This window comes from Procambarus clarkii, chromosome 56 (genome assembly GCF_040958095.1).
Source record: "Procambarus clarkii isolate CNS0578487 chromosome 56, FALCON_Pclarkii_2.0, whole genome shotgun sequence".
Lineage (NCBI taxonomy): Eukaryota > Metazoa > Arthropoda > Malacostraca > Decapoda > Cambaridae > Procambarus > Procambarus clarkii.
This window is the reverse complement of record NC_091205.1, coordinates 32,409,418-32,481,506: the sequence shown is the minus strand read 5'-3', so window position 1 is coordinate 32,481,506 and position 72,089 is coordinate 32,409,418. Positions and strand designations below refer to the sequence as shown.

General features: G+C 42.9%; 1 protein-coding gene and 1 non-coding gene across 6 annotated transcripts; both read left to right on the top strand.

Moving 5' to 3' along the window:
• The first annotated feature begins 22,312 nt into the window (after window positions 1–22,312).
• Window positions 22,313–22,385, top strand: TRNAV-UAC (transfer RNA valine (anticodon UAC)). Its single transcript has one exon. It is a non-coding gene; the product is annotated as a tRNA-Val (tRNA).
• A 5,900-nt stretch (window positions 22,386–28,285) lies between these two features.
• LOC138353152 (uncharacterized) lies at window positions 28,286–53,606 on the top strand. Of its 5 annotated transcripts, XM_069306000.1 has the most exons (7): window positions 28,288–28,444; window positions 34,181–34,223; window positions 38,536–38,780; window positions 42,605–42,838; window positions 46,447–46,593; window positions 50,601–50,831; window positions 51,686–53,606. In XM_069306000.1, the coding sequence occupies exons 3-7, from the start codon at window positions 38,538–38,540 to the stop codon at window positions 52,166–52,168; spliced, it is 1,338 nt and encodes a 445-aa protein (XP_069162101.1). In that variant the 5' UTR covers window positions 28,288–28,444; window positions 34,181–34,223; window positions 38,536–38,537; the 3' UTR covers window positions 52,169–53,606. The 5 variants fall into 5 exon arrangements, with proteins under 5 accessions (XP_069162103.1, XP_069162100.1, XP_069162104.1 ...); XM_069306002.1 differs by lacking the exon at window positions 34,181–34,223 and having other exon boundaries at window positions 28,286–28,444; window positions 42,665–42,838; XM_069305999.1 differs by lacking the exon at window positions 34,181–34,223 and having other exon boundaries at window positions 28,286–28,444.
• Window positions 53,607–72,089: the final 18,483 nt, after the last annotated feature.

The window sequence follows — 72,089 nt, the reverse complement described above, 5'->3', positions numbered from 1 at the left end:
ATGATTGGGCTGCTCTGGTCCAGGGCAGGTTGACCGGTGAGGCCCGGGAAGCCTACAACATGCTGGACCTAGAGGAGTGTACTAGTTACGACGCAATTAAGAATGCGGTGCTCCACTCAATCCGGCTGACTCCGGAGATGTACCGGAAGCGGTTCAGAGAGTGTACAAGAGCGTCGGGGAAGTCTTACACCGAGATCGCCAGGGATATGGAATGGAAATTCCTACGATGGTTGAAAGCGGAGGAAGCGGAGTCGGCGGATGTTAAACGACTGATAGTGATGGAGAAGTTTATGTCAGTGCTCCATCCTGAGTTGCGAGTAAGGGTGAGAGAAGCAGGTATTAAGGACCTGAAGGCTGCAGCGGACCGAGCCGACATGCTGGAGGAGGCACTACATCTCAGGAGGGAGGGGCCGCCCAGACACTCGCCTTACCCCAGGTCGGGAGGGAACTTTGGGAGTTCAGGAGGAGCGAGGACGGGTGGGGACTCTCCCAAGAGTAGTGTGCCCAATGAAGTAACCCGGTTCAAGAGCTCAAGGGATGCGGGAAGGAAGCCCCAAGCTGTGAGCAGTGGACCTGGTTCGAGAGCAAGTGCTGCAGCCCCGGACACGACGACAGGGAGTCCAAGGAGGACCCAGGGGACGTCTGCAAGTGGTACCGCCAGGGGGACTGGCGAGTGGCCGCCCAGGGGAGGCAGCCGATGCTTCAACTGTGGTGTGAGAGGACATTATGCCCGCGAGTGTGAGGAGCACCAAAGGAATATAGTACTAATGTTGGAAGAGGAGAGAGTGCTTGTTCACACCCCATATTATAGTGGACCCAACGTGAATGGTTGGGAAATGAAGTTGGGTGAACATCCCTTCGTTTTCGGGGACAACGTGAAGTTTGGAAAGTCAGACCCGGTGGAGGTTGCCGTTCTTCGAGATACGGGTGCTGACATATGTATGGTGACCAGGAGTATTCTCCCCAGGGAATTTAATGATTCACCCGTGGGAGTGGTGAGGATACGCGGTGTGGGGGAGGAATACAGGTTGCCAATTCACGAAGTACAGCTGATTGCCGACTGCGGAGTTGAGAAAGCTATTGTAGCTGTAGCCCCTAAGTTACCCCTAGAGCATGTACAGATGGTACTGGGTAATGACCTCGGAGGAGGCAGGATACAACCCGATTGGGCCAGGAGTGCCTGTGTTTCAAGCAGCGGTACAACCCTGCCAGGTGAGGTATCAGTCGCTCCAGATGGTAAAGAGAAAGCCGACTTCGCCAGGGGAAACGGCGACAACGAGCGCGAGAGTGCAGAGAGGTCGTCGGAGGTCGTGGAAAACCCCGACGAGGACCTCTGACTAAGCCTGATGATGCGTGTGGAGGAGTGGCGAGGAGCAGCAGTACAAACGCCTGGGACGGTGAAGAGGCTGCACACTGCACTCCCTCCACACAGAAACGTGAATAAAGTAAGCTCAGTGGATGAGCGAACGGCAGTGAGGGGCAGAGTGGAGGAGCCACGACGCAGTGCACCCTATGCCAGATAGATGAATAGTGGTAGGTGCAAGATGAAGTTTCAGAAGTAGAAGCAAGATCATAGCGTAGTAAGAACTCTGTTTAGTGTTTGCAGGTTATAGTTGTGTGTGTGTAAACTAAAAGTCTTTGAAAATGTAATAAGTTATTACGAAACGCGTTCAAGTGTCGCGTCAGCCTAGAAATAAAAATGAATTTTGGAGATTTGATTTTTCAATTACCATCAACAGTGAAAAGAAACATAAGAAATATTGAGAAAATTCGTGTTAGAAGTATTAATCTTACTTTTTTTTAATTATATATATATATATATATATATATATATATATATATATATATATATATATATATATATATATATATATATATATATATATATATATATATATATATATATATATGAGACACAAGATGAGTATAGGGTGCATAATAAATGAACTAAACTAACTAAACTGGTCGACAAACAGCACTGTTTAAAATAGCAGACATGGATTGACATTTAGGGGTAAGGTAGGTTACAGGGAGTAAATTAGGTAGTGCTTAGTTTTTATCTAAGTTTTTATCTTTTTAATATATATATATATATATATATATATATATTTATATATATATATATATATATATATATATATATATATATATATATATATATATATATATATATATATATATATATATATATATATATATGTTGTACCTAGTAGCCAGAACGTCGTACTCGGCCTGCTATGCAAGGCCCGATTTGCCTAATAAGCAAAGTTTTCCTGAATTAATATACTTTCTCTAATTTTTTTCTTATGAAATGATAAAGCTAACCATTTCATTATGTATGAGGTCAATTTTTTTTATTTCAGTTAAAATTAACGTAAATATATGACCGAATCTAACTAACAGTACCTAACCTAACCTAACCTATCTTTATAGGTTAGGTTAAGTTAGGTAGCTGAAAAAAGTTAGGTTAGGTTAGGTAGGTTGGGTAGTCGAAAAACAATTAATTCATGAAAACTTGGCTTATTAGGCAAATTGGGCCTTGCATAGTAGGCTGAGAAGTACGTTCTGGCTACTAGGTATGGCATATATATATATATATATATATATATATATATATATATATATATATATATATATATATATATATATATATATATATATATATATATATATATAACTGAAAACTCACACCCCAGAAGTGACTCGAACCCATACTCCCAGAAGCAACGCAACTGGTATGTACAAGACGCCTTAATCCACTTGACCAACACGACCGGACATAATGAGGTGATAGCCGAGGCTATTTGAACCACCCCACCGCCGGCACTCGGATAGTAATCTTGGGCATAGCATTTTACCAAATCACCTCATTCTTTGGGGCACACGTGAGGAACACAAATGTGAACAAGCCTGAATGGTCCCCAGGACAATATGCAACTGAAAACTCACACCCCAGAAGTGACTCGAACCCATACTCCCAGAAGCAACGCAACTGGTATGTACAAGACGCCTTAATCCACTTGACCATCACGACCGGACATAATGAGGTGATAGCCGAGGCTATTTGAACCACCGCACCGCCGGCACTCGGATAGTAATCTTGGGCATAGCATTTTACCAAATCACCTCATTCTTTGGGGCACACGTGAGGAACACAAATACGAACAAGCCTGAATGGTCCCCAGGACAATATCCAACTGAAAACTCACACCCCAGAAGTGACTCGAACCCATACTCCCAGAAGCAACGCAACTGGTATGTACAAGACGCCTTAATCCACTTGACCATCACGACCGGACATAATGAGGTGATAGCCGAGGCTATTTGAACCACCCCACCGCCGGCACTCGGATAGTAATCTTGGGCATAGCATTTTACCAAATCACCTCATTCTTTGGGGCACATGTGAGGAACACAAATGCGAACAAGCCTGAATGGTCCCCAGGACAATATGCAACTGAAAACTCACACCCCAGAAGTGACTCGAACCCATACTTCCAGAAGCAACGCAACTGGTATGTACAAGACGCCTTAATCCACTTGACCATCACGACCGGACATAATGAGGTGATAGCTGAGGCTATTTGAACCACCCCACCGCCGGCACTCAGATAGTAATCTTGGGCATAGCATTTTACCAAATCACCTCATTCTTTGGGGCACACGTGAGGAACACAAATGCGAACAAGCCTGAATGGTCCCCAGGACAATATGCAACTGAAAACTCACACCCCAGAAGTGACTCGAACCCATACTCCCAGAAGCAACGCAACTGGTATGTACAAGACGCCTTAATCCACTAGACCATCACGACCGGACATAATGAGGTGATAGCCGAGGCTATTTGAACCACCCCACCGCCGGCACTCGGATAGTAATCTTGGGCATAGCATTTTACCAAATCACCTCATTCTTTGGGGCACACGTGAGGAACACAAATGCGAACAAGCCTGAATGGTCCCCAGGACAATATGCAACTGAAAACTCACACCCCAGAAGTGACTCGAACCCATACTCCCAGAAGCAACGCAACTGGTATGTACAAGACGCCTTAATCCACTTGACCATCACGACCGGACATAATGAGGTGATAGCCGAGGCTATTTGAACCACCCCACCGCCGGCACTCGGATAGTAATCTTGGGCATAGCATTTTACCAAATCACCTCATTCTTTGGGGCACACGTGAGGAACACAAATGCGAACAAGCCTGAATAGTCCCCAGGACAATATGCAACTGAAAACTCACACCCCAGAAGTGACTCGAACCCATACTCCCAGAAGCAACGCAACTGGTATGTACAAGACGCCTTAATCCACTTGACCATCACGACCGGACATAATGAGGTGATAGCCGAGGCTATTTGAACCACCCCACCGCCGGCACTCGGATAGTAATCTTGGGCATAGCATTTTACCAAATCACCTCATTCTTTGGGGCACACGTGAGGAACACAAATGCGAACAAGCCTGAATGGTCCCCAGGACAATATGCAACTGAAAACTCACACCCCAGAAGTGACTCGAACCCATACTCCCAGAAGCAACGCAACTGGTATGTACAAGACGCCTTAATCCACTTGACCATCACGACCGGACATAATGAGGTGATAGCCGAGGCTATTTGAACCACCCCACCGCCGGCACTCGGATAGTAATCTTGGGCATAGCATTTTACCAAATCACCTCATTCTTTGGGGCACACGTGAGGAACACAAATGCGAACAAGCCTGAATGGTCCCCAGGACAATATGCAACTGAAAACTCACACCCCAGAAGTGACTCGAACCCATACTCCCAGAAGCAACGCAACTGGTATGTACAAGACGCCTTAATCCACTTGACCATCAGGACCTGACATAATGAGGTGATAGCCGAGGCTATTTGAACCACCCCACCGCCGGCACTCGGATAGTAATCTTGGGCATAGCATTTTACCAAATCACCTCATTCTTTGGGGCACACGTGAGGAACACAAATGCGAACAAGCCTGAATGGTCCCCAGGACAATATGCAACTGAAAACTCACACCCCAGAAGTGACTCGAACCCATACTCCCAGAAGCAACGCAACTGGTATGTACAAGACGCCTTAATCCACTTGACCATCACGACCGGACATAATGAGGTGATAGCCGAGGCTATTTGAACCACCCCACCGCCGGCACTCGGATAGTAATCTTGGGCATAGCATTTTACCAAATCACCTCATTCTTTGGGGCACACGTGAGGAACACAAATGCGAACAAGCCTGAATGGTCCCCAGGACAATATCCAACTGAAAACTCACACCCCAGAAGTGACTCGAACCCATACTCCCAGAAGCAACGCAACTGGTATGTACAAGACGCCTTAATCCACTTGACCATCACGACCTGACATAATGAGGTGATAGCCGAGGCTATTTGAACCACCCCACCGCCGGCACTCGGATAGTAATCTTGGGCATAGCATTTTACCAAATCACCTCATTCTTTGGGGCACACGTGAGGAACACAAATGCGAACAAGCCTGAATGGTCCCCAGGACAATATGCAACTGAAAACTCACACCCCAGAAGTGACTCGAACCCATACTCCCAGAAGCAACGCAACTGGTATGTACAAGACGCCTTAATCCACTTGACCATCACGACCGGACATAATGAGGTGATAGCCGAGGCTATTTGAACCACCCCACCGCCGGCACTCGGATAGTAATCTTGGGCATAGCATTTTACCAAATCACCTCATTCTTTGGGGCACACGTGAGGAACACAAATGCGAACAAGCCTGAATGGTCCCCAGGACAATATCCAACTGAAAACTCACACCCCAGAAGTGACTCGAACCCATACTCCCAGAAGCAACGCAACTGGTATGTACAAGACGCCTTAATCCACTTGACCATCACGACCGGACATAATGAGGTGATAGCCGAGGCTATTTGAACCACCCCACCGCCGGCACTCGGATAGTAATCTTGGGCATAGCATTTTACCAAATCACCTCATTCTTTGGGGCACACGTGAGGAACACAAATGCGAACAAGCCTGAATGGTCCCCAGGACAATATGCAACTGAAAACTCACACCCCAGAAGTGACTCGAACCCATACTTCCAGAAGCAACGCAACTTGTATGTACAAGACGCCTTAATCCACTTGACCATCACGACCGGACATAATGAGGTGATAGCTGAGGCTATTTGAACCACCCCACCGCCGGCACTCAGATAGTAATCTTGGGCATAGCATTTTACCAAATCACCTCATTCTTTGGGGCACACGTGAGGAACACAAATGCGAACAAGCCTGAATGGTCCCCAGGACAATATGCAACTGAAAACTCACACCCCAGAAGTGACTCGAACCCATACTCCCAGAAGCAACGCAACTGGTATGTACAAGACGCCTTAATCCACTTGACCATCACGACCGGACATAATGAGGTGATAGCCGAGGCTATTTGAACCACCCCACCGCCGGCACTCGGATAGTAATCTTGGGCATAGCATTTTACCAAATCACCTCATTCTTTGGGGCACACGTGAGGAACACAAATGCGAACAAGCCTGAATGGTCCCCAGGACAATATGCAACTGAAAACTCACACCCCAGAAGTGACTCGAACCCATACTCCCAGAAGCAACGCAACTGGTATGTACAAGACGCCTTAATCCACTTGACCATCACGACCGGACATAATGAGGTGATAGCCGAGGCTATTTGAACCACCCCACCGCCGGCACTCGGATAGTAATCTTGGGCATAGCATTTTACCAAATCACCTCATTCTTTGGGGCACACGTGAGGAACACAAATGCGAACAAGCCTGAATAGTCCCCAGGACAATATGCAACTGAAAACTCACACCCCAGAAGTGACTCGAACCCATACTCCCAGAAGCAACGCAACTGGTATGTACAAGACGCCTTAATCCACTTGACCATCACGACCGGACATAATGAGGTGATAGCCGAGGCTATTTGAACCACCCCACCGCCGGCACTCGGATAGTAATCTTGGGCATAGCATTTTACCAAATCACCTCATTCTTTGGGGCACACGTGAGGAACACAAATGCGAACAAGCCTGAATGGTCCCCAGGACAATATGCAACTGAAAACTCACACCCCAGAAGTGACTCGAACCCATACTCCCAGAAGCAACGCAACTGGTATGTACAAGACGCCTTAATCCACTTGACCATCACGACTGGACATAATGAGGTGATAGCCGAGGCTATTTGAACCACCCCACCGCCGGCACTCGGATAGTAATCTTGGGCATAGCATTTTACCAAATCACCTCATTCTTTGGGGCACACGTGAGGAACACAAATGCGAACAAGCCTGAATGGTCCCCAGGATAATATGCAACTGAAAACTCACACCCCAGAAGTGACTCGAACCCATACTCCCAGAAGCAACGCAACTGGTATGTACAAGACGCCTTAATCCACTTGACCATCACGACCTGACATAATGAGGTGATAGCCGAGGCTATTTGAACCACCCCACCGCCGGCACTCGGATAGTAATCTTGGGCATAGCATTTTACCAAATCACCTCATTCTTTGGGGCACACGTGAGGAACACAAATGCGAACAAGCCTGAATGGTCCCCAGGACAATATGCAACTGAAAACTCACACCCCAGAAGTGACTCGAACCCATACTCCCAGAAGCAACGCAACTGGTATGTACAAGACGCCTTAATCCACTTGACCATCACGACCGGACATAATGAGGTGATAGCCGAGGCTATTTGAACCACCCCAAATGACATAATGAGGCTATCACCTCATTATGTCCGGTCGTGATGGTCAAGTGGATTAAGGCGTCTTGTACATACCAGTTGCGTTGCTTCTGGGAGTATGGGTTCGAGTCACTTCTGGGGTGTGAGTTTTCAGTTGCATATTGTCCTGGGGACCATTCAGGCTTGTTCGCATTTGTGTTCCTCACGTGTGCCCCAAAGAATGAGGTGATTTGGTAAAATGCTATGCCCAAGATTACTATCCGAGTGCCGGCGGTGGGGTGGTTCAAATAGCCTCGGCTATCACCTCATTATGTCCGGTCGTGATGGTCAAGTGGATTAAGGCGTCTTGTACATACCAGTTGCGTTGCTTCTGGGAGTATGGGTTCGAGTCACTTCTGGGGTGTGAGTTTTCAGTTGCATATTGTCCTGGGGACCATTCAGGCTTGTTCGCATATATATATATATATATATATATATATATATATATATATATATATATATATATATATAAATATATGTGACACAAGATGGGTATAGGGTGCATAAGAAATGAACTAAACTAACTAAACTGGTCGACAAACATCACTGTTTAAAATATCAGACATGGGTAGACATTTAGGGGTAAGTAGGTTACAGGGAGTTAATTAGGTAGTGCTTAGTTTTTATCTTTTTAATATATATTTATTGTGACGATAATCTCTTTCTAGAGAGATTGAGCCTGCTCTTCCCTACATAAAGTTACGTCAATTCTACAAGTATAAGATGCTACATTCAAGATACGTCACCGGTAGCACAAAACATTTTGACCAGGAGGCAAAATGTACCCAAGAACCCCCCCCCCTATTCCACAAACCCTCCATGCCGGCTCGTCATCAACTAGCAAACTACCCATCCCTGCCTGCCTGCTCCTGATTGGTGACTCGCCGACTGCGCACATGCACACTGCACCTCAGCGCCATCTACCTGAGTCGACGTCTGAGCCTGACCAGCCATCAAGTTCATAATATTCTTTGTGCTCTTAGAGTTGACCTCTCTCTCTGTCATACTAAGCTCTCTGGCTTTCGTATACTAAGGGAGGTCTCGGCTAAAGCCAATATTCTCAGCACCATTTCACCATTATATTACTTAATCTATTGTGTTTTTGCATTTATCTTTGTCATTTTATTGCACCTGTCATTTACCCGAGATTTGTCTTTATTTTCATTTATGTTTAAAGTAAATATATTAAAGTTTCATTATTCATACTTTGTGTTTTACGTGTTCCTCCCTCTAACTTACCACAGACAACAGGCAAGCAGTCTATCTTTTTTTTGTAAGTGTGACCAGGCATTGACACCTGCCATTGGAGGACTGCCGAACATCTATACTCCAACACTTTCCCGTCACATTTAGTGGGGGCCTGTCCACGGAGCTTCACTCAGGTACTAGTACCAGAACGTCAATTTGTGGTAAGCGTACTTTGCTTTGCTAAAGTTGCTTTTCAATATTATCATTAATTTTTATATTTGTATGGTGCTGTGTGTATTGTGCATATGGTGAGTGTGGGATAACTTTGGATTATGTGGTGACTGTAGGCCTCAGTCATTCTCTTAATTGGTCATCTCTCCCTCTGTGTTATTACTCGTGTTTACCACCTTTTGTCCCTAGGATATTTCTCATATTATCGGCAGATCATCATTGTGGTACCCTGGTACTTTGGTTTGTCTTCGGGTTAAAGCACCCTATCTTCTGCAATCCGACCAAAGGAGGATAAGAGGGCCATAGTTCCTCTAGCACGGACTACGTTGCTGAGTTGGGATCTCAGCAGCAGTTCTCGTCACCAGTTGACACTCGCACCCCTACACGTCGGTCAGAGATGATGATATTTACTTAGGTAGGGAATTAGCTTTCTTTTTACAGAGCACAAAGTTCGCTAATTCTGTAAGTATCATATTAATTTAGTGGGAAACCCTTGCTTATGTCCTATAGAGACTCGGCAAGGTATGCCTACATTCTTGGACTACCTAATTCACTTTTGGAGCAATTATGTTTCATTTGTTTTAGAAACTCAGTTTCATTTATTTAGTAGGATTTTCTTGCCCTTATTCTCTTAAATTGAGTACCGGGTACAAGATTTCCTGCAACTTTGATTGACTAATCATTTACCATCCTATAATTTCGTTAATTGTTAAAGATTAAAATTCCACAGGATAGTTACCAGTGGCCACGTTATCCTGTTTCTGACATTTACCATATCACAACTATATTCGTTGTACATTTATTTGCTATCTTTCACCATGTTTCGTCTCCAACCTTTCCGTAACGATCCAGCAGGTGAAATAGGGACCTTATGTCGTGCCAAGAGGACTGAATTACAAACTCTTGCACACGAGTATCAACTAGATGTCCCCCATGGAGCCAACAAAAATGAATTACATAACCTAATTATGGATCACCTCTTAGATGAAGGGACAATTGACTCTGAAACTCACGAAACATATTCTGTTGCAGATAAACATGAATTGGCAACTATGAAAATCAAACTAGAACTTGCAAAACTTGAGAGGGAGCAGCAGCAAGAAGCTATCCACATGAGAGAAAGAGAGGCTACCCTGGCGAAAGAAGCTCTACAAATGAGGAAAAAAGAAGCTGCAATCAGGAAAGAAGAACAAGAACAAGAACGGGCCACCTCACGTTCCTTGAGGTGGCCCTCAAGGAACGTGAGACTACAATACTCCGTGAGCGTGAGCGAGTACAGCTTGAAGCAAAACAACACCACCTGGAGATACAACGCGAGCATGACAAACAACAAGCGGATATGGTTATAGAATGTCGTCAACGAGAACTCACGTTGGAAACTACACACCTCATTCAACGCCAGCAAGCTACCGTCAGTCTTCCAGTAAGTTTCAATGTCTCCCATGCAAGTAAGTTAATGCCACCATTCGTTGAGACAGAGATTGATGTCTTTTTTACCACCTTTGAGACCCGAGCTAATCAACTTAGCTGGCCTGCTGACCAATGGTCCACCCTTCTCAGAGTGCATCTTACAGGTAGAGCTGCAGTTACTCTCAGTACCTTAGCGTCTGAGAATGACTACCAGACCCTGAAGCAAGCAGTGTTGGACGCCTACCTTCTCTCCACCGAAAGCTACAGACGAAAATTCCGTGATCATCTTAAGGCAAGTACCACCACCTTTCTAGAATTTGCCAATACCAAGAAAAGATATTTCATGAAATGGCTGGAAGTAGCACATGTCTCTACATTTGCAGAACTCGTCAACCTCATGCTAGTTGAGGAATTCTTGAGACGTGTTCCCCCTTCCGTCCGTTTATATGTAGCAGATAAAGAAGAAACCGATTACATCAAATGTGCGAAGTCGGCTGACACCTACAGCCTCATCCATCGGCTGACACCATCACCACCTCCCAGTAAGAAGTCTTGGTACAGTTACGGTAAAGTGAGTACAGATCAAGCGAGCTCACAATTGTATTGTAAGTATTGCAAACTCTATGGACATACCATAGATAGATGTGTGAAGGCTCAATACAAGAGCAATGAATCTACTAAACCTAAACAGACTCCTCCTAAGTCCGGTAAGCCTGTGATGAATGTTGGTGTTCATGTTAATGATATTTCTCTCTTCAGTAAACACCTGTATCCTGGAACTGTCTCAACCAACGGTACAGATTTGGAGAGACGTTTCAAATTGAAGATCTTGAAGGACACAGCGGCTCTTCAGTCAATTATATTGAAATCGGCTGTGCCTAACATCACCTATACCGGGGAAACAGTCCTTATCACTGACCTCACTGCTACCACTCCATATCCACTCGCCAGAGTACACCTGGATTGTCCTTTCGTGACCAGTGAAGTCCAAGTCGCCATCAGTGAAAAGCCTTTTCCCATCCTGGAGTGCAACTTCTCCTGGGCAACGACTTGGCAGAAGATCTGCAACCGTCCAACCTGATCATCACGGACAAACCCCAGGTGTGTACCTCTGTAATGGATAATCCCATCTTTGAATATGTTCCAGCAGAGGTCCAAGAAAGTGATAAAGTTTCTCCTCCGGTTTTGGTGACCACCTGTGCAAAAGGTGCACGCCCGCAACCAGCTGATTCTACTTCTACCGCTGTCCCTCAAGACCCTCAGAATCTACCTCCTAATCTTACCAGTTTGGAGTTCCGTAAGTTACAGAGGGAAGATCAATCATTAACACCATTATTCTTCCAGGCTGAGACTCAACCTGACAGTATCCCTGGGTTCTTTCTAGAGAATCAGTTGCTCTACCGCAGATACAGACCCAGTAAGCTGAAGGAGGATGACGATTGGGCCAATGTCGAACAACTAGTGATTCCCACCAGCATACGGCCCGATATTCTACACCTGGTCCACGGAGCTCTTTCTCACTCTGGTTTTAACAAAACCTACCACGGAATTAGACAAGATTACTACTGGCCAGGTATGGTAAAAGACGTTAAAAAGTACGTACAACAGTGTCATACATGTCAGATGGCAGGTAAACCTAACATCTCTATTCCCCAGGCTCCACTAAAACCCATCCAGGTGCCTGCGGAACCTTTCCACAGACTCATCATAGACTGTGTTGGTCCTTTACCCCGGACCAGTTCTGGCAACGCCTATATATTAACTATCATGTGTCCTACCACCAGATTCACCATAGCAGTTCCAGTAAAGAACATTACGGCTGCTACTGTGGTGAAACACCTATTGAAGATCTTCACCCAGTATGGATTTCCAAGAGAGGTTCAAAGCGACTGTGGCACCAACTTCACCAGTGATCTCTTCATGAAGACACTGGAGGAGTTCAACATCACACAGGTATTGTCCAGCCCCTATCATCCTGCTTCACAGGGTTCTCTTAAACGTAGTCATCAGACTATTAAAGCACTCCTAAAGAAATTCTGCAATGACACCTTGAAGGACTGGGATAAACAACTTGATCTCATTATGTGCATTTTCAGAAGTCTCCCCGATGAGTCTCTAGGAGTATCTCCTTATGAGACGCTCTACGGACGTAAGTGCCGTACTCCTCTCAAAGCTTTCAAAGACTCTCTACGAAAAGCCACTTTCAGTGACCTTCAGAATGTGCCCAGTTTCTTCAAAACTTAAAACACATTCTAGAGAGAGTACGTAAATTTGCTAATGACAATCTATTGAAAGCCCAGGAGAGGATGAAGATTCATTTTGAGCAAAGCAGCAAATTAAGGAAATTTAAACCAGGAGACTTCGTGTTGGCATATTTTCCTATCCCAGATTCTCCATTGCAAAATAAGTTTTCAGGACCATACCGCATCAAGGAGTGCAGAAACAACCACAACTACGTTCTTGAGACTCCAGATAGGCGGCGGAAGACCCAGTTGTGCCACGTCAACCTCCTGAAGCAGTATCAAAGTATTCCCCCCACTGTGTTGGTATCAGTCTCCACATTTAAAGGTCCATACCTCCACAGTGAAACCTTCCCTGCTTCTCCCGAAAGCACTAACACTGAGTTGGTGCTTTCCAAATCGGAAATCCTACCTGATCTTCATCCCAATTTACAGGACTATAATAGTGCTCCTTTGCCATGTTCTAATCCTATTCTCGCCTAGCCAGATATCACGAAGCCTTTCATCCTCCATGTCGACGCCAGTGGTACCGGCAGCGGGGGTGTCCTGATGCAACAACGAGGCGAGGAGATTCTACCTGTTAGCTACTACAGCTACAAGGAACTACAGCACGATCGAAAGGGAGCAACTCTCCATCGTCCTGAACTTGCAGCACTTCGAATCGTACCTGCAAGATGCTCGGTCTACCACCATCTACTCGGACCACAATCCCCTATGCTTCCTGCAACAAGCCCAATTCAACAATCAACGGCTTCTACGATGGGCTTTATATCTGCAGAATTTCAACCTGGAGATCTCTACATCAAGGGTTCTGACAACATCATAGCAGACGCCCTCTCCAGAGTCTATGAGGTTGAGGCATCTCCACCTACCACTCTACCACCTGAAGACGTAACTTCACCCGGAACCGCAGGCTTCAGAGGAGAGTTCTGACGATAATCTCTTTCAAGACAGATTGAGCCTGCTCTTCCCTACCTAAAGTTACGTCAAGTCTACAAGTATAAGATGCTACATTCAAGATACCTCCACCGGTAGCACAAAACATTTTGACCAGGAGGCAAAACGTACCCTAAAACCTCCCCTACTCTACACACCCTCCACGCCGGCTCGTCGTCAACCAGCCAACTACCCATCCCAGCCTGCCTGCTCCTCATTGGTGACTCGCCGACCGCGCACCTGCACACTGCACCTCAGCGCCATCTACCTGAGTCGACGTCTGAGCCTGACCAGCCATCAACTTCAGAATATTCTTTGTGCTCTTAGAGTTGACATCTCTCTCTGGCATACTAAGCTCTCTGGCTTTTGTATACTAAGGGAGGTCTCAGCCATAGCCAATATTCTCAGCACCATTTCACCATTATACTATTTAATCTATTGTGTTTTTGCATTTGTCTTTGTTATTTAATTGCACTATTCATTTACCCGAGATTTGTCTTTTTTTCATTTATGTTTAAAGTAAATATATTAAAGCTTCATTGTTCATACTTCGTGTTTTACGTGTTACTCCCTCTCACTTACCACAGACAACAGGCAAGCAGTCTATCTTTTTTTTTTGTAAGTGTGACCAGGCATTGACACCTGCCACTGGAGGACTGCCGAACATCTACAGTCCAACACTTTCCCGTCACAACACATGATGAAGTCAAGTTGTTTATCCCAGTCTTTCATGGCTTCATTGCAAAATTTCTTTAGGAGTGATTTAATCGTTTGGTGACTACGTTCAAGAGAACCCTGTGAAGCAGGATGATAGGGGCTGGACAATACTTGAGTGATGTTGAACTCTTCCAGCGTCTTCTTGAAGAGATCACTGGTGAAGTTGGTGCCACAGTCACTTTGAACCTCCCTTGGAAATCCGTATTGGTTAAAGATCTTCAATAGTTGTTTTACCACCGTAGCAGCCGTAATGTTCTTTACAGGAACTGCTATGGGGAATCTGGTGGTTGGACACAGGATGGTTAGTATATAAGCGTTGCCAGAACTGGTCCGGGGTAAAGGACCAACACAGTCAATGATGAGTCTGTGGAAAGGGTCTGCAGGCACCAGGATGGGAATTAAAGGAGCTTTGGGAATCGGGATGTTACGTTTCTCTGCCATCTGACATATATGACACTGTTGCACGTAACTTTTGACGTCTTTAACCATACCTGGCCAGTAGTAGTCTTGTCTGATTCCGTGACAGGTTTTGTTAAAACCATAGTGAGAAAGTGCTCTATGGGCCAGGTGTAGAATATCGGGCCGTAGGCTGGTGGGAACCACTAGTTGCTCGACATTTGCCCAATCGTCATCCTCCGTCAGCTTACTGGGTCTGTACCTGCGGTAGAGCAACTGATTCTCTAGGAAGAACCCAGGGATAATGTCAGGTTGAGTCTCAGCCTGGAAGAATAATGGTGTTAATGAAGGATCCTCCCTCGGTAACTTACGGAACTCCAACATAGTAAGATTCTGTGGTAGGTTCTGATGGTCTTTAGGGACAGCGGTTGCAGTAGAGTCAGCTGGTTGCGAGCGTGCAGCTTGTGCACGGGTAGTCACCAAAACCGGAGGGGAAACTTTATCACTTTCTTGAACCTCTGCTGGAACATACTTTAAGATGGGGTTGTCCACTACAGAGTCACATACCTGGGGTTTGTCCATGATGAACAGGTTGAAAGGTTGCAGATCTTCGGCCAAGTCATTGCCCAGGAGAAGTTGCACTCCAGACATGGGAAAAGGCTTTTCACTGATGGCGACTTGGACTTCACCGGTCACGAAAGGACAATCCAGGTGGACTCTGGCGAGTGGATACGGAGTGGTAGCAGTGAGGTCAGTGATAAGGACGGTTTTCCCGGTGTAGGTGATGTTAGGCACATCCGATTTCAATATTATTGACTGAAGAGCCGCTGTGTCCCTCAAGATCTTCAATTTGAAACGTCCCTCCGAATCTGTACTGTTGGCAGAGACAGTTCCAGGATACAGGTGTTTGCTGAAGAGAGAAAGATCATTAACAGGAACACCAACATTCATCACAGGCTTACCGGACTTTGGAGGAGTCGGTTTAGGTTTAGGAGTTTCACTATAGCCTTTGTATTGAGCTTTTCCACATTTATCTATGGTATGTCCATACAGCTTGCAATACTTACTATGCAATTGGGAGGTCGCTTGATCGGTACTCACTTTGTCATAACTATACCAAGACTTCTTACTGGAAGGTGGGTCTGTTGTTAGCCGGTGTATGAGGCTGTAGGTGTCAACCGACTTCGCACATCTGATGTAGTCGGTTTCTTCTTTGTCTGCTAAATATAAACGGATGGAAGGGTGAGCACGTCTAAAGAATTCCTCAACTAGAATGAGGTTGACGAGTCCTGAAAATGTTGAGACATGTGCTGCTTCCAGCCATTTCATGAAATATCTTTTCTTTGTATTGCCAATTTCTAAAAAGGTGGTGGTACTTGCCTTTAGATAATCACGGAATTTTCGTCTGTAGCTATCGGTGGAGAGAAGGTAGGCATCTAAAACTGCTTGCTTCAGGGTCTGGTAGTCATTCTCAGACGCTAATGTACTGAGAGTAACCGCAGCTCTACCTGTGAGATGCACTCTGAGAAGGGTTGACCATTGATCTTCAGGCCAGCTAAGTTTTTTAGCTAGGGTATCAAAAGTGCTGAAAAACACATCGATCTCTGTCTCAACGAATGGTGGCATTAACTTACTTGCATGGGAGACATTGAAGCTTACGGGAAGACTAGCGGTAGCTTGTTGGCGCTGAGTGTGGTGTGTAGTTTCCAAGGTGAGTTCTTGTCGACGACATGCTAAAACACTCTCAGCTTGCTGTTTATTGTGCTCACGTTGCATCTCCAGGTGAAGTTATCTTGCTTCAAGCAGTTCTCTCTCCCGCTCACGCTGTAGGGCAGCCTCACGTTCTCTTAGGGTCGCCTCGCGTTCCTGTTCTTCTTTCTTTAGGGCAGCCTCCTCTTTCTTTAGGGCAGCCTCTCGTTCTCTTCGTTGTAGAGCTTCTTTCTCATATGCAGCTTGTTCTTGCAGTTGTTCCCGCTCGATTTTCGCTAGTTCGAGCTTCAACTTCATAGCTGCCAGAGCATGTTTATCTGCAATAGAATAGTTTTCGTGTGCTTCAGAGTCTATAATTCCTTCTTCTAAGAGGTATTCCAAGATAAGATTGTGTAAGTCATTTTTGTTGGCTCCAGGGGGAGCATCTAGTTGATACTCGTGTGCAAGAGTTTGTAATTCGGTCCTCCTGGCACGACTTAAGTTCCCAACTTCACTTGCTGGATCGTTACGAAATGCTGAGAGACGAAACATTTTGAAATAGCAAATAAGTGTACAACGAATATACTGGTGATATTGTAAGTGTCAATAACAGGATGACGTGGCAACTGGTAACTATCCTGTGGAAATTTAATCGTTAACAATTAACGTTAATATTAAATTGGCAAATGATTAGTCAATCAAAATCGCAGGAAATCTTGTACCCGGTACTCAATGTTAGAGAATAAAGGCAAGAAAATCCTACTAAATAAATGAAACCGATAGTTTCGAAAACAAATGAAACTTGTAATTGTTTCAAAAGTGAACAGTCCAAGAATGTAGGGATACCTTGCAGAGTCTCTATAGGACAGAAGCAAGGGGTTTTCCTACTCTAATTATATGATACTTACAGAATTAGCGTTCCTTGTGCTCTAAAAAAAAAGAGACTAATTCCCTACCTGAGTAAATATCATCATCTCTGACCGACGTATTGGGGTGCGAGTGTCAACTGGTGACGAGAACTGCTTTTGAGGTCCCAACTCAACAGCGTAGTCCGTGCTAGAGGAAATATGACCCTCTGTATCCTCCTGTGGTCGGATTGCAGAAGATAGAGTGCTTTGGCAGGAAGACAAACCGAAGTACCAGGGTACCAAAAATGATGATCTGCTGTAATTTGGGAAATATCCTAGGGGCAAAAAAGGTGGAATACATGAGTAATAACATAGGAGGGATGACCAATTAAGAGAATGACTGAGGCCTCCAGTCACCACGTAATCCACAGTTATCCAACACTCACATTATGCTACCCTCGGAAAGCACAAAATACACAGCACAATATAAATATTAAAAGTAATGAAAATATTGAAAAGCAACTGTATCAAAGCCAAGTACACTTACCACAAATTGATGTTTTAGTACTAGTACCTGAGTGAGGCTCCTTGGACAGGCCTCCATTAAATGTGATGGAAAAAAGAAGTGTAGGTGTTCGGCAGACCTCCCAATGGCTGGTGTCAATGCCTATCGCATTTAAGAACAAAAAATGACTGCATAGCTGTTGTGTCCTGTGGTAAAGTAAGGCAAAACACATAGTATGAACAATGAAACTTTAATTAAATTTAAAACAAATTAAGAATAAGACAATTCCTTGGCTATGTACAGTGCAAACTCAAAAGATTACAAAAATCACATATAATAATAAAGTGGTGACGTTACTCTAAAATGGATAAAGACAAAATGAAATTAACAGGTGCTGAGAATAAAGCGCTGGCTGAGAACATCCATTAATAGACAGAGCGTATATCAGATGGTTGTTTCAGCTTGAGAGCAAAGAATATTCTAACTCCAATGGCTGGTGCAGGCCCAGACATCGGCTAGGTAGATGGTGCTGAGGTGCAGAAGTGCAGTGGTGCAGACGTCGATTCACCAATCAGAAGCGGGCTAGCTGGAAATGCTAGTTTGGTGATCGGCGACGAGGGAGGTGGGAGGGTGGAGAGCGAGTGTGATACGTTTGCGCCTGGCAAAACGTAGTTGACTAAATATGTACTACACTTGCTTGTAGTATCTAGATATTGTAGATGTACTGAAGTAACATGACGATAGGAAAGAGCAGGCCAAATCTCTCTTGAAGGAGATTATCGTAACAATATATATATATGCGAACAAGCCTGAATGGTCCCCAGGACAACTGGTAACTATCCTGTGGAAATTTAATCGTTAACAATTAACGTTAATATTAATATTAATATTAAGTTAATATATATATATGTTATATATATATATATATAACATATATATATATATATATATATATATATATATATATATATATATATGTTATATATATGTTATATATGTTATATATATATATATGTTATATATATATATATATATATATATATATATATATATATATATATATACATATATATATATATATATATATATATATATATATATAAATATGTCGTACCTAGTAGCCAGAACTCACTTCTCAGCCTACTATGCAAGGCCTGATTTGCCTAATAAGCCAAGTTTTACTGAATTAATATATTTTCTCTAATTTTTTTCTTATGAAATGATAAAGCTACCCATTTCATTATGTATGAGGTCAATTTTTTTTTATTGGAGTTAAAATTAATGTAGATATATGACCGAACCTAACCAACCCTACCTAACCTAACCTAACCTATCTTTATAGGTTAGGTTAGGTTAGGTAGAAGAAAACGTTAGGTTAGGTTAGGTTAGGTAGGTTAGGTAGTCGAAAAAACATTAATTCATGAAAACTAGGCTTATTAGGCAAATCGGGCCTTGCATAGTAGGCTGAGAAGTGAGTTCTGGCTACTAGGTACGACATATATATATATATATATATATATATATATATATATATATATATATATATATATATATATATATATATATATATATATATATATATATATATATATATGTCGTACCTAATAGCCAGAACGCACTTCTCAGCCTACTATTCAAGGCCCGATTTGCCTAATAAGCCAAGTTTTCATGAATTAATGTTTTTTCGTGTACCTAACCTACCTAACCTAACCTAACCTAGCTTTTTTTGGCTACCTAACCTAACCTTACCTATAAATAAAGGTTAGGTTAGGTTAGGTAGGGTTGGTTAGGTTCGGTCATATATCTACGTTAATTTTAACTCCAATAAAAAAAAATTGACCTCATACATAGAGAAAAGGGTTGCTTTATCATTTCATAAGAAAAAAATTATAGTAAATATATTAATTCAGGAAAACTTGGCTTATTAGGCAAATCGGGCCTTGAATAGTAGGCTGAGAAGTGAGTTCTGGCTACTAGGTACGACATATATATATATATATATATATATATATATATATATATATATATATATATATATATATATATATATATATATATATATATATATATATATATATATATATATGTCGTACCTAGTAGCCAGAATGCACTTCTCGGCCTACTATTTAAGGCCCAATTTGCCTAATAAGCCAAGTTTTCCTGAATTAATATATTTTCTAAAAAAAAATTCTTATGAAATGATAAAGCTACCCATTTTATTATGTATGAGGTCAATTTTTTTTATTGGAGTTAAAATTAACGTAGATATATGACCGAACCTAACCAACCCTACCTAACCTAACCTAACCTATCTTTATAGATTAGGTTAGGTTAGGTAGCCGAAAAAGTTAGGTTAGGTTAGGTTAGGTAGGTTAGGTAGTCGAAAAACAATTAATTCATGAAAACTTGGCTTATTAGGCAAATCGGGCCTTGCATAGTAGGCTGAGAAGTGCGTTCTGGCTACTAGGTACGACATATATATATATATATATATATATATATATATATATATATATATATATATATATATATATATATATATATATATATATATGTCGTACCTAGTAGCCAGAACTCACTTTTCAGACTACAATGCAAGGCCCGATTTGCCTAATAAGCCAAGTTTTCACGAATTAATATATTTTCTCTAATTTTTTTCTTATGAAATGATAAAACTACCCATATCATTATGTAAGAGGTCAATTTTTTTTTATTGGAGTTAAAATTAACGTAGATATATGACCGAACCTAACCAACCCTACCTAACCTAACCTAACCTATCTTTATAGGTTAGGTTTGGTTAGGTAGCCGAAAAAGTTAGGTTAGGTTAGGTTAGGTAGGTTAGGTAGTCGAAAAGCAATTAATTCATGAAAACTTGGCTTATTAGGCAAATCGGGCCTTGCATAGTAGGCTCAGAAGTGAGTTCTGGCAACTAGGTACGACATATATATATATATATATATATATATATATATATATATATATATATATATATATATATATATATATATATATATATATATATATATATATATATATATATATATATATATATATATATATATATATACTTTACAAGAGTTCTTACCTTCTTGTAAAGAAAGACCTGCCACGTGCATGCATAGCGTTTCGGGCTGGTCCTTAATCTTAATTTTCCCTGAAATACGACCCGCCAAATCTTTAACAACCAGGTAAGGTTCGGGCCCGACAGCCAGGGGGTGCGGAGGTACCCACTTGTGCCTGGCGTGCATGGTGGTTGGACACTCGTCGTTGTTGACGTGGCTTGCACGATGGGGGGGGGGGGACCTTCTCTCCGTTTTGTGGGGGGAGGGGGGGAAAGGGTGCATAGAACCACTTTTTGGTCTTTGTTTGGGGGACGGGCTGTTCTTCTATTAAGACTACTCGATAGCTCAGTCGATAGAGCTTCGGACTCACGCTTTGAATCCACATTTTGAGTCTCCAGGAGCTTAGGTGAATGAAAGATTTATATCCCAGCTTGTCCTCCAAACAAAGACCCAAAAGTGATTCCATGCACCCGCCAAACACCCTGTTTATGAATGAAAAACGGCTTACAAACCGTTTTTTCACACTCACAACTGTTGACGTTCGAACACTTCCAGAACAAGTGCTTCACTGACGAATTTTGTTCGAACCATAACGCTGTAAATGCTTTACCCACGTACTACAAATACAAATAATCCCCAACAGAATCTAAACACCTAACCTAACCATTTCTATATATGCACAATATGCTAATATATTATAATATTAATTTATATTTCGGAAAATGTCCGTTTTGAATGAACAGCATGTTAAAATTTATGAATGCGTCTGTGGGGTCGACCGCTGGGTGTAATGGACTTGAGTCGAGGACGGGTTATATGTCCACAGAAGTGTGGAGGACAGTTTATGATAGATGGCATTATGGTACACGATATTATGAAAGTATTATGATAAATGGTGTTATGATATTATGATAGATAGAAGCAGCAAGGTTCAATAATTTTCATGTTAATTTATGAGTCAATTATGGGATACTGAGAAGCAAGTGTTCAAAGTTCATTCTCAACTCACAATCGGGAATTCCGGATTCGAAGCCTGGGTGGGAAAGAAACGTTACCTTTCTTGGGCACGTTACCTTTCACCTAATGCCACTGTTGTTCACCTAACAGTATATAGGTATCCGGGAGTTAGCCAACTGTTGCGTGGTTGCATCTTGGCCGCATTTCTTGGGGAAGGTCAGAAGTTTGACATCAGTGGTACCTCGATATAAGTATAACGTATTACATTCCAAATTATTGTTAAAGATACAACCTGCAGCGATTAAAAAAATATAGTCAAATCTAGTATAAAACATTAGGCATCAAGTGATTCAATGGCTCTCGTAGTGTAGTGGTTATCACGTCTGCTTTACACGCAGAAGGTCCCAGGTTCGAGCCCTGGCGGGAGCAGTTCTTTATTAAATTGTTTTTCAGCCCTCTCCGTCTGGTAGATAGAGAGGATGAAACTAATGCAAATTCCATAATTCGATTAAAATGTAACTCAAACCTCTCAAAACGTTATACTTATGGAACACGGAAAAATTTCAGACGTTTAGTGAAAAAATTAGTTTCTTAAAATTATAAATTAGTTAACTTAGATGACTGTATTTAATTAAGAAGTGGAACATAGAGGGTGGTGCTGAAGATGATTAAGGAGCGAGTTAGCCATGTGGGATGCAGAGATGATAATCTGTGATAGTCACACCTTCCCCCCACACAGCAGGGCGTCGGGGACCAGACCCTGTCTTAGCAAATCAGAATTGTAGAACTCTGAGGATTAGGAATATTTGTATTACAGTCCCATAGTGCGCTGTGCTAACATGTATACAGGACCATGGTGCGCTGCGCTAACATATATACAGGTCCATGGTTCGCTACGCTAACATGTATACAGGACCATGGTGCGCTGCGCTAACTTGTATACAGGTCCATGGTTCGCTACGCTAACATGTATACAGGTCTATGATGCGCTGCGCTAGCTTGTATACAGGACCATGGTGCGCTGCGCTAACTTATATACAGGTCCATGGTTCGCTACGCTAACATGTATACAGGTCCATGGTGCTCTGCGCTAACATGTATTCAGGTCCATGGTAGGCTGCACTTATAATAATCAATAATGCATTTTGTTGGGGACAGGTAGCCAATGAATATATATACTCTTTAGGCTGATATCGAGATCCTCCCTAGGATGCAACCCCATGACAGTTACCTACCTCCCGGGTACCTATTTACTGCTAGGTGAGCAGATCCATTAGGTGACAGGTAACGTGCCCAACCATTTCAATCCCACCCGGGATTCCCGATTGTAAATCAAGAACGAATTCATGTGATTATGAGCAATTTAGATTCTTTACGTAGCAGGAATTGTCCGGGCGGTAGAGTAATCTTGTGTATTCTCTTATGCATTTAAAAGAGCCTCCCTGAGTCTGAGTCCGAAGCCAAATGGCTTCTTCTGGTTACGTGTGTGTGTGGGGTGGGGGGAGGGGGGGAATGGGGGTGGAGAGGGTTATTATGATGGTTGAGCCAGGGGGGGGGGGGTGAATGGGTGAGTGTAGATGGATAGGTGAATCACACGCTAAGTGAGCACATCCAATACCCTAACCCTTATCAACTTACTAAAACCGGAAATTGTTTCCATTATGGCAGTTTACTGCCTGAAAGAATCAGACATGGCACCTGCCTCTTCTATATGTGTCTGGAGGGGTCAGAGCTCTGGTGCGGTTTATGACATCATAACACCGGACTCAACATAACAGAGAGCAAGTGTAGCCGGGAGTAGAGAGAGGACGCTTGTACACACAAGACAGACAGGCACTCGCGTGACCACAGGTAAGGCAGGGTTGGGGAGGTTTCTCTACATTTTATTGCCGAGGAAAATGGAACAGCTTTCAGATCTTCTCTAGTCACATAATATCAAGGTTTATGTTGGTGTACATGTGTACTTAACTACTTGTGCTTCCCTAAGACTTCGTGCTTACTTGTACTTGCCAAACAGTATTTACCCAGCTGTACTTGCCTTGCTCTTCCTACAATCAAAGGCAGATCTGAATCAATCAATCAGTGTTTGTTTGCAGTCTGCCTCCACCACTCAACAATCAGTGTTTGGAGTCTGCCTGTACGTCTGATTTTCCTAAATAGTTCATTCAAATGTTATAATAGAGCAACTTTTAATGAGCGAGAGAGAGAGAGAGAGAGAGAGAGAGAGAGAGAGAGAGAGAGAGAGAGAGAGAGAGAGAGAGAGAGAGAGAGAGAGAGAGAGAGAGAGAGAGAGAGAGAGAGAGAGAGAGAGAGCAAAACAAATTCCCTGGAAACACAAACCGTAACTGTCTCTATTTTCTGCTTGTTACAACTTGTAATTAAGTTGTTACATCTTGGCTTAACGTGTTTATGACGTATTAGAACGTAGTTACAACTTGCTATATTGGTTGTTATAACTGGTTAGGAGGTGTTAAAACTTGTTCGAACGTTGTACCAACGTCGTAGTTTCGGTGTGTGTTTGGCGGGATATACTCTTGCAAGGAGAAATTGTAACATGTCGGCCTTGTATTAGACCAATTAATTCAGCTCACGGGAATGTGTGATTCATACAGATTACAGAGAATTTCAATGTTATTGGTCTTGAATCACACGAGTAGGGTATGCCAGAACACTGGACATTGTTATTGGTTCTCAGTCTTACGAGACCAATGTTATGGGTTTTGAGTCATACAAGAATAATGCTATTGGTTCTGTATCATACTTGAGCTTTCTACCCTAAGCAACTCTACAAACATCTAGAAACTTACACTATTTCATGTCAAGCATTACACTTTACCGAAATTTTTGGACAGATTAAATTACCATTTAACAAACAGTTAATAACTTCCATGACTTTGGGGCTCTTGGTTATTGTTCATTTAACAATAAAATTCAATATATCTGAGGCAGCATGAAAGGACAAATTTTCAATTTATTCCATCCAAACATCAGGCAAGCAGTGGACGACCTACTTATAATAACACAACATACTTAGTCATACAGACCCACATACTCGACACAAATTCAAGGTCATGTATAGGCCATAAACCCCCACACAGTCAAGGTTAAACAATGATTACAGAAACCTTGATTACACAAGGCCTTGTGTAATCGAGGTCAAACAAACTAACACAAACTGAAGGTCACGTAGACCCACACACCGCCCGTAACACGGGTGGCACGTGAACAAGGGGACACAGGTGGAAACTGAGTACTCAAGTGAGCCACAGGGACGTTAGAAAGATCTTTTTTCAATGTCAGAGTAGTTAACAGATAAAATGCATTAGGCAGTGATGTGATGGAGGCTGACTCCATACACAGTTTCAAATGTAGATATGATAGAGCCCAGTAGGCTCAGGAATCTGGACAATAGTTGATTGACGGTTGAGAGGCGGAACCAAAGAGCCAGAGCTCAACCCCCGCAAACACAACTAGGTGAGTACACAGTCAAGCTCATACAGACCCACACAAAGTGGCGGAGAACAACTCAAACTCCTCAGTTTACCTGAGGGACCAACGTCTCACTAGGCCACGACGTGTACAGGAAGCCGTCGGCTTGTCAAGGGTCCCCCCATTTGACCTGATGATTTTATGCAGTTTCTTTCACCCTGATGCTCCTGTTCACCTAGCAGTAAATAGGTACATGGGAGTTAGACAGCTGCTACGGGCTGCTTCCTGGGGATGTGTACTCACCTATTTGTACTCACCTATTTGTGCTTGCGGGGGTTGAGCTTTGGCTTTTTGGTCCCGCCTCTCAACTGTCAATCAACTGGTGTACAGATTCCTGAGCCTACTGGGCTCTATCATATCTACATTTGAAACTGTGTATAGAGTCAGCCTCCACCACATCACTGCCTAATGCATTCCATCCGTTAACTACTCTGACACTGAAAAAGTTCCTTCTAACGTCTCTGTGGCTCATGTGGGTACTCAGTTTCCACCTGTGTCCCCTTGTTCGCGTCCCACCAGTGTTGAATAATTTATCCTTGTTTACCCGGTCGATTTCTCTGAGGATTTTGGAGGTTGTGATCATGTCTCCCCTTACTCTTCTGTCTTCCAGTGTCGTAAGGTGCATTTCCCGCAGCCTTTCCTCGTAACTCATGCCTCTTAGTTCTGGGACTAGTCTAGTGGCATACCTTTGGACTTTTTCCAGCTTCGTCTTGTGCTTGACAAGGTACGGGCTCCATGCTGGGGCCAGATACTCCAGGATTGGTCGTACATATGTAGTGTACAAGATTCTGAATGATTCCTTACATAGGTTCCTGAACGCTGTTCTGATGTTAGCCAGCCTCGCATATGCCGCAGACGTTATTCTTTTTATGTGGGCTTCAGGAGACAGGTTTGGTGTGATATCAACTCCTAGATCTTTCTCTCTGTCCGTTTCATTAAGTACTTCATCTCCTATTCTGTATCCTGTGTCTGGCCTCCTGTTTCCACTGCCTAGTTTCATTACTTTGCATTTACTCGGGTTGAACTTCAACAGCCATTTGTTGGACCATTCACTCAGTCTGTCTAGGTCGTCTTGTAGCCTCCTACTATCGTCCTCAGTTTCAATCCTCCTCATAATTTTTGCATCATCGGCAAACATTGAGAGAAACGATTCTCTACCCTCTGGGAGATCATTTACATATATCAGAAACAGTATAGGTCCAAGGACTGACCCCTGCGGGACTCCACTCGTAACGTCTCGCCAATCTGAGACCTCACCCCCCTCACACAGTCTCATTGTCTCCTGTTGCTTTGGTACTCCTTTATCCAATGGAGTACCTTCCCTTTCACTCCAGCCTGCATCTCCAGCTTTTTCACTAGCCTCTTGTGTGGCACTGTATCAAAGGCTTTCTGACAATCCAAAAATATGCAGTCTGCCCACCCTTCTCTTTCTTGCCTTATTTTTGTCGCCTGGTCGTAGAATTCAAGTAACCCTGTGAGGCAGGACCTGCCATCCCTGAACCCATGTTGATGCTGTGTTACAAAGTTCTTTCGCTCCAGGTGCTCCACTAGCTTTCTTCGCCCAATCTGCTCCATCAGCTTGCATGGTATGCAGGTTAGGGACACTGGCCTGTAATTCAGTGCCTCCTGTCTATCCCCTTTCTTGTATATCAGGACTACGTTAGCTGCTTTCCAAATTTCTGGCAGGTAAATACACACACACACTTCTATGTGTGTGTGTGTATGTGTGTGAAAAAATTAGTAGTTACGGTGCGGGCTGTAGTAACAGTTGAATGATTGTCAGTTGAGAGGCAGGCCGAAAGAGCAGAGCTCAATCCCCGCAAGCACAACTAGGTGAATACAATTAGGTGAATACACAGGGGAACCTCACGGCTGAGTGGACAGCGCTCCAATGTCTTAATCCTAATGGCTCGTGTTCGATTTCCGGCGGAGACGGAAACAAATGGGCAGAGTTTCTTTCACCCTGATGTACCTGTTCACCTAGCAGTAAAGAGATACCTGGGAGTTCGACAGCTGTTACGGGCTGCTTCTTTGAGATGTGTGTTAGAGAGAAATATATGTAGTAGACATAATAGAGGAAAAATATATTGGTCAGAGAGGCGGGGTCCAAGAGTTAATAGTTCGATTCTGCAGGCACAAATAGTAAACACACACACACAATATTAACCATGTGACTGTCAGATCTTCATGATAATTCAACCAATTGCGAGCCACTTAGTTTGTTGAAAGGGAGCAGTAGAGGAACAGAAGTACTTACATCGCATCAGGCTTGGATACCCATGTGCATGGGAAATAGGCTTACAGGTTCCGGAAGATGAGAGGAAATGTCAGCACTGTGGAGAAATGCCCGACAGACCACAGGAACATTATCTAACACAGTACCCATTATGATTTCAACTTAGATTCATTAGAGCAGAAGTTGTTAAACACATATGGCAAAATCTTACTGAAGCGACCATACGAGTCATAAATACTCATACTCCGCCCAAGTAAAACAGAAACAAGCAACACTTAGTGGGCCAGCCAGAGGCTTAGGGCCCGCGCAGGAATATCCCTGAAAAAAAAACATGACTGGTTGACGTCACATTTGAATAGAAATCATTAAATTCTCTCAGCGCTTGTTTCCTTTCAGCAAAAAAATAGTTTGTATGTGGCTACAGAATCAATTATCTCCTATATCACAAATCTATGTAATTTAAAGGTGTAATACACAGAAAATACGAAACATTACATTATAATGCACGTAGTCCATAAACACCAAAGTATTATAAGTCGCAAGTCAGGATAATTCTGGCGGACAACTGGCAACTATATTCGTAATCTCTGGCAACAGCTGGAGCAAATTACAAACGAGTCAGCCACCAGGAGAACAGTTTGTCTAGTGCAGCTGAGGAGTGAGGGTGTTGGACCGCTCTGCTCCTTCATTTATCAGTGAAATTCTTTTCGCTTAAGGACAGGAGAGTTTCTGTAACAGAATCTCACATTAGATCATCTCAAAGGTATTGCTTTTTAACGATGTCACGTGAAATGTGATGTTTACTTGATGTCCAATGTTTAATGGTTTGTTTTGATGTGTATTGAATACTAACATTTGAACATAAACGTCTGTGTATAATAGTGACGTTAGAAGGTGTTTTACCGTTAGGACTATTATTTGTGTGTATGTACGGGATGTTTAGGATTTTAAACCAACGTTTCCCATGTATTTGCGTGCGCACACGCGCCAACTCGTCCTCTCAACGTAAAAAACGCAACCTATATGTTATGTAGCGTAACCTACTGTGACAAGTAACGGCCTACAAATTACTTTTTTTATGCATCGGATTTGATAGGTTAGGTTGCTTGGGTTTGTACGTTTCTAGTTAGGTGGTGTATTTTTGGAGGAGGCAAATTGAGAAAATGGGCTGCTGTGGAGGTAGACCACATATGAACCATGTTGAGTGCATGTATCAACGATATGCTCTTGTTTGTGTTTAATGAGTACTGTTTAATTTGGTCTTGTTTGTTTGTCTCGCACAGAAAAATGTTTTCCTTGATCCTTGATCTGTTATTCCGTCGGGTTTGAATATTTAGGGAAACTTGTGTGTAATATATACACACAAGGTCTGAAGTAGGTAGAATATAATTGTGTTAAGTGTTTACTGATTGCTGGACTTGATTTTTTGAGCTGTAGCTCCTTGCTGATGTCCAGTATTCTGTTATGTCGATTATTTCAGTGAAATAATCGACAGGTATAACGGCAACAGAAGAATGGACATCAGCGAGGCGCTTCACATCAAAAAATAAAGGCCAGCAATAGGCAACCAGTTAACACAATTACATTCTACCCACTTCAAGACCCCGAGCCAACACAGAGACAGGATAAAATGACTTAGGAACATAAGCAGCCACGAGAACATAAGCTGCCCATGTTGATGCATTTAATACCCTTTGTACTTTGAAAAAACTGGTTGACACTGGACAAATTAAAAGTTTATTTTTTCCAAAGTGTCAATCGGGAGAACAGAGTGAGAAACAAAGGGTTTAGTGAACAACTTTAGGGTTGTTCCCTTCCAGCCAAACTACCAAGCTGTTGATGTGCATGATTCATGAAGCTTAATTGTCTGTCCTCCATGCACTCAACCGAGGGAGCCGGGTTCATTCATCGGGCAAGGCAGAAATGATTGGGCACGTTTCATTTCACCTGATGCCTCGGTTCGTCAAGAAGTGAATAGCTACCTGGTAGTTTAGCAACTGTTGTGGGTAGTTGTAGGTAGGTTGCATCATGGGTAAAGGTCAGTAGTTGGTCTCGAGGGACGTTGTTGTTGTTTTCTACACTCGGCTTAAAGGAATAAAGTTCCAAGTAGCACGGGCTATGACGAACCCTGTAGTGGACTTACCTGACACAGAAGCGGGGCTGTAACTCGAGCTACAAGGACGGCAATAGGCCTATATTTACAGGCTTACTGTCCCCCACAATAAGCATTATTGGAATTTGACGGGTGAGTAGGAGGGGCCGGGGTGAGGAGCCAGGTATACACGGTCAGCGGCCCGCCCTCTCCACCATTCACAACGTTAATTCCTCCGAATCTAACCTAACCGAGGACTCACGAATAGAAAACGGGTTATCACGTCAATTTTGCAAGTCGTTATGATTTTTAGTAACTCGGTTTTTTGGCCTTATGGGTTTTATTCGTCAAAATACTAGATGGTATTGGAGAGGCCGGGATGTGAGACGCCCAGCTCGTTATGAACTGGACACGCACTCTTCTTGTCTTCACAAAATACACGATTTTGTGTGTTATTAATTCTCTAAAGATGTCTTTAATGAAGGAACACCTGGGCACGCCTTGTGTGGAATGACTCGAATACCGTACTGAATATTCATCATCCTTGGAGGGAGGGAGGTTGGTTGGTTGGTAGGTAATGGAGCCAGTAACCATCCTTCTAACATTATAATACTAATAGCAGCTATTTGGTCCAACATACAAAAATACTGTTGCAGCTGTTATGATCCCAGGCAACCGAAAAACGAGTCTCCCCTTTGAGAATTATTCTATCAAGCCTGACCTGACTAGGAAGTCTGAGATATACAGACATGAAGATTCATATGTAAAAATAATTGGGTAAATTTTACAGAGTTTAAAAATATGGGCAGGGAAAAAGAAAATAGATAAATGACTGGTTATGAGATGTGGATAATTTGCTGGAGGCTCGCTTCGGGAGGGCTCTGACCCCACTTTAGTACCAGAAATCGTGAGGGGAAGCTGCGCTCCGTGTGAGCTCCTGACAGGGAGGAACCCCTAGTGATATACCTTCAAGAGAAAGGAAGTGTGCAGACGTTCCAGCTGTGGAATCGAGCTGGGAACGTGAGGTCTCAAGTCCTGGATGGCAAGGAGAGTTTGTTAAGCCGCCCAGAGACTTTATCGTGGGCCGTGGGAGCGCCCTGATCAGACTCCGTCAGAGGGAGAGCGCCCTCGACTAGACAATCTGTGGTAAGCACGATTTTAAGCCAGTTTATAGTGATTACATGTAGTTGGTCGTGTGCCCAGCGACAGTAGCGAATGTTCATTGATAAGTTAGACATGTTTTAGTAAGGCAAAAGGCCTCAAATAAGACGGTGAAGAGGGAGGAACGTCCTGGAGGACGAAGCGACGTCCGTCTCCTCTGAGTGCTGGCAGATGACTGAGGGACCCCAGCTCCTGGTGGGGTAGCTGCCTCGAGGGCCGCCTGGCCGGGCGGAGCATGGACCAGCCCAAACGGGGGAGTCCACTCTCACAGTATGAAGAGATCAGAGATATGTTAGGTGCAAACATATTGTGTGGATTATTTCGTTTATGTGTTTAAGGGGGAACGTTTTTATTGGCGTGTCAATGGGTTGCAGGTTTGTCTTTGGAAGAAGTTGCTGAGAACTTCGAAGCCAGCAGAGAAGGAGTAGTTGAAGAGACTCAAAGGCTGTTGAAGGAGTAGTGTACTCTGAGGAAGAGTAGCCCCACAGTGAAGAGTAGGTCCTCGAGCTGTGAGGAGAAGCAGTGAAGAGGAGTGTCACGTGCTTCTGTAATACCAGTGGCGAAACTCCAGTTCTGTTCGAGGAAACTTCATGGTGTAGCAGCCAGGAGAGCTGTGGAGGATCCTGGTAGATAAACCCGGAAGAACCTGAAGATGTCAAGGTGGTGAACTTCCAGAGGTGGAAGGGAAGTTCTGGTTGATTACTTGTAGGGAGTTGGTAGAGTGTTTGGTTGTCATTAGCGTGCAAGACGCAGTGAAAGGTGAGTGACAGTTTGCCATGTTTGTGCCAAGGAGTATTTATACTGAAGTATAGAGTTATAGTCGTAGGCTGGATTACCTGCAGAGATATACATATGTGTTCTAGGACTAATAGGGTGATCGATTGATCATTGTTGTATATCAAGGAACATTTATACTAATATTTATGTTATTGCAGCCATACACTGGTTTTCCTTGTATGTGTATATATATGTATTCTCTTGCTGATAGTGCAACATTGTGTTATAAGACTTGACCTACTTGGAGGTTGGTAGTATTAGGTGGTGAATCAGGAGATAGGATACCACTGGATAATCAGATGATAGAGTTCTGATGGTGTTGGAGTGCAACCTGACTGAAATAGTATAGAGTGTAGGATTCATTATTATTATTATATGTGTGTATGTATTGTATATGTGCTTTGTCCAGTAAATGTATTCAAATTTGCTGGTGTTTGCCCTTGTCCTAGTGAGGCTTCCCAGGAAGTAGGAAAGGAGAGAGAGAGAACCAAGAACCACAGCTGTGGACAGGGTAGAATGGAAAACTAATAAGTCAAAGGGGATTGAGGAAATCATATCACATAAGGAGAGAGTGGGGAGTCACAGCGGCTCGAGTGGGTGTGTGCATGTGACAACGAGGCTAAGTATTGGAGCCGCATCCTCTAAACGTGTGACGTTGAGCCCCTCTCAAAGAGCCAGAAGCGCCCAGGGTGATCTCCTGGTAAAGTATAAGCACTCTACCGAGTTTTGGGTTGGGTTGTCCATAAAGAAGGATCAACGACCCCACCCAACCCACAACATAATACAGCCAACAATGTTCATGTTTTGTAGTATTAGTCTTGTCGAGGGCACGAATAAAAAGCCCAAAACCAAACTTAAACATTCCTAAGCCTAGTGTAGCATATACATGTACAATATTAGGCCTAAGATAGCGTATCTTAGGTCGATGAATGCTTGGTGAAGTCAGGTTAAATTCCTCGGTTACTTTTACGTTTTTAAGTAAGCCAGTTGGGCTAATTCAGTAATTTAAAACGTGTACTTTTGGGTCCAAAGGTCCATTCTTGTACGTTTGAACAAATTGGTGTTGTAACTACTGTCATGACTGGAGGAGGGCTCGGGGGCAGGAGTAGGATCCCACACCTCACCATATTTCCACCGCTCTACGTCATTGCTATACTCTAAGTAAATCCAACCCAACAACTCTTTGAGTTTAGTTTACTTAAAGTTCAGTGCCTCTTGCCTGTCATCCTTTATGTATATTGGGACTACATTTGTTGTCTTCCATATTTCTGGTAGGTCTCCAGTGGCCTACCATACTCTATGGGGAGTGGCAAGCAAAGTACTTCTGCACACTCTTTCTGTAACCATGGCGAGATTCCGTCCGGACCAACAGCCTTTCTCACGTCCAGATCCAACAAATTCCTCTTAACCACATGTATGGTAATTTCGAACCCTTCTAAGGCCGCCTGGTTTACTGCCACCTCTCCTAGCGCAAGGACTTTACTTCATTCTATTGTGAATACCTCGTGGAATCTCTTGAGTTCTTCACACACACCTGTCATTCTCTGTGTATCTGTCCTCACCCGTTCTAAGTTTCATCACCTGTTTTTTCACTGTTGTTTTTCTCCTGATGTGACTGTGGAGCAGCTTTGTTTCGGTCTTGGCTTTATTTGCTATATCATTTTCATACTTTTTCTCTACTTCTCTTCTCATACTGACATACTCATTCCTGGCTCTCTGGTATATCACAGCTTTCTGATGTTCTGTTATTTCGGAAGTTCTTCTACCCCCTTTTGATCACTTCCTATGCTTCCATACATGTCCTATTAAATCACGGATTCTTCTTTTGCTTCTCAATTATTTACTTTTGGGCCGGAATAAACCTGTTTACTGCTTCCTGACACTTCTGGGTGACATAGTTCATCATGTCATGTACGGACTTCATTCTGAATTCTGTGTCCCATGGTATATCCTTTAGGAATGTTCTCATCTCATAATTTCCCTTTGGCACGTCAGCCACTTGCTTTCTAGTTCTTTTTGGAGGGAGATTACTCCTTGCTCTACCAGGTACTCAAAAATCAATACAATGTGATCACTCATTCCTATGGGAAATGTGTGTGTGTTCAGCCTATTCTCTTGATTTGCCACATCGTACACAATACAAAGAGTTAACCTGCCAAGAACGAGCTGCCACAGGACTGGCTGCCACAGGACGGAGGTGTTGGAGGAAGTTCGTCATTGTCTGGCCCTGTTACTCGGAAGGCCCAGTGAGTCCCTCCACACGCAGTCACTTACCCAGTCATCTACCTACTTGCGTCTGCCTAATGCTGGTTCCGGAGATCAATGTCCTTACAGCCAACCGGTCTCTAACCAGGCCTCCTAGTTAATGGTTTGGTCAACTAGGATGTTAGGCGCCACTGCAGACAGTCTATATATTGATCAATTCTTTTCTCTTCTTGCGAATGAATAAACGGCCTTTCTTACTTGTAGTGCACAAGGAAGCATTAACTGGTATTGTGGAGGTGATGCTGAGGTAAGTTATCGTCTGGGGAGTGATGCTGAGGTAAGTTATCATCTGGTGAATGATGCTGAGGAAGGTGGTGGTCTGGTGAATGATGCTGAGGAAGGTGGTGGTCTGGGGAGTGATGCTGAGGACGGGGGTGGTCTGGTGAATGATGCTGAGGACGGGGGTGGTCTGGTGAGTGATGCTGAGGACGGTGGTGGTCTGGTGAGTGATGCTGAGGTAAGTTATCATCTGGTGAATGATGCTGAGGAAGGTGGTGGTCTGGTGAATGATGCTGAGGAAGGTGGTGGTCTGGGGAGTGATGCTGAGGACGGGGGTAGTCTGGTGAGTGATGCTGAGGACGGGGGGTGGTCTGGTGAGTGATGCTGAGGACGGTGGTGGTTTGGTGAGTGATGCTGAGGTAAGTTATCATCTGGTGAATGATGCTGAGGAAGGTGGTGGTCTGGTGAATGATGCTGAGGAAGGTGGTGGTCTGGGGAGTGATGCTGAGGACGGGGGTGGTCTTGTGAGTGATGCTGAGGACGGGGGTGATCTGGTGAGTGATGCTGAGGACGGTGGTGGTCTGGTAAGTGATGCTGAGGACGGGGGTGGTCTGGTGAGTGATGCTGAGGACGGTGGTGGTCTGGTGAGTGATGCTGAGGACGGTGGTGGTCTGGTGAGTGATGCTGAGGACGGTGGTGGTCTGGTAAGTGATGCTGAGGACGGGGGTGGTCTGGTGAGTGATGCTGAGGACGGGGGTGGTCTGGTGAGTGATGCTGAGGACGGTGGTGGTCTGGTGAGTGATGCTGAGGACGGGGGTGGTCTGGTGAGTGATGCTGAGGACGGGGGGTGGTCTGGTGAGTGATGCTGAGGACGGGGTGGTCTGGTGAGTGATGCTGAGGAAGTCGACCTCCACAGTCGGTGTGTCTGGGGTCGGCCTCCAACACCTGAACTCGTCAGCTCTGGCAGGTAGCAGACCAGCCAGTCCGCTCAATTAATCGGTCGCTTAATTTTACGTCATCTTATTCAACGTCACAAATGCAACCAATTAACATGAAATAACGGCTCATAAAAATATCCGTTTTCTATGCATCGGAGTCGATGGTTTAGATGGGTTGCTTGGATTCGTACGTTTCTGGTAAAGTAAAATTTTAGTTTTTACAATAGCAAATCAAGAAAACGGGCTGAAGTCGTAGGGTAAACACAGCCTATCGTCAAAACACGGCGTCGGGTTCACAGTTAAGTCAAATTGTGAATTATTAAAATCTGCATAAGTCAGCATTTGATATAGTATACTTAACGACGTTCTAAACTCGTAATGTACTTATTCACTTTCAATCACTATTGCTCTCTCTAAATCTACTTCACTATACCAAACCTAACCTAAACCCACACAATATAGTATTAATCTATTTCCGAAATAAAATTTATTATACAATTTTCAGTAGGTTAGCTGCTATACAAGTCAAATGCTGACTTTAACTTCGTCAGATATCAATATGACTTTCAGCTTGGTCTAGAGCAGGGGTGGGGTGGGGTCTTGGCACGCAAACGACATTTTTCCGGCACGCGAAGCCCAAAGCTCACCATAAAAAAATAATTAAATATATATTCAACTTCGCTGAATTGTATATAAAATGCAATTTTATTAAGTTGAGCGATACCAAATAAAATGCAATAAAGAAACAAACACTGATAACTGTTTAAGTATTAAGAATGAAACAAACATGACATGTTCACCAACTCGTCCTCCTAATAGCACATCGCATTTGGACGTATACTTTACATAAAGCCAAAAACTGTCATACAAGAAAATGATAGCTGCTCACAAAATTGACGTAATATTCCGTTTTCTGTTCGCGGTTCCTCTGGCAAGTTAGAATAAGACACTTTAGTACAATAGTTTTTTGACGTTAGAAACCCTCGTGAGAACGGGCTGATTTCTCAGCCATGTGTGTCTGCGATACACTGATTCACAAGTTTTGTCCCGTTTAGCTGGGCCACTCGCCAGGCGGCCACACGTCGACTGACTTCTGCACCATTACTGTAGGAAGGTGCATAATTGTAGTAACTTGATTTGCTTATCCACGAAACGAATTTCATAAAACCTGGGAGGTGTATTCAGTGTAGAAATTTGACATCATTTATTAACCCTTAACATAATATGTAAGAAAGGAGTTGCTGTTTTATGTTAAATTAATACTAAAATATAATTATCAAATACCTTGGTTAACCCTACTAAAAAAATTTTTATGGCGGGTCTACTAGAAAATGTTACATTGCCACGTCATCAATATTAAATTCACTCAAGAATAATATTAATAAATAATCTTTAAAACAGCAGTCTGTGGAATACGATGAATATTAAAAATCACTTTCCTGTGATCAACAGAATCATCTATAAACAAATATATTAAATAAACTAACTCCTCTCGAAATAAAAACCGAACCGTTCTGGACGCGTCCGGAGCAGGAAGGGAGGCGGAGAAGCCATTGTACAGAGACAACGCCATCAAGGTTGACTTCCCGTGAGGCGCACGCAGCGTAGTACTACATATTCCGGCACGTGAAATTGTGACGGCATGACACATTAGTAGCAACTTGACTAGTTTATCACGTTACACGCGACGACACCATAACCACATGGTCAACGAGGAGACAGTTTACATGATTCAGATGTGTCTATTGCTTGTTAACCAGGCTGCATTCTACAAAGACAGCTAAGCTTGTCCGTATCCATAATATTAACCATTCTTGAAATCGTAGAATAGCCAGTAGTAACAAATTTATCAGTCAATTAATTTTGATTTGGTAGAACATATAGAAATATACAAATTTGATCTTTAACAATCCAAGTTTGTAAAGGAGGCTACTAGTGGGATGAAATTGAAAATATACAGTACGCTCTCTAAAGAAATAATTTAATATCAAATTAAATTTAACTTATTTAATAAATAAATAAATGAATAACTAAATTGAATAAAATTTCTAGGTTTTCCCCATATTTCAGGGTAATTACGATAAGATTTTCTGAGCTGCTTAATTTTTATGTATTACTCATAAGGGATTAAGAATTAATCCCAGAATATAATAGTTTTCTTTATTTTATTGTGCTTTAGCCAAGTAAAACGACTGAGTGTGGGTGCTGGATATATTTGGAAAACTTGAAAAAACTTATGGCTGATTAATCTGATATATATATAAGAAAAAAAGATTCAGAATTATTGTTTAGTCTTTTGCTGATATTAGCATTTTTTACCTTCAATCGTGTAGCTGTATATGCCAGCGAGAATTGCATTTAAAGGCTAATAAAAAAATAACCGTGCTATCAACAGGGAAGAACGACCATTATTAATTTCGGTAGTAAATTTTACATTCATGCAATCTTACACGACTTAAAATAATCACTCGTGGAATATACTTTGATTGTACCGCACTAGTTTGAAATTTGATTATTTGAAAAGTTCTCCCAATACTTAAGGCAGAAAATAATAACACGCTCCCCAAAATTTCGTTTGGTATGCGAGAAAATTTTGCATCAAAGATTTGGAGATTTTGGCGCGCACATTTAAAAAGGCTGCCCGCCCCTGTCTTAGAGGATGGGCTGAGGAAATGAGATGAACATATCAGTCAGCTAACTACTGTGACCTAACCATACAGCTCAAACTTTGGAGTTATAGAACCGTATGTCGTAAAGGTACGCTTTGAATGATCACAAAGCAGATAATTAAAGTTCAATTGAACTTCCAAACTTGAAAGTCGGGACAGACGAAAGTGAGATTTTGTGAGAGTTCAGTGAGATTTTTTAGCTTATTAGATTTAACATTTTGTTCTTATTAATACATTTAGCCTTTAACTACTGTTAATAGATGTAGCCTTTGTGATATCGTTAGTAGATGTAGCATTTACCTGTTGTTAATACATTGTCTTTTCCTGTTGCTAACAGATTAATTTTTACTGTTGGTAACAGATTTAAGCTTTTTACTGTTAATACGAGAATAAATATATTGCTTTTAAGTCTGAAAATATATAATGTAATTATTCTGTCTCATCGCAGAAAAGTACATTGTTCTTATTGGGATTATGAATGTTCATCTTTTGCTCATACTCTCCTGATCTACCCAAGCTTCTAATTGACTTCCCTCGCCTTCATGAAAGTTATTTAATCTGATATTCTTGAATTTATTCAAAGTGTTCACTTACACAATATTCTTTAATGTTCTCTATTCCTTAATTATTCAAATGAACATTCAGTCACAATTTGCGTTGGAATAAATTAGTAACAATATTTGAGTCTTTGAAAGTCATCTTTAATTTAGGTGCGTGGTTTTCCTCCCAACAGAGATGGTGCACAATGGTTACAACAGAATTAACGCTATTAACGGAAACAATGGTAATAATGGCGAGGTAAATCTTGGTGGTGAGGACAGGAGGGCGCAGGCGCCGCACCTGGAGGCCTTGGCGGAGTCAGCGGTGTTGACGCTCATGACGGGGGCCACAAAGAAGAGGTCTTGGCAGGGGAACAAGGCGCACATCACGCACATAGTTCACGCCCACCTCCCTCACATCGTCCGCCAGCGTATGCAGGTGTGTGTTCGCCTCAACACTTGTTTTACTCTTAAGTTTTATCTTTGCTTCCATATTTATCTCGACTCTTATTTTTCATTTCCGCTTTGTCTTCTATTTCCCGTTTCTGAAATATTCGCTTGTTCTCTCTTCATTATGTTCAATCTTGCGTGTCCTCAACTCTTCATAGCGTTCCCATCCTCTTACTTAATTATTTTCATTTTCTCTTTTTTTACTTTCTTTTTCTTTCTATTTCTTTTACTTTTTATTTTTTCTTTCTTCTACCCAGTTTTAAATTAAAATTTTGGTGGTTAATCAGCAGCAGGAAAATATAATAAAAGCGGTTCATCAGACTTTTATTTAAGCCTGGTCCTTCTCTTTTTTTTCAAGTCTGGTCCTTCTCTCTTTTTCAAGCCTGGTCCTTCTCTTTTTTTCAAGCCTGGTCCTTCTCTTTTTTTCAAGTCTGGTCCTTCTCTCTTTTTCAAGCCTGGTCCTTCTCTCTTTTTCAAGCCTGGTTCTTCTCTCTTTTTCAAGCCTGGTCCTTCTCTCTTTTTTCAAGCCTGGTCCTTCTCTCTTTTTTTTCAAGCCTGGTCCTTCTCTCTTTTTCAAGCCTGGTCCTTCTCTCTTTTTTTCAAGCCTGGTCCTTCTCTCTTTTTTCAAGCCTGGTTCTTCTCTCTTTTTTTCAAGCCTGGTTCTTCTCTCTCTTTTTTCAAGCCTGGTCCTTCTCTCTTTTTTCAAGCCTGGTCCTTCTCTCTTTTTTTCAAGCCTGGTCCTTCTCTCTTTTTTTCAAGCCTGGTCCTTCTCTCTTTTTTTCAAGCCTGGTCCTTCTCTCTTTTTTACAAGCCTGGTTCTTCTCTCTTTTTTTCAAGCCTGGTACTTCTCTCTTTTTTCAAGCCTGGTCCTTCTCTCTTTTTTGTTCAAGCCTGGTCCTTCTCTTTTTTTTCAAGTCTGGTCCTTCTCTCTTTTTCAAGCCTGGTCCTTCTCTTTTTTTCAAGCCTGGTCCTTCTCTTTTTTTCAAGTCTGGTCCTTCTCTCTTTTTTGTTCAAGCCTGATCCTTCTCTTTTTTTTCAAGTCTGGTCCTTCTCTCTTTTTCAAGCCTGGTCCTTCTCTTTTTTTCAAGCCTGGTCCTTCTCTTTTTTTCAAGTCTGGTCCTTCTCTCTTTTTCAAGCCTGGTCCTTCTCTCTTTTTCAAGCCTGGTCCTTCTCTCTTTTTCAAGCCTGGTCCTTCTCTCTTTTTTTCAAGCCTGGTCCTTCTCTCTTTTTTCAAGCCTGGTTCTTCTCTCTTTTTTTCAAGCCTGGTTCTTCTCTCTCTTTTTTCAAGCCTGGTCCTTCTCTCTTTTTTCAAGCCTGGTCCTTCTCTCTTTTTTCAAGCCTGGTCCTTCTCTCTTTTTTTCAAGCCTGGTCCTTCTCTCTTTTTTTCAAGCCTGGTCCTTCTCTCTTTTTTTTCAAGCCTGGTCCTTCTCTCTTTTTTTCAAGCCTGGTTCTTCTCTCTTTTTTCAAGCCTGGTTCTTCTCTCTTTTTTCAAGCCTGGTCCTTCTCTCTTTTTTGTTCAAGCCTGGTCCTTCTCTCTTTTTTTTCAAGCCTGGTCCTTCTCTCTTTTTTTTCAAGCCTGGTCCTTCTCTCTTTTTTTTCAAGCCTGGTCCTTCTCTCTTTTTTTTCAAGCCTGGTCCTTCTCTCTTTTTTTCAAGCCTGGTCCTTCTCTCTTTTTTTCAAGCCTGGTCCTTCTCTCTTTTTTTCAAGCCTGGTCCTTCTCTCTTTTTTTCAAGCCTGGTCCTTCTCTCTTTTTTTCAAGCCTGGTCCTTCTATCTTTTTTCAAGCCTGGTCCTTCTCTCTTTTTTTCAAGCCTGGTCCTTCTATCTTTTTTCAAGCCTGGTCCTTCTCTTTTTGCCTTAACAGCTCCTTTCGAAGCCTAGGTTTATCATTTGCTTTATTGTAAGTTTGACTATATTTAATAGCAAGCAAATTTTATGCCGGGTGGTGAGTGAAGTTGGAGTCTCTCCTTTGGTCTGCATCTTTGATTTCCTCGTCTGACTGGATTTAACAAAAAATTATGAAACATTTGATGCGTGTCAGGAGAGGAATGAGTAATTGCTGATGGAGTGTTCATTGAGCTGAGGGAAATGGCCAGTGGTGCCACCTTGATGTTTAGATTTCATCCGTTAATAACATATTTCTGATGTTCACGTGAGGACCGGCCTTGACGGGTCGAGGCTTGAGCTGACCCTTCACGGATCTCTACCCTGTCCAAAAGTTGGGATGGGATAATGGACAGGTGTTTCCAAATAGTGGAGCATACTCGAGGTGTGAGCTAACTTTATAATCAGAGGTGCAGCCACAGATGTCGAGCAGGTGCAGAAGCAGCCTGTGAGTCTTCATGGCCATTATATAAAATAATATTTGTCACCACCCCTCACTTTTATCTTCCCTCTCCTTTCTATCCTCTTTCAGCTTTCCTTTCTCTAGTATCCTGTTATTGTAGCGCGAAGGAAGGAAGCGGGACACGTTCGTGGCGCCACGGGTGTTGAAGACAAATTAAGCCGGGGGTTTTCTTTTAGATTTCATATTAAACACAAAAGTATTTTGCATTTAAGAAAAGAGAAATTATCGGAAGCTAATAACTGCTAAAAGTGTCCAGTTATAGAAGAGAGAACATAAGAATGTGAAGAATGTTGATGATGGGGAAACTTTTGGCTAGCATTGCCGCGTCTCAAAATACTGCAGTGGCCTGCTTCTGTAGCGTCTTTTCCGGTAGAGACGTGTAGACATTACTGTAGCGGTTACGTAGAGATGTGTAAATATTACTGTAGAGACTTTTCATTAGAGACATGTAAACAATACTCTACTGTCTTGTCCTGTAGAGACTTCCATATTACTTGAGTGGTCACGTAGAGACTTGTAGATATTACTGTTGTCGTCTGGTAGAGACTTGTAAACATTGCTGTAGTGGTACTCAAGCGTCCTAACATGCACTGCCTGGCCCTGCACCTCCTTGACAACCTTTACAGTAAGAGGTCATCCGTAATCCACCTGTGCCAGTATTATGGTACTTGGTAACTTGGTTGAACAGCTGCTGTTGCCGGCGTAGCGAAGGTCTGCAAGTGTGACTCGGCTGTCACCATGAAGCAGTGGGTGATGATGGCACTCCAGCGTCAGGTGCCACCATGAAGCAATGGTTTACCATGTCATTGACAACGTTAGCTTTGTAAACTCTCTATTTTGTCAGAATTGCACCAATCAGTAATATCCAGCAAGACATTGCAGCAACGAAAGGTATATATCGTGTCGACCTGTATTGACAGATGGCAGTTTAATTGTTGCAGAAGCTGTACAATGTATATTTATTTATATATATATATATATATATATATATATATATATATATATATATATATATATATATATATATATATATATATATATATATAAAATGCACCAAGTTGCAAGGCTGTTCATTTTAATATTGTGTTGCACGAGAAAGTTGCATATATTTTACAATTGCAGTTCTGGACACAAAATGTTGCATAAACCTGCTATGAATATTTGACGACGTGTAAATATTTTTGGTTGAGGAACGTAACTGGTGTTGTGAAAGAGCCTATTATTTTTGTGTTGCAGGAGGAGTCTATTATTTATGTTACAGAAGCAATAACATATTGTCTGTGTTGCAGGGGTCTATTATCTTTGTGTTACAGAAGCATTAGCCTATTATTTCAGTGTTTCAGGAGCCAATTTCCTCTGTTACAGGAGCAGGAGCCTATTAGCTGTGTGTTACTGGAAGGGGAAGGGAATGTTACTGGAGCAGTAGCCTTTTGTGTGTGTTGCAGGAGCCAATTATATCTGTTGCAGGAGCATGAGGGTAATCAGAAAGTGTTGCAGAAGCATGAGGGTAATCAGAAAGTGTTGCAGGAGCGGGTGCTACGTGACTGGCGGGTGTACGACACAGTGAGTCTGAGGCTGCTGGATCTGCTCTTCTCTGCTACGACCACTTCTCTTCGTCTCGTCCACGTCAGGACCTTCTACCGCGACGACCTCATTAGTCTCCTGCCTCGCCTCGCCGGCCTCAGGGAACTGAGCTTTCAGGTGTGTGGGTGTTCGCTTCGTTAGGTGTGTGCTCAGTGTTTTGTGATTATTTCATTCATATGTGTCATTACCATCATGTATGTGCTACTTCATCCATGTTTTGTCGTCTAGATGAGTTCTTATCATCAAGGTGTGTGTGTTATCTTGTTTAGGTGTGTGTCCTCTCATCCGTGTCTGTGCGCGCGCGCGTGTGTACTCGCCTACTTGTGTTTGCGGGGGTTGAGTTTCGGCTCTTTGGTCCCGCCTCTCGACTGTCAAGGTTCCTAACTCTTTTGGATTCAATCATATCTACACTTGAAATTGTGTATGGAATCTGCCTCCACCACATCACTGCTTAATGCAATCCATTTGTTAACTATTGACACTAAAACGTTCTTTCTATTGTCTATGGCTCATTTGGATACTAAATTTCCACCTGCGTTCCCTAGTGTGTGTTTGTGTGTACTCGCCTATTTGTGTCTGCAGGATCGAGCATTGACTCTTAGATCCCGCCTTTCGAGCATCGGTTGTTTACAGCAATGACTCAGGTCCTATTTCCCTATCATACCTAGTTTTAAAATTATGAATAGTATTTGCTTCCACAACCTGTTCCTTAAGTGCATTCCATTTTTCCACTACTCTCACGCTAAAAGAAAATTTCCTAACATCTCTGTGACTCATCTGAGGTTCCAGCTTCCACCCATGTTCCCTCGTTCTGTTACTATTCCGCGTGAACATTTCGTCTATGCCCACTGTCAATCCCCCCTGAGTATTTTATACGTTCCTATCATATCCCCCCCCCCTCTCCCTTCTTTTTTTCTAGTGTCGTAAGGCACAGTTCCTTCAGGCGCTCCTTATACCCCATCCCTTGTAACTCTGGGACGAGTCTCGTTGCAAACCTCTGAACCTTTTCCTGTTTCCTTATATGTTTCTTCAGATGGGTACTCCATGATGAGGCGGCATACTCTAAGACTGGCCTCAGGTAGGCAGTGTAGTGCCCCCTAAATGCCTCCTTACTTAGGTTTCTGAATGATGTTCTAACTTTTGGTAGAGTAGAGTACGCTGCTGTCGTTATCCTATTTATATGTGCTTCAGGAGATAGATTAGGTGTTACGTCCACGCCCAGGTCTCTCTCTCGCGTCGTTACAGGTAGGTAGTTCCCCTTCATTGTGTACTGACCTTTTGGTCTCCTATCACGTTATTTTCTGTGACTAAAAGTACTCTGCTGTCCTTAAATAACCCATCACAATGTATGTCGGAAGTAGCTTGTAATATTAAATGGAATGTAATTTTTGCCAATGACAATAACTCTTGTATAAAATTTGTGTGAATCCCATCCCATGTTGGAGTTGGAAAACATGACTTTGTAGATCGATTGGCCAATGAGGCTTGCAGGAAAGAAAACATTGATTATGACTTTGGACTATCTAATGCAATTATTAGAACCATACAAATTAAAGAAATTAATTCAGATTTAGAAGAACTAAGAAATCTCCAGAGACCTGAAAGCTGCAGTATTAAAAGTTATGACAAGTTTTGTAATAATAGGTATTTGTATGGTCAGCACAGTAACCGGACCAGGCAATGTGAACCGGACCAGGCACCAGAATATTCAGATTGTAAACTCTGTGATAAACCTTTAGTGCATTCACTATAACACTATATTGTTGAATGTGAAACCGTAAAGGACTTTAGACCTCCTGGCTTCTTGTACCACCAACTGGGTAACTATTTCATTGACTCAGGTGTCCTGGACGACATCCTAACAATTTACCCAAAACTTGCTTGTCCATTTTAAAGAATGAAGAACAATTTATATTTATATTACTTCTAAGCTGCATCACTTACGAACCCATCCCTGCCCTTGTGTGGCAGTGCACAATAGAAAGTGGTTTTCATATATCCATACATTAAAACATTGATTGTAATATGATATATATGTACTTCCGCCTACAGTTTAGACCTATTGTCTTATGTATGACCCTCTGTCCTGTGTGACAGAGAATACCAGCATTATCCTCACTTTAATATGACTTAATCGAAATCCTCAGATTAGGCCAAATTGTAATTAATTTTCTCAATAAAGATGTTATTAATAAATTAATAGTCCCATTTCCATAACTTTGCGTTTGCTCGTGTGTGTTGTATTCAGTTGTATTCACCTAGTTGTACTTGCGGGGGTTGAGCTCTGCTCTTTCGGCCTGCCTCTCAACTATCAATCAACTGTTTCTACTACTACTACTATTTTTTTTCTCCATCTCACACACACACACACCAGGAAGCAGCCCGTGACAGCTGACTAACTCCCAGGTACCTATTTACTGCTAGGTAACAGGGGGCATAGGGTGAAAGAAACTCTGCTCATTTGTTTCCGCCTCCACTGGGAATCGAACCCGGAACCTTAGGACTACGAATCCGAAGCGTTGTCCTCTCAGCTGTCAGGCCCCTAATTTGCCACTTGACGCTCCAAGGACTTAATTTATCTAGATCAATTTGAAGGGCATGACAATCGTCTGAGTCTCCTATCTTCCCCGGTATCTTAGCATCATCCGCAAACATGTTCATATAATTCTGTATTCCTTTTGGTAGATCGTTTATTTAGACGATGATCATTACTGGTGCAAGAACTGAACCATGTGGTACTCCAATAGTAACACTCCTCCAGTCAGTTATATCGTCTCAGACATATGAGGGCGGTAATCAGTCAGTTAGAAAAAATTTCATCTATGTCGGAAGTATGTCACTCCTCCAGCATGTTCTAGTCTCAAGAACAGCCTCTTTTGTGGGATTCTGTCAAAAGCCTTTTCTTTAAGTTCAGATAGACACAGTCAAACTAACCATCTCTTTCCTGTAGTATCAATGTGGCTCTATCATAAAAACTAAGTAGATTTGTTACTCAGCATCTTATGTTCGAAAATCATACTGTCTGCTGTGTTATTATGTCATAACTCCAGGTGTTCTACCCATTTGGCTTAACTATTGTTTGTATTGTTTTGCCTACCACGCTTGTTAATGACACGGGCCTATAATTTAGAGGGTCAACTCGGCTATCATTTTTATAGATTGCAAGTTGTATGTGTGTGTACTCACCTATTTGTGCTTGCGGGGGTTGAGCTTTGGCTCTTTGGTCCCGCCTCTCAACAGTCAATCAACTGGTGTACAGGTTCCTGAGCCTACTGGGCTCTATCATATCTACATTTGAAACTGTGTATGGAGTCAGCCTCCACCACATCATTGCCTAGTGCATTCCATTTACTAACTACTGACACTGAAAATATTCTTTCTAATGTCTCTGTGGCATTGATTGTGTGTGGGGGGGGGGGTAAGGGGGGGGGGGACATCAGCGTGCGTGTGCAGACATCTGTAACAGGGTAATCTAATATTCAGCATCATGAGATAAACTGAAGTAACGCTCAGCTTAAGGTAAGACGATACACCCCTCCCCCACCCCCACCACCATCGCCACAACTACCATCTCCTTGTTCGGTTGGAACTAGCCCAAACTAGCACTGAAGCTTAGAAAACCAAACTTAACGTAATTTTTTTTTGCAATAAATTATTCCTGTGTGGCTCATTACATCTCTTGTTAAGGTTGACGGGGCTGTTGGTACATGTGTGTGTGGTCGCAGGACTCCACCTGGACGTTGAGCCAACGGCAGCTGGGGCTGGCTGCTCACGCCCTCACCACCATGGTGCATCTCCGTGTCCTGAAGCTGCAGTACTGCGGCCACAACCTCCTGCTGGCCACCCTCGGCGCCCACTGCCCCAACCTTCAGGTGTGTGTGTGTGTGTGTGTGTGTGTGTAAGGGAGGGGGGGAGTATTTACTCTGTCTGCAGGATCAAGCTGTTAGATCTTGGACCTCGCCTTTCTAACAAATGGCTGTCTAATCTGCTGACTCCCGACCCATATTACTTTCTCTCTCTCTCTCTCTCTCTCTCTCTCTCTCTCTCTCTCTCTCTCTCTCTCTCTCTCTCTCTCTCTGTGTAAAGAATCCTTCAGAACCTTGTATACCACATATGTAAGACCAATCAGAGAGTATGCAGCCCCAGCATGGAGCCCGTACCTAGTCAAGCACAAGACGAAGCTGGAAACCGTTCAGAGATATGCCACCTAGACTAGTCACAGAACTAAGAGGCATGAGTTATGAGGACAGGCTGCGTGAACTGCAGCTCACGTCGCTGGAAGACGGTAAAGCTCGGGGAGACATGATCACCACATACAAAATTATCAGGGAAATTTACAGGGTAGACAAGGATGAATTATTTAACATGGGTGGTACACGCACAAGGGGACACAGGTGGAAGCAGAGTACCCAAATGAGCTACAGAGACATTAGAAAGAACGTTTTCAGTGTCAGAGTAGTTAGTACATGGAATATACTAGGAAGTGATGTGGTGGAGGCTGACTCCATACACAATTTCAAATGTAGATATGATAGAGCCCAGTAGGCTCAGGAATCTTTACATCAGTTGATTGATGGTTGAGAGGTGGGACCAAAGAGCCAGAGCTCAACGCCCCGCAAGCACAACTAGGTAAGTACAACTAGGTAAGTACAGAGGAAGCAGCCCGTTAAAGCTGTCTAACTCCCAGGTACCTACCTACTGCTAGGTACCAGAGGCATCAGGGTGAAAGAAACTCTGCCCATTTGTTTCTGCCATCGCCGGGGATTGAACCCGGACCCTAGGATTAAGAGTCCATAGCGCCCTCCACTCTGCTATCAAGACCCCCCCACTGTTTTTTTTGTGTGTGTACTCACCTAGTTGTACTCACCTAGTTGTGCTTGCGGGGGTTGAGCTCTGGCTCTTTGGTCCCGCCTCTCAACCGTCAATCAACAGGTGTACAGATTCCTGAGCCTATTGGGCTCTATCATATCTGCACTTGAAACTGTGTATGGAGTCAGCCTCCACCACATGACTTCCTAATGCATTCCATTTGTCAACCACTCTGATACTAAAAAAGTTCTTTCTAATATCTCTGTGGCTCATTTGGGCGCTCAGTTTCCACCTGTGTCCCCATGTGTGTGTGCCCCTTGTGTTAAATAGCCTGTCTTTATCTACCCTATCAATTCCCTTGAGAATCTTGAATGTGGTGATCATGTCCCCCCTAACTCTTCTGTCTTCCAGCGAAGTGAGGTTTAATTCCCGTAGTCTCCTCGTAGCTCATACCTCTCAGCTCGGGTACTAGTCTGGTGGCAAATCTTTGAACCTTTTCCAGTTTAGTCTTATCCTTGACTAGATATGGACTCCATGCTGGGGCTGCATACTCCAGGATTGGCCTGACATATTTGGTATACAAAGTTTCGAATGATTCTTTACACAAATTTCTGAATGCCGTTCGTATGTTGGCCAGCCTGGCATATGCCGCTGATGTTATCCTCTTGATATGTGCTGCAGGAGACAGGTCTGGCGTGATATCAATTCCCAAGTCTTTTTCTTTCTCTGACTCCTGAAGATTTTCCTCTCCCAGATGATACCTTGTATTTGGCCTCCTGCTCCCTTCACCTATCTTCATTATATTACATTTGGTTGGGTTAAACTCTAACAACCACTGGTTCGACCATTCCTGCAGTTTGTCTAGGTCTTCTTGAAGCCTCAAACAATCCTCTTCTGTCTTAATCCTTCTCATAATTTTGGCATCGTCTGCAAACATTGAGAGAAATGAATCTATACCCTCCGGGAGATTATTTACATATATCAGAAACAAGATAGGACCTAGTACAGAGCCCTGTGGGACTCCACTGGTGACTTCACGCCAATCGGAGGTCTCACCCCTCACCATAACTCTCTGCTTCCTATTGCTTAGGTACTCCCTTATCCACTGGAGCACTTTACCAGCTACACCTGCCTCTCTCTCCAGCTTATGTACCAGCGTCTTATGCGGTACTGTGTCCAAGGCTTTCCGACAATCCAAGAAAATGCAGTCCGCCCAGACCTCTCTTTCTTGCTTAATCTGTGTTACCTGGTCATAGAATTCTATTAAGCCAGTCAGGCAAGATTTACCCTCCCTGAACCCATGTTGTCGATTTGTCACGAATTCCCTTCTCTCCAGATGTGCTACCAGGTTTTTCTCACGATCTTCTCCATCACCTTGCATGGTATACAAGTCAAGGATACTGGCCTGTAGTTCAGTGCCTCTTGCCTGTCGCCCTTTTTGTATATTGGGACCACATTCGCCGTGTTCCATATTTCTGGTAGGTCTCCCGTCTCCAGTGACCTACTATACACTATGGAGAGTGGCAAGCAAAGTGCCTCTGCACACTCTTTCAGTACCCATGGCGAGATCCCGTCTGGACCAACAGCCTTTCTAACATCCAGGTCCAGCAGGTGTCTCTTGACCTCCTCTCTCGTAATTTCAAACTCTTCCAAGGCCGCCTGGTTTACTTCCCTTTCTCCTAGCATAGTGACCTCACCTTATGTTGTGAAGACCTCTTGGAACTTCTTGTTGAGTTCATCACACACCTCTTTGTCATTCTCTGTATACCTGTCCTCGCCTGTTCTAAGTTTCACTACCTGTTCTTTCACTGTTGTTTTCCTTCTGATGTGACTGTGGAGTAGCTTTGGTTCGGTCTTGGCTTTGTTTGCTATATCATTTTCATAACTTTTCTCTGCTTCTCTTCTCACCCTGACATACTCATTCCTGGTTCTCTGGTATCTCTCTCTGCTTTCTGGTGTTCTGCTATTCCGGAAGTTCCTCCACGCCCTTTTGTTCAGTTTCTTTGCTTCCATACATGCCCTATTATACCATGGATTCTTCTTTTGCTTTTCGGATTTTTCCTTTTGGGCCGGGATGTATCTGCTTACTGCCTCCTGACACTTTTGGGTGACATAGTCCATCATATCTTGTACAGACTTAGCTCTGAGGTCTGTGTCCCAAAGTATTTCCTTTAGGAAGCTTCTCATCTCCTCATAATTTCCCATTCGGTATGCCAGCCTTTTGTTTCCCAGTTCTTTTTTGGGGGGATAATTCCTAGCTCTATCAGGTACTCAAAGTTCAATACACTCTGATCACTCATTCCCAAGGGCGCTTCCATCTTGACTTCCCTTATATCCCACTCATTTCGGGTAAATATCAGATCAAGCATTGCTGGTTCATCCTCTCCTCTCATTCTTGTTGGATCCTTGATGTGCTGGCTTAGAAAGTTTCTTGTTGCCACGTCCAGCAGCTTAGCTCTCCATGTTTCTGGTCCTCCATGTGGGTCTCTGTTCTCCCAATCTATCTTCCCATGGTTGAAGTCTCTCATGATTAGTAGTCCAGATCCATTCCTGCTAGCAACAGAAGCTGCTCTCTCTATTATGTTAATGGTGGCCATATTGTTTCTATCATATTCCTGTCTGGGTCTTCTGTCATTTGGTGGCGGATTATATATGACTACGATTATAATTTTTTGCCCTCCAGTTGTTATTGTTCCTATTATGGAACCTTCAGTGACTACCTTGAAGGTAGTCACTGAAACCTTCAGTGACTACCTTCACACACACACACACACACACACTGTGTGTGTGTGTGTGTGTGTGACAATGTTTTTCATAGGAAAAGTAAATTGTAAGCACATTGAAGTGAATTTAGATGAAACATGATCATTGGCTATAACAATGAATAAACCGAAAAAGTTTTGAAGAAACATTGACTCAGAGTCGGGGTGAGAATAGCTTGAGCAATATCATCCCTCTCTTATTTAAGTTTCAATTGGCTCAGAGCAGCACGAGCATTGCCACAGTAACCAACATAGGGGGTCCGGTGGGGCGTTCATTCCCCACCTGACTTGAACACTCGTTTTCACAGGTAGTGGATGTGCTTGGTTCCCAGGGCGTTGACGACGAAGGCGTATGGGGCCTGGTGACCGTCAACCACGCCCACTATAACGCCCTTGCACGCCACGCCCTCGCACACTCCCCAAAGTCCTACAACAACAGTCTCAACGTCAGCCCAGGCGGATGCTGGATCCTTGCCTTCAGGAGCCTTGCCTCTAAGATGCTGATGAAAATGGTGCCAAGCAAAGCCCATTCCATGCAGGTACCCAACTCCACCATACCATATCCTGTCCTACCTCATTCTACTACCATCCACTGTCCTCCACCAAATCCCCCTCCCTCTCCTCAATCACGAACCCCACTTCCCTCTATTACTCCACTGCTCTCAGCTTCCCCATTACTGTACCCTCCCTTTCCTTCCCTATACCCGACTATCTCCAATTCAGCGCTCTCATTACAAACAGAAATCACAATAGCGTGATGCATTAAATGAACTAATCCACAATGGCCGTGATGAGGGTTCGAACCTACGTCCGAGAGGATCCTAGACGTGCCTTAATTAACTTTGCTATGACATGGTAAAAGAATTGCAACCGGGAGTTCAACTGACCTCACACGGATCCTGCAATCTGAGACACAAACAAGGGTTTTACGCAATTTCCCTATGCACCTGGGCTCTGTCAATCATCACTGCCCTTGTGAATTTGTTCATTTGGTGCATCACGCTATTGTGATTTCTGTGTAATAAAGTAAGGGCGAAGAGGTAGAACAGCTTATTGACAGCGCTCGGGTGCATGGGGAAATTGTGTAAAATCCTGGTTTGTGTCTCGGAGAGACTGCAGGATCCGTGTGAGGTCAGTTGAACTCCCGGTTGCAATTCTTTTACCATGTCACAGTAAAGTTGATTAAGGCACGTCTAGGACCCTCTCGGACGTAGGTTCGAACCCTCATCACGGCCCTTGTGGAATTTGTTCATTTACACTAATCCCAGATGGCAATCATGTAGGTGGCGATAGGAGTCTCTGTCGATGTTAGTGGATAAGTATCATTCTGATGGTAATAATTAGGTAAACCAAGATTAAAATTAACAGTCAGAAAACAGTTTTTTACCCTTAGGTGAATAACGCTGATACGAAGGTGGAAGAAGATGAGAGTAATGGTGAGGAAACGAGCACCAAGACTGGCTGGGGAGTGAAGACTGTTGGAGAGAAGCAGGACCAAGAGGCTGTGATGTGGAGTCTCTGTTGCTCCACTTTGGCGTTCCTGGACCTCCGCTCTACTGGTGTTACGCAAGCCGGGGTCACCATGCTCACCCAAGCCCTGCCAGTCCATGCCCGATTGGCATACGATGCTCACATCCGCCCGGCATTCGATGTACGTGCTCAACTTGAACCAGTTTCCCAAACCTGTCCGGCATCTAATGCCCACACCTGTCTGACATCGCCTGCAAACAACCACCGGACACCGGAAGCTGACACCCCCCGGACAACAGAAAGCCACAACACACACAACACAGACACCCATGACAACACCCATCTTGCCAGCGAGGTCCAGGCAGCAGTAGCCAGGATGGTACAGATACCCTTGTCTGCATTATAGACGACTACCCCTGGATGGTGTTGAAGCCACACTTGGCACACCGGGCCTGCAACCCCACACTACCTTCAGCCACACAAGGTCACAACTATACTACACTTACTGACACGTTGGACGAGGCTTGACTGGTTTTCATTAGTTCGAGCCAGGTCCAGTTTCATAATTATGCTCGGAAAACAGCATCACCTCTTAGATATTTCCCTCAGCCACACTTGAACATAGCATATCTTCCCTAGTTCCTGTGTTCCACACATTGAATAAACTGACTGAACTACGAAGTGGAGTTGTAGAGAAGGGCTATATACACGGCTTCAAATGTAGATTTGATGGGTCAGGAACCTTTACACCAGTCAGTTGGAATCTCAAAAGTGGAGTAGAAGGTGAAGCTCGGCTCTGGCAATCATAGCGTGTTAGTTAACACATCCACGCATGTACACACATGCGCACACATGGGGTAATACATGCACAGTCTGATAACATCTTTTGGAACAGCTGTGTATATGTTTTCAGTCTCTCCTGCTCACTCTTCCTATCTGTCTTGCGAGCTGCCGTTCTTCCCGTCTCGGTCTCTCTCTTTACCATGAACTCGCTATCTTATCCTTCTCTTTTACTATTTATCTCTATGCTATCTCTCGTTCTTCCTGTCTCTCGACGTCCTCATATGAAGTGTTTTTCATTTTAATATCATGACCGTCATCCTACATTGTTTCATTTGTGTGTTTCTCAGATCCTCAAAAATCAGGGGCCAGATTCACAAAGCAGTTACGCAAGTACTTACGAACCTGTACATCTTTCCTCAATCTTTGACAACTTTGTTTACATTTATTAAACAGTTTACACGCATGAAAACTTCCCAATCAACTGTTCTTATTGTTATAAACAGCCTCTTGATGCCTCGGAGCTCATTAACTGTTTATTAATTGTAAACAAAGCCACCAAAGATTGAGAGGATGTACAGGTTCGTAAGTGCTTGCGTAACTGCTTCGGAAATCTGGCCCCAGGTCGTTCTTCTTCCAAAATTATGTAATGTTTCTTAATAAATGATTATTTGTTGATGTTCATGAACCATTACTTTGCGGTCACTTGTCCCTCGTTAGAATTCTTGATGATTCGGATGCTTTTGATATCGTTCGCCTTATGCATTTCTGTTTTCGTATTAGCACCCTTGGTGATATTTAGCGCCCTCTGATTATTTCGCTCATTTGATGGTGCTACATAGCCTTCCCGGTTTGGTGCCTTCTTTTGATAATTAATTACTTACTCATGAACCATTATCACTTATATATATGTTCGCCCATTTAAAAACTCTCCTTTTCAACAATGCGTTATTCAGTTGTGGTGTGTTAATGTAGGTTGTGGTATTTCTTAATTCTGTGTTGCAAGGTGCAAAAGTAAATGAAGTGATCTACTTAAACGGCTTATACAATATATTATTTTTTAAGTATGTATTTTGTTTAACCTACATTGGTGTTGTTTATACTTTTTCTGTCTCTCGTACTTAATTTCTATGTTTCGGTATAGCCAACTATTGTTAATACTAGTAGTGTAAGATGAGTTAGGAGAGAGCCTTCTGCTTGTCTATTCCCACTTCATCATTTCAGATTGGATTTCTACCAATGATTCAGAATGTTGTGGATTCCTTCACATTGGCCTGCAGGAAAATGATAGTTGACGCCCTTGCTAAGGCTGCAGTTAAAACTCAAGATTCCGTTCAACATTGTATCTATCAAATAGGCCCTTTAATCAATGCATAAAAGTTCGTTATAAGGCAAATAGAACACTGGAATTTATTGAAGGGGGCCTGACAGCTGAGTGGACAGCGTCCGGGATTCGTAGTCCTAAAGTTCCGGGTTAGATCAACGGCGAAGCGGAAACAAATGAACAGTTTTTCACCCTGATGCCCTGTTCACCTAGCAGTAAATAGGTACCCCAGAGTTATACAGTTGCTAGGGGCTGCTTCCTGGGGATATGTAACAAAAAGGAGGCCAGGTCGAGGACCGGGCCGCGGGACGCTAAACCCCGAAATCATCTCGAGGTAATCTTGAGCTCATCTTGATGATTTCGGGGCTTAGTGTCCCCGTGGCCCGATCCTCGACCAGGCCTTCACCCTCAGGAAGCAGCCCGTGACAGCTGACTAACATCCAGGTACCTATTTTACTGCTAGGTAACAGGGGCATAGAGTGAAAGAAACTCTGCCCATTGTTTCTCGCCGGCGCCCGAGATCGAACCCGGGACCACAGGATCACGCGTACAGTGTTCTGTCCGCTTAGCCGCCAGCTCCCTTAGCCTGCATCTTAACCTGAGGTATCTTATCTTGATCTTTTTGGTATGATTTCGGGGCTTTTTAGTGTCCCCGCGGCCCGGTCCTCGACCAGGCCTCCACCCCCAGGAAGCTGCCCGTGACAGCTGACTAACATCCAGGTACCTATTTTACTGCTAGGTAACAAGGGCATAGAGTGAAAGAAACTCTGCCCATTGTTTCTCGCCGGTGCCCGGGATCGAACTCGGGACCACAGGATCACAAATCCAGCGTGCTGTCCTCTCGGCCGACTAACTCCCTTCAAAGGTAACCTGAAGATTAGTAATAGAACACCTGGTGTTGGGTCAATTATGGGTCAATAGGTTTTCTGTAGTTACCTTCATTCTTATGTTCATAATAGAAGTAGGATCCCTTAATTGTTTCAAGCGTATCTTGTAACTATATCATCATTACCTAGCCTTAAAACCTTACATTTGTCAGCATTAAACTGCATCTGCCAATCTTTTGACCATTTCAAAACCCAATTTAGATCGTCTTGAAGTGATAGCGAGTCTTTCCATGTTTATTTCCCTCCAGATTTTTGTATCAGGAAATTTGGAATATTGTTGCTGAAACCTGAATCTAAATCATTTATATATATTATGAATACCAGAGATCCCAGAACAAAGCCTTGAGGCACTCTACTTACAACATTTTCCCACTCTGACTTAACCCCCATTTATACCAACTCTAAGTTTCCTTTGGTATAGCTATATTAGTATAATATTAGTATAGACATAGCATAATGTTCCTAGTAGATAATCTTGGTATAGACCAAAAGCCGTCTGTTTTCTGTTTTTTATATTCTTTATAGTTCTCGATTATTACCTCTTTTTTTGGTATATTTAGCAAGTGTTTAATGAACAGTTAGTTTGTCTGTAGAGATGAATCCCTAAATTATAGTGCTGTAACTAAGAACAAAGTATTCAATAAATGTGAAATTTTAAGTTAAACATTTAAAACAATGGTCTCTTAGAAGAATTTGTTTTCGACTTTTACCTTAACATGAATTCCAATTTGCCTACTGATGATCCTAGACGCGCCTTAGTCGACTGCGTCACGACATAAGTTCTTAATAGATTGCGCGCTGGATGTAAGTTCGAACCCTTATCACGGCCCTTGTGGATTTGTTCATTTGATGTATCACGCTATTGTGATTTGTGTGTAACGTTAATTCAACGTTGAATCAGTGTTTATTCAACGTTAAATTAACGTTAATGAAGGTTGATTCAACATCGAACCAACAACACCACTCTTGGTTTCTGTGGCCGCTGGGAAATGGTTGATGATGTGAGATGAAGACTTCAGGGACAAAGCTAGACTTATTTACTGGGTTCAGAGATCTACGTGACTCAGTGATAGATATCACACTGACACCCACTATCTGTTAATTTGCATCTGATATAGAGATTCTGGTGATATAGTTGTCAAATTAAGAGTTTTCAAGGTCACGGATTCAAGCTGTGATAAGAAAAGTGTCCTCATGAGCGAGTCGTCTCATCCTCAAAACACTGGCTTCGCAAAATGATTCTTTACGCTGTGGTGCGGTCTGCCGGCTGCCCCTCAGCCCGTCTTCCAAACTAAGACCCAAAAGTGATTCCATGCACCCGCCAAACCCCTTGTCTATGAATGAAAAACGGTTTACACACAACTCTCAACTGATTTCGTTCGAACACTTCCGGAACAAGTGCTTCACTGACGAATTTTGTTTGAGCCACAACGCTGTAAATGCTTCGCAGATGTCAAGCCGCCTGCTATCGCTGTATCTATCGATGATTTCTGTGTTGTTTGTTAAAACTTCTCTGGTGATGGTCTGGTTGTGGGAAGAGATTATATGTTCCTTAATGGAGTCCTGTTGCTTATGCATTATAACAATGCATATATATATACATATATATATATATATATATTTATATTTATATATATATATATATATATATATATATATATATATATATATAATATATATATATATATATATATATATATATATTAATATATATATATATATTAATATATATATATATATATATATATATATATATATATATTGTGACGGTAACGCGTTGGTGTTCGGCTGTTTAAGGCTAGGGGTATGGCCTCGTCACATAGTTATAAAAAAAAATAGAAAAACTGGAACTTCGTCTGTGGTAAGGTAAGGAGAAGACACACAAAACACAAGTAAACTTTAACAATGAAATTTTAATTACGTTAAATAAATCAAAACATGAAAATAATGCACAAACAAATTCTTATAATAAAATCAATGAATCAAAATAATAAGAATTCTTAAATGACAAAATGAAAAGTTACGTTAAGGCAAAATAACAAGAAGTGCAATACAACAGGTAAGTGGGAGGTGCTGGAATATTGGCTTAAAGCCACCACCTCTCTCAGTACACTCTAGAGTCTAGCTGGGAGGAGTGCTGGCTACGAAAGCACGGAACATTCTGAAGACTGATGTTGGGGCGACCCCAGACATCGGGTAGTATGGGGGGGGGGCGAGGCAGGTGCAGCCAGACCGGCGACCAATCAGCGGAGTCGTAGCGATCAACGGGTAGTTTGGTGGTTGGAGTTCGAACAGGTGGCTGGTTGCATACGTTTCTGCTCACCCTGGCAAGCCTTGCTGGTGTTTGTTGTCGTTGTTGGACATTTCTTCCATAGTCTTTTATATAGTTGTGAAGACGTAATTTTGGAGGGAAGAGCAGGCTCAATCTCTTGAAGGAGATTATCGTCACAACTCTCCCCCGAAGCCTGCGGTTCTGGAAGAAGTACGTCGTTATGTGGTGGAGTAATGGATGGAGTTGCTTCTACTTCATAAACTCTGGAGAGATCATGGGCTAAGATGTTGTCAGACTCTTGGTATAGCGTGTCTCCAGGTTGAATTTCTGCAGGTAGCAAGCCCATAGTAGAAGACGTTGAGATGAGAAGTGGGCGTGCTGCAGGAGGTGTAGGGTGGTGTGGTCCGTATTGATGGTGGACCGAGCACTTTTCAGGTGTGGAGTGAAGTGCTGAAGCTTCAGGATGAGGAAGAGTAGCTCCTTGCCAATTGTTCCGTAGATCCTTGTAGCAGTAGTCGCTGACAAGTGTATTCTTCTCGCCTCGTTGCTGCATCACGACACCACCCACGTCGGTACCATTGGCGTCGACATGGAGGATGAAGGGCTTATCTGACGAGGTGAGAGTGGAATTAGAAGAGGGCATAGGAGCACGAGTATTATCCTGAAAGCATTTGGGAAGATCATTAAGGATTTTGGAATTAGAAGGCGCCGACTCCTTGTCAGTGCTTTCGGGAGGAGAAGCTGGGAAGGTCTCACTGTGGATGTAGGGTTCTGTGAATGTAGAACAATTAATCAAGACAGTGGGAGGAGTACCATTATATTGCTTCAGGAGGTTGACGTGGCACAGCTGGGTCTTCCGCCGCCTATCTGGAGTCTCTATGACGTATGCGTTGTTGTTTCTGCACTCTTTGACGCAGTAGGGTCCTGAAAATTTGTTTTGTAAAGGTGAACCGGGGATAGGGAAATAAGCAAGGACGAAGTCTCCCGGCTTGAATTTTCTTACTTTGCTGGTCTGGTCGTAATGAGTCTTCATTCTCACCTGGGCTTTCAATAGATTATCATGAGCAAAGCGGTGGACTCTCTCTAGAATGTGTTGAAGGTTTTGAAGAAACTGGGGCACATTCTGATGCTCACTGAAGGTGGCATCTCTGAGAGAGTCTTTGAAAGCCTTAAGGGGAGTACGGCACTTACGGCCGTAGAGCATCTCATAAGGAGATACTCCTAGGGACTCATTGGGGAGACTTCTGAAAATACACATTATTAGGTCAATCTGCTTATCCCAATCCTTTGAGGTTTCACTACAAAACTTTTTCAAGAGTGCTTTGATGGTCTGATGACTACGTTCAAGAGAACCCTGTGAAGCAGGATGATAGGGGCTGGACAATACCTGTTTGATGTTGAACTCCTCCAGTGTCCTTTTGAAGAGATCACTGGTGAAGTTGGTGCCACAGTCACTTTGAATCTCCCTGGGAAATCCGTATTGAGTGAAGATCTTCAATAGATGTTTGATAACCGTAGCAGCCGTGATGTTCACTGGAACTGCTATGGGAAATCTGGTGGTAGGACACAGGATGGTTAGGATGTAGGCGTTACCTGAACTGGTCCGAGGTAAAGGACCAACACAGTCTATTATGAGTCTGTGGAAAGGTTCCGCAGGCACCTGTATGGGAATCAGTGGTGCTCTGGGAATGGAGACGTTCGGTTTGCCTGCCCTCTGACATGTATGACACTGTTTTACGTACTGTTTGACGTTGTTTACCATACCTGGCCAGTAGTAGTCTTGACGAATCCCATGGTAAGTCTTGTTGAAGCCGTAGTGGGAGAATGCTCCGTGGGCCAGGTGTAGAATAGTGGGCCGCAGGCTGGTGGGAATCACAAGTTGTTCGGTGTTGGCCCAATCGTCCTCCTCCTTCAGTTTACTGGGTCTATATCTGCGGTAGAGCAAGTCGTTCTCTAGGAAGAACCCAGGAATACTGTCGGGTTGAGTCTCAGCCTGGAAAAACAATGGTGTTAAAGTAAGATCTTCCCTCTGCAACTTACGGAACTCCAACTTGGTCAGATGCGGGGGTAGTTTCTGAGGGTCTTGAGGGACAGCGGTGGCAGTAGAGTCAGCTGGCTGTGGACGTGCGGCTTGTGCACGGGTGGTCACGAGAACCGGAGGAGAAACTTCATCACTCTCTTGAACCTCTGCTGGAACATACTCGAGAATAGGATTACTTGGCACAGAGTTACACACCTGGGGTTTGTCCATGACGATCAGGTTGGTCGGTTGCAGGTCTTCTGCCAAGTCGTTGCCTAGGAGAAGTTGCACTCCAGGCATGGGAAAAGGCTTTTCCCTGACGGCGACTTGGACTTCCCCGTTCACGTAGGGACAATCCAGGTGGACTCTGGCGAGAGGGTATGGAGTGGTAGCAGTGAGGTCAGTGATGAAGACTGTTTCCCCGGTGTAGACTATGTTGGGCACAGCCGACTTCAAGATGATTGATTGTAGAGCCGCTGTGTCCCTCAAGATCTTCAATTTGAAACGTCCCTCCGGATTTGAACCGTTGGCAGAGACAGTTCCAGTATACAGGTGGTTACTGAAAAGAGAAAGATCATTAACATCAACACCAACATTCATCACAGGCTTACCGGACTTAGGAGGAGTTGGTTTGGGTCGTTGTTGGTCAGTGGTTCCCTTGTATTGAGACTTACCACACTTGTCTATGGTATGTCCATAGAGTCTACAATACTTGCAGTACAGTTGTGAACCAGCTTGATCGGGGCTCACCTTCTCGTAACTGTACCACGACTTCTTACTGGAGGATGGTTCAGGTGTCAGCCGGTGGATGAGGCTGTAAGTGTCAGCCGACTTAGCACACTTCAGGTAGTCGGTTTCTTCTTTATCTGCTAAGTAGAGGCGGACAGGAGGCGGCACACGTCTCAAGAATTCTTCAACAAGCATCAGGTTGACGAGTTCTGTAAAAGTAGAGACATGTGCTGCTTCCAGCCATTTCATGAAATACCTCCGTTTCGTGTTAGCAAACTCGAGGAAGGTAGTGGTACTTGCCTTCAGGTGGTCACGGAATTTCCTTCTATAACTTTCAGTAAAGAGGAGGTAGGCGTCCAACACTGCTTGTTTCAGAGTGTAGTAGTCATTCTCAGACGCCAAAGTACTGAGTGTGACTGCAGCTCTACCTGTAAGATGGACTCTGAGAAGTGTGGCCCATTGGTCGACAGGCCAACTGAGTTGATTAGCAAGGGTTTCAAAGGTGGTAAAGAACACATCAACTTCTGCTTCTACAAAGGATGGCATTAACTTACTTGCATGTGATATATTAAAACTGACGGGAAGATTGGCAGTAGCTTGTTGGCGTTGAGTGAAGTGTGAAGTTTCCAAGGAGATTTCGCGTTGACGACACTCTAGAGCCAGAGTCGCTTGTTGCTTGTCATGTTCGCGTTGCATCTCCAACTCGCGTCGTTTGGTTTCAAGCTGTACTCGTTCCCGCTCCTGGAGTAGTGCAACCTCACGTTCTTGTTCGTCTCTCCTCAAGGCAGCTTCACGTTCTCTGAGGGTGATTTCTCGTTCTTGTTCTTCCCTCCTCAAAGCAGCTTCGCGTTCTTGTTCTTCTCTTCGTATGGCAGCTGCTTCTCTTTGCTGCTCACGTTCAATCTTGGCCAGCTCTAGTTTAAGTTTCATCGTTGCCAAGTCAGTTTTCTCTGCAATATAGTAAGTTTCATGAGTTTCAGAGTCTATCTTACCTTGCTCTAAATAGTAATCCAGCAACAGGTTGTGTAGGTCATTTTTGTTGGCTTGATAGGGAACTTCTAGTTGATACTCATGTGCAAGAGTTTGTAGTTCAGTCCTCTTGGCACGACTTAAAGTCCCTATTTCACCTGCTGGATTTGCACGGAAAGTTTGGAGACGAAACATGGTGAAATTAGCAAATAAAGGTACACGAATATTCAATAATGAAATGTCAGAAACAGGACAACGTGGCAACTGGTACCTATCCTGTGTGATCTTTAACAATTAACGTTAAGTGAAAGATATTAAATGATTAAATTAAATCAAGGGCGCAGGAAATCTTGTACCCGGTACTCATGTAAGAGAATAAGGGCAAGAAAATCCTACTAACAAATGAAACAAAGTTTCGAAAACAAATGAAACAGTTAAATGCTTCAAAAGTAAAATTGGTAGTCCAAGGATGTAGGCATACCTTGCCAAGTCTCTATAGGACATAAAGCAAGTTTTTCCTACTGAATTTAATATGATACTTACAGAATTAGCGAATTTTTGTGCTCTGAAAAAATAAGCTAATTCCCTACCGTTGTATGTATCATCATCTCTGACTGACGTGTAGGGGTGCGAGGTGTCAACTGGTGACGAGAACTGCTGCTGAGGTCCCAATTCAGCAACTAAAGTTCGAGCTAGAGGAACTATGGCCCTCTTTATCCTCCTACAGTCAGATTGCAGAAGATTGGGTACTCTTGACCCGGGGCAGACCACAGTACCAGGGTACCAATATGATGATCTGTCAGAATGAGAAATATTCAAGGGACATAGATGGTAAATACGAGTAATAACAAGGAGGGAGAGATGACCAATTAAGAGTATGACTGCGGCCTACAGTCACCACGTAATCCAAAGTTGTCTCACCTTCACTATATGTTACTCTCGTAATGCACAATACACCGCACCTTATAAAAAATGAAATTGAATGAAAAATTAGTAAAGCTACGTTAACAAAGTTAAATACGCTTACCATAAATTACCACTTGGCACCAGTACCTGAGTGAAGCTCCTAGGACAGGCCCCCATAAACTTGTGACGGTAACGCGTTGGTGTTCGGCTGTTTAAGGCTAGGGGTATGGCCTCGTCACATAGTTATAAAAAAAAATAGAAAAACTGGAACTTCGTCTGTGGTAAGGTAAGGAGAAGACACACAAAACACAAGTAAACTTTAACAATGAAATTTTAATTACGTTAAATAAATCAAAACATGAAAATAATGCACAAACAAATTCTTATAATAAAATCAATGAATCAAAATAATAAGAATTCTTAAATGACAAAATGAAAAGTTACGTTAAGGCAAAATAACAAGAAGTGCAATACAACAGGTAAGTGGGAGGTGCTGGAATATTGGCTTAAAGCCACCACCTCTCTCAGTACACTCTAGAGTCTAGCTGGGAGGAGTGCTGGCTACGAAAGCACGGAACATTCTGAAGACTGATGTTGGGGCGACCCCAGACATCGGGTAGTATGGGGGGGGGGCGAGGCAGGTGCAGCCAGACCGGCGACCAATCAGCGGAGTCGTAGCGATCAACGGGTAGTTTGGTGGTTGGAGTTCGAACAGGTGGCTGGTTGCATACGTTTCTGCTCACCCTGGCAAGCCTTGCTGGTGTTTGTTGTCGTTGTTGGACATTTCTTCCATAGTCTTTTATATAGTTGTGAAGACGTAATTTTGGAGGGAAGAGCAGGCTCAATCTCTTGAAGGAGATTATCGTCACAATATATATATAATATATATAATATATAATATAATATTTTTATGTGTGTAAGGGTACCACCTCTGGTGCCAATGTGGGGACCCATAGCCTCGGAGAAGAAAATAAAAAGTATTCAGAGGAGACCTTGTGGTTTCTCACTGAACACTAATATTATCTTCTCCTTCCACCTCCATTCTTTTTTATGTACACATATATATTTGTTTTATTTGAACTTTGTTACAAAAACGGAGTTACACATAGGGTACAAAGATGGTTATCATAGGTTGTCGAGTTCCTCCAGCTCCTCAGATGGCGGGCAGGAACCCTGAATGCAGTGCGCATTTCCCCTCTGTATCGCCACGCTGAGGCGCTGGAAAAGAAAGCTGGCAGCTATAGGGTCCCTTGTTGTTTCAATGAACCTAGAACCCAGTTTCTTCAAAAAACTGGTAGCACTTTTACCCCAGGCGCCGATTGTCTCAGAAGCAATGGGGACCAAATTGTAGTGGTGATCCAATTCTCTGTACTTACGGGATTTGGCTGCTTCCCTGTGGGTGGCAGCGCCACCTGGTTGTGCAACACTAAGATCAATGTAGGTGTTAGCCAGGGTTGATACGCATGTGTAGTCTCATACCAACTGCTTGCCATTCTTCCAGGGGTTCACTGTGATACCATCCGGGCGACCAATAAGAGCATCAGAGTTACGGGGCGTTAGGTAACGGGGCTCTCTTTCAGCTGGGCATCCAGCTGTGGTGAGACTCCTCTTGATGATGTCGTTAATTTCACTGTGCCTCGAATGCCATCCCCCCAGTGCTTTGGCAGAGTAGGCCATGGTGGCCGTACCTGTCAGCCACCACCTCGCCGCAAATACACCTATATCTGGTGTGGATTGGGGCAACAAGGCGGAGGGCCACAGCAATTCGGAGGGCGTGTGGTGTGAGACGCGTGCCAGTTGCCGACATTGGGGTTGCTAACAGGAAATCCCCTGCATGTGGGGCTGCTACTGCTGTGAGGCGAGCAATGTCGTGTTGTGTTGTTGCAGCACCCAGGCACTCTGCAGCAACTTGGTCTACAATGGGGCCATCCCAGCTGGATTGCTTGTGGGCTTTCGGGGATGGTGGTTGAGGTGATGGGCCCGCACGAGAGGCCCACTCTCTGGCACAGCACGTAAAATTGGGATCATGTACACCTGCCAGCTGATGTAAGTGGGCAGGTAGAATTTCCTTCACAAGGTCGTCGGATGCCGATAAGGAGAACATTAAGGCTGGAACAGCGATTTGCTGGCTGTTCGAACTCCGAGGCCCCCAAGTCTTACGGGAAGAGAGGCTTGTTTCCATTGTAGGTCATCAAGAGAGGTTAAGGGTTTTTTCTAGCATTGATTTCAGTAACCGGTCATACTCACCTAGTTTTTGGGCTACTGTAAGATGGTGAACACCTCAGAAAGTAGGTTAACCTGGGGAGGGACAGACATCTGGTGATGAGGTAGAGTGCATCATGAGCATCAATATCCTCAATCCTCCCATCCATCCTCTTAAGGTCGGCGATTTTCTTATCAAGGACCTCATCGATGGCTTTCAACCCCAGGGGGGCTCCTAAGAGTGTGCTGTCTTTAGGTTTAGTTTTATGGATATTTGGCAGAAAACCGTCTATTCCCTCTACGATGCCCTGGTTGGAACATATTATTTCACATTTAGAAGGGTTCAGGGTGAGGCCTAAAACTGCACCTTTATATTTGTATATTTTGGTAGCAGTCTTTCCTGTAGACATATATTATTAAATATGACCGAAAAAGTAAGATTAATAATTCTAACACGAATTTTCTCAATATTTCGTATGTTTCTTTTCACTGTTGATGGTAATTGAAAAATCAATTCTCCAAATAAAAATGAATTTTGGAGAATTGATTTTTCAATTACCATCAACAGTGAAAAGAAACATACGAAATATTGAGAAAATTCGTGTTAGAATTATTAATGTTACTTTTTCGGTCATATTTAATAATATATATATATATATATATATATAATATATATATAAATATATATATATATAATATAATATATATATAATGTAATGTACACGCATCACAAATAATGTGCATATTACCGAACATTCTGAGTAAAAAAAGTGTACATTTCTTAGGATGTGAAGGAACTACAAAAATAACAGAACACCAGAGAGCAAAGGAAGATACCAGACGGTCAGAAATGAGTATCTCAGTGTTAGAAGAGAAGCTGAGAGTCCGTATGAAAATGACATAGCAAATAAAGCCAAGACCGAACCAAAACTGCTCTACAACCATATAAGGAGGAAAACAACAGTGAAAGAACAGGTAATGAAACCGAGAACGGGTGAGGACATATACGCAAAGAATGAAAATATGTGTGAAGAACTCAATAAGATATTCCAGGAGTTCTTCGCAATAGTATGAGGAGAAGTCCCTGAACTAAGAGAGGTTGCAATAAAACAGGCAGCGTTGGAACATTTCGAAATTACCAAAGATGAGATTAGGAGGTATCTGTTGAATCTGGATGTGAAAAGGGCTGTTGAACCTTATGGAGTCTCACCATGCATACTAAAAGAGTGTGATGAAGCACTTTGCTTGCAACTCTCCATGGTTTTCCATAAGTCACTGGAGACGGGAGACCTACCAGAAATATGGAAGACAGCTAATGAAGTCCCAATATACAAAAATGGTGACAGGCAAGATGCACTAAACTACAGGCCAGTGTCCCTAACTTATATACCATGTAAGGTGCATGCGAGAAAAATACCTACTGACACATTTGAAGAGAAGGGATTTCATGAGACACGACCAACATAAGTTCATGGATAACAAATTTTGCCTCACAGGTTTATTAGAATTCACGACCAGTTGGCAAAGATTAAACAAGAAAGAGAAGTGTGGGGTGAGTTCATTTTCTTAGACTGACAGGAAGCCTTTGACAAAGTACCTCATCAGAGGCTGTTGCGTAAATTGGAGAAACAGGCAGGACTAACAGATATGGTACTACAGTGGTTAAGGAAGTGCCTAAGCAATAGGAAGCAGAGAGGTACTGTAAGGGGTCAGATCTCAGAATGGCATAATGTCATCAGCGGAGTGCCACAGGGGTCTGTACTCGGACCTATCCTGTTTCTGATATATACAAATGATCTTCCAGTGGGTATTGACTCATTTCTGTCAATGTTTGCTGACGATGCCACAATTATGGGAAGGAGTAAGACTGGAGGACAGCATGAGGTTACAAGATAACCTGGACAAACTGAAGGAATTGTCCAACAAATGGCTCTTAAAGTATAACTCAAGCAAATGAAAAGTAATGAAGACAGGTGCAGGGAGCAGGAGGCCAGTTACAAGGTACCATTTGGAAGATAAAATAGTTCAAGAATTAAGGATATAAAAATATCTGGGCTTGATATGACGCTAGACCTGTTCCCTGAAGTCCACATCAAGAAGATATCATCAACAGCATATGCTTGGTTGGCCAACATAAGAACTGCCTTTAGAAAGTTAGGGGAGACATGATCTCCATATAAAAGATTCTCAAAAGAATTGATAGGGTAGATAAAGACAGATTATTTAACATAGGTAGAACACACCGAAGGGTACATAGGTGGAAACTGAGTACCAAAATGAGCCACAGAGACAATTGTTTTTCAGTGTCAATGAAATTAACAAATGGAATAATGGAATACACTGAGCAGTGATGTGGTGGAGGCAGACTCCATAAACATTTTCAAGCGAGAATATGATAGAACCCGATAGGCTCAAGAATCTGTACACCAGTTGATTGACAGTTGAGAGGTAGAACCAAAGATCCGAAGTTCAACCCCCGCAAGCACATTTGAGAACACACGCACACACACCTATATACCTACCTATATACCTGGTGCAGGGCCTCGCGGCCAAGTGGACTGCGCTTTCCTGCCGAGGCAGAAACAAATGGGCAAAGTTTTTTCCGCATGTTCACCTAGCAGTAAATAGGTACGTGGGAGTTAGGCAGCTGAAACGGGGTGCATCCTGGGGATTGTGTGTTAGAAACACATATATGCAGGAGATATAATAGAGAAAAAATAGATCGGTTAGAAAGGTGAGGTCCAAAAGCTAATATCTTCATTCTGCAGGCACAATAGTAAATTGCAAACAAATAGTAAACACACATAAGCACTCTTCATCTCTAATTACCTTCACTATTTCTATAATCACATTGTTATTGTCATTCCTAATAATCTTATCTCACCGCGGCTAACCATTCGTCGTTTCTTGCGTATTGGTTTTGAGCTGATCTTATCTTCTAGTATCGTTTGATAAGTGTGAACAACATGAGAGCACTGAATAGCTCCATTGACCTGTACTCTCCTAGTTGTGCTTGCGGGCGTTGATCTTCAGCTCTTTGGTCCCGCCTCAACCATCAATCAACTGGTATACAGAGACACGAAATGTCCATGTAGCACAGGCTATGGTGAGCCCGTAAAGAAGAGAGGAAGGGACGGGCAAATATAAGGTAAGAGTGTGAGATGAGAGGTGAGGAGTAGGTAAGCGAAAACAGGTAGGAATAAAAAACAATTAAAAAATAAATACAATTAAATAAATAAATAAAAAGGTAATCTGATTCTCCGTCAAAATGTAAATAAAATTCTAAGTTAATTCCTACTCTCAGGCTTCTCTGGTTATAAATTCAGTATGCTGGCTGTTATGTATATTATATGGGCCTGCACTGAGTTGTATAGGCCTTTGCTGACAAAAATTGGCCTACACTAATCCTTTGGTTCATATAGACCTATACAACCCCATATGAAACATGTAGGCCTGTATAGATATGAATAAACATGTGTAGGTCTGAATAAACCTGCACAGACCCGTATAGAACTGCAAAGGCACGTTTAAGCCTACATTGACCTGTATAGACCTACACTGAGCAGTCAAGATCTGCTGTATAGGCCAGCAGCAAGGTATATGAGGGGAAGGGGGGGCGGGCTCAACTAGTGTACTCACTTAGTTGTACTCACCTAGTTGTGCTTGCGGAGGTTGAGCTTTGGCTTTTTGTTCCCGCCTCTCAACCATCACTCAACTGGAGCCTACTGGGCTCTATTTTATCTACATTTGAAACTCTGTATGGAGTCAGCCTCTACCACATCACTTTCTAATGCATTCCATCTGTTAACTAATCTGACATTGAAAAAATTCTTTCTAATGTCTCTGGGCTCATTTGGGTACTAAGTTTCCACCTGTATCTTCTTGTTCGTGTTCCACCCGTGCTAAAGAGTTTGTCTTTGTCCACCCTGTCAATTACCTTGAGAATTTTGTAGTTGGTTATCATGTCTTCCCCTTACTCTTCTGTTTTCCAGGGACGTGAGGTTCAGCTCCTTTAGCCTTTCCTCGTAGCTCATACTTCTCCGTTCCGGGACGAGTCTGGTGGCATAACGTTGAATTTTCTCTAACTTTGTTTTGTGTTTAACTAGGAATAGACTCCAGGCTGGAGCTGCATACTCCAGGATTGGTCTGACATATGTGGTATACAGGATCCTGAACGATTCCTTACCCAAGTTTCTAAAGGCAGTTCTTATGTTGGCCAGTCTAGCATATGCCGCTGATAATATCCTTTTGATGTATGCCTCTGGGGACAGGTTCGGTGTGATATCAACCCCCCAGATCTTTCTCTCTATTTGACTCTTGCCTAATTTCATTACTTTACACTTTCCTGAGTTGAACTTGAGTAGCAATTTTCTAGACCAGTGTGTACTCACCGACTTGTTCTCACCTATTTGTGCCTGCAGGATCGAACATTGGCTCTTGGACTCTTGGAACATAGGGATATATGATAGGAAATAGAGTGTGACAACCGCTCTGTGCTCTGCTCGTATTAAGGATGCCGTGTTAATCCCCGAGACGTCGTGCGGCCTCACACCACCGTGTGTCCCTACATACATCATCAGCACTCTTGCGAGAAAAGTTTGTGAGAGTGCACATCTTAGAGTCACATCAAACCAACTTTAAAACTGTATTTTGTGCTGGTGTCAAGTCGGGTATTGGAGGGAGTAACTAGTGTATGTTTGCTCTCAAGGGCTTACGTTTCCGGCGAGGGTAGGTCTTGGTACAGCTGGGATATTTCAGCATATCTCAGATCTCTAACATGCCTACAAGAACGTATTTTCTCCCTTGAGGGTATTGAGTTAGATGTGAATCTCTTAGGCTTTGCTAGGATTAAGGTTAGGTTAGGTTTAGGTTAGGTTAGGTTAGGTTAGGTTTGGTTAGGTAAGGTTTAGGTTAGGTTAGGTTTTAGGTTAGGTTAAGTTTTAGGTTAGGTTAGATTAGGTTAGGTTAGGTTAGGCTAGGTTAGGTTAGCATGCAATTTCACAGCATGAAATGCTGTGAAATTTCGAGAACAAACTTAAATGCAATGTTGTGATATTTCGACAACAGACTTCAACCCTGCAAATGCAATGCTATGATAAATTGACAACAGACTTCAACTCTTCTAAATGCAATGCTATGATATTTCGACAACAGACATCAACCCTGCTAAATGAAAAGCAGAACTGTATCCCCCTGTACAGTAGATCACTGTGCGGCACTTTACTCTACATTACAGTACTGTAATGCACAGTGCTTTACTGTACAGTGCTGTACTGAACAGTACAGTGCTGTAATGTACAGTACAGCACTGCACAGTACTGTATAGTACAGCAATGGACAGTATGGTACAACAATGTATAGTAGATCAACGTACTGCACTGTACATGGTCAGGTTAGGTTAGGTTAGGGTGTGTTGGTTAGGTTAGGTTAGGTTAGGTTAGGTTAGGTTGTGTTAGGTTGGTTAGGTTAGGATAGGTTAGGTTAGGATTTGTAGAATGATTTCTAGTCGGATTTCTAAAAAAATCTAGTAGGAGTTCTACTAGGATTCCTAGTAAGGTTTCTATTAGGATTTCTAGTAGGATTCCTAGTAGAATTCCTAGTAGGATTTCCGAGTAGGATTTCTAATAGGATTTCTAGTAGGATTTCAAGGTGATTTCTAGTCTGATTTCCAGGATGATTTCTAGGAATTTCTAGTAGGATTCCTAGTAGGATTTCTAGTAGGATTTCTAGGGGATTCCTAGTAGGATTTCGAGTAGGATTTCTAGGGGATTCCTAGTAGGATTTCAAGTAGGATTCCTAGTAGGATTTCTAGGTGATTTCTAGTTGGATTTCTAGGATAATTTCTTGAAGGATTTCCAGGGCAATCCTAGTAAGATTCCTAGTAGAATTTCTAGTAGGATTTCTAGGTGACTTTTAGTAGGATTTCTAGGGGATTCGTGGTAGAATTTCCAGTAGGATTATTATAAGGATTTCTAATATGACTTCTAGGTGATTTCTAGTAGGATTTCTAGGATAATTTCTAGTAGGATTCCATTTAGGATTTCTAGTAGGATTCCATTTAGGATTTCTAGTAGGATTTCTCTAAACCTACATCCTACTAATCCTACTAATCTAGTAGGATGACCCACCGCCGCTTTCAGTAATTGGCATATTTTCGGTATAAAAAACTTATACTTCAAATTTCGAATACGTACAGAGAGCCAGAATTTGGCTCCAAAATGTGACTCTGGCTTCGAATTTGGGATGTTTGGGAAATTTTGAAAACTGCAGGAGGAGTTTGGGAAAAATGTGACCCACTGCTGCTTTCAGTAATTGGCATCTTTTCGGAGTAAAAAGTCGGAATTTCAAACTGCGAATACGTGCAGGGAACTAGCTTTTGGCCCCAAAATGTAGCTTTGGCGTCGAATTTGGGATGTTTGGGAAACTTTGAAAACTGCAGGGGGGTTTGGGCAAAATGTGACCCACCACCGCATTCAGAAATTGGCATATTTTCGGTATAAAAATTCGGAATTTCAAACTGCGAATACGTGCAGAGTGCCAGATTTTGGCTCCAAAATGTAATTCTGGCGTCGAATTTGGGATGTTTGGGATATTATGAAAACTGCAGGAGGATTTGGGCAAAATGTGACCCACCGACGCTCTCAGTAATTGACATTATTTCGGTATAAAAAGTCGGAATTTCAAACAGCTAATACATGCAGAGAGCCAGATTTCGGCTCCAAAATGTGGCTCTGGCATCGAATTTGAGATGTTTGAGATGTTTTGAAAACTGCTTGGGGGTTTGGGCAAAATGTGACCCAACGCCTCTTTCGGTAATTGGCATATTTTCGGTATAAAAAGTCGGAGTTTCAAACTACGAATACGTACAGAGAGCAAGATTTTGGCTCCAAAATGTGGATCTTGCATCGAATGTGGGATGTTTGGGATATTTTGTAAACTGCAGGTGTGTTTGGGCAAAATGTGATCCACCGCCGCTGTCAGTAATTGGCATATTTTCGGTACAAAAAGTCGGGATTTCAAACTGCGAATACGTGCAGAGAGCCAGATTTTGACTCCAACATGTGGCTCTGGTGTCGAATTTGGGATGTTTGGGATATAATGGAAACTGCAGGGGAGATTGTGCAAAATGTGACCCACCGCTGCTCACAGTAATTGGGATATTTTCGGTATAAAAAGTCGGAGTTTCAAACTGCGAATACGTGCAGAGAGACAGATTATCGCTCCAAATTGTGGCTCTGGCGTCGAATTTGGGATGTTTGGGATGTTTGGGATATTTTGAAAACTGCAGGGGGGGGGGGGGTTTGGGCAAAATGTGACCCACCGCCGTTTTCAGTAATTGGCATATTTTCGGTATAAAAAGTCGGAATTTCAAACTTCGAATACATGCAGAGTGCCAGATTTTGGCTCCAAAATGTGGCTCTAGCGTCGAATTTGGGATCTTTGGAAAATTTTTAAAACGTCAGGGGGTGTTTTGGCAAAATGTGACCTACCGCCGCTATCAGTAATTGGCATATTTTCGGTATAAAAAGTCGAAATTTCAAACTACGAATACATGCAGAGTGCCAGATTTTGGCTCCAAAATGTGGCTCTGGCGTCGAATTTGGGATGTTTAGGATATTATGAAAACTGCAGAAAGGTTTGGGCAAATTGTGACCCACCGCCGTTTTCAGTAATTGGCATATTTTCAGTTTAAAAAGTCGGAATTTCAAACTGCAAATACGTGCAGAGAGCCAGATTTTTTCTCCAAAATGTGGCTCTGGCATAGAATTTGAGATGTTTGGGATATTTTGAAAACTGCTGGGGGGTTTGAGCAAAATGTGACCCACCGCTGCCTTCAGTAATTGCCATATTTTTGGTATAAAAAGTAGGAATTTCAAACTGCGAATACGTGCAGAGAGAAAAATTTTGGCTCCAAAATGTGGCTCAGGCGTAAAATTTTGGATGTTTAGGATATTTTGAAAACTGCAGGGAGGGGGGGCTTTGGGCAAAATTCTAACGCAACGCAACTTTCAGTAATTGGCATATTTTCAGTATAAAAAGTAGAAATTTCAAACTGCGAATACGCGCAGAGCGCTTGAATTTGGCTTCAAAATATTGCTCAGGTGTCGAATTTTGGATGTTTAGGATATTATGAAAACTACAGGGAGGTTTGGGCAAAATGTGACCCACCGCCGCTTTTAGTAATTGGCATATTTTCGGTATAAAAAGTCGGAATTTCAAACTTCGAATGCGTACAGA

Bases quoted from the DNA above. Each gene is read 5' to 3' on its own strand.
- LOC138353152 (XM_069305999.1), top strand. From the start codon at position 38,538: ATGGTGCACAATGGTTACAACAGAATTAACGCTATTAACGGAAACAAT. The intron at 42,839-46,446 runs GTGTGTGGGTGT...GTGTGGTCGCAG, and splicing joins TCAGGGAACTGAGCTTTCAG to GACTCCACCTGGACGTTGAG. The intron at 50,832-51,685 runs GTACCCAACTCC...TTTTACCCTTAG, and splicing joins GCAAAGCCCATTCCATGCAG to GTGAATAACGCTGATACGAA.